At 43.2% G+C, this 72089-nt stretch overlaps 2 protein-coding genes across 2 annotated transcripts; one reads left to right on the top strand and one right to left on the bottom strand.

Annotated features, from left to right (window-relative positions):
- Positions 1–34484: 34484 nt before the first annotated feature.
- LOC123407235 (putative ripening-related protein 4) lies at positions 34485–35093 on the bottom strand. Its single transcript, XM_045100322.1, has one exon. It carries the CDS (start codon positions 35091–35093, stop codon positions 34485–34487), a length of 609 nt encoding a protein of 202 aa, XP_044956257.1.
- Positions 35094–42939: 7846 nt separating this feature from the next.
- On the top strand, positions 42940–44326 carry LOC123412531 (shematrin-like protein 3). Its single transcript, XM_045105480.1, has 2 exons — positions 42940–43481; positions 43585–44326. Exons 1-2 carry the CDS (start codon positions 43153–43155, stop codon positions 43814–43816), a joined length of 561 nt encoding a protein of 186 aa, XP_044961415.1. The 5' UTR covers positions 42940–43152; the 3' UTR covers positions 43817–44326.
- The last annotated feature ends 27763 nt before the right edge of the window (positions 44327–72089 follow it).

Genomic DNA, 72089 nt, shown 5'->3' on the forward strand with positions numbered 1-72089 from the left:
TCGTATCTTGAGGAAAAACAGATTTTCACATGGGAGAGGTAAAATTTTAGATCTGGGCTGCTGTAAAAATGGAGTATATTTACCCTAGAAGGTGCGAGCGAAGAACACAAAAGGTGGTGTTGGAGAGGCTCTTCGGTCAAGTGTCCAATGCACCCTAACTTGGCAGCAGAGGACGTCTACGGCGGCGGCGGACGTAGATGTTCCGACTCCGGCGTGATCCTGGTGGCGAAAAGGTTGAGGCAGTGAAGCTCTTCCTTGCGGGCGACAAGACAACCAGCGGTGGCACTAGGGTTCGATGGAGAGTGTGATGGCAGGAGAGCGATGAGGCGAAGAAGAAGATATCGAGGGGGATAAGGACCTATTTATAGCCCGAAAGTTACTGTTTGGCGCGAAAGTTTCGGACCAAATAGCCCTTGCCTCTACGTCTCCGCAGGACACGTGTAGCTCCCGTACGATGCGGTGGAGATAGTGGAGATCGTGGTTATCCGATCGTGGGAAGTGGGGGTTCAGTTACTGTTCCTTTGAAGAAAACAATTTTTGAAGATTTGAGGATTTTTGTTACAAAATCATCAGCTGACAAGGATGCGGTGAGGATTTTGAACAAAGTTTCAAGTAGAACGCATATGAAGAATTGAATAGACTCGATAAGTATAGCATAGAGGGAAAGTAGGGTCCGATCACATTCACTTAGCAGAAACATCAACTTGAAGAAATAGCAATAAGTGAATGTTGTTGAGGACTAGAAATCACAGTCTCCCTAGGCAAATGAAAGTCATCAAGTGTTTTTGAAGATTTTGTAATAGATCATCACAATGAAGAGTAACTATTTAAAAAAAATGCATTGTGAGGTAATTGATCATTTGAAGAAAATCAACTTGAGGAATTTCACATTGGGCGGTGGCGTTACCCACCATATAAGAATGTTGATTACAGACGCCGCGTACAATTGTCGTAGGGCCCTGAGAATCAATTTCTTCGTTAATTTCTTCACATTCAGAGTGACTTTCTTCATTAGTTGAAGAAAATCGTTTCATCATGTGTTGCACATCTAAGTCATCAACTTTGCATAAGTGTTAGGATGTTTGCATGTTTTTACAAAACATTTGAAGACTCTAAGATATTTAGCTCACACCGCAACTTGCAAAACCTTTTCTCATCCAAGGGCTTAGTGAAGATATCAGCCAGTTGATCATCAGTCTTCACATGGTCGATGAGGATATTGCCCTTGAGGACATGGTCCCGAAGAAAATGATGACGAATCTGGATGTGCTTGATCTTCGAGTGCTGCACTGGGTTGTAGGCAATCTTGATAGCACTCTCATTGTCACAGTAGAGAGGCATATTCTTCATGTTGATGCCGTAGTTCTTGAGGGTTTACTTCATCCATAGCAATTGAGCACAGCAAGAACCAGCAGCAATGTACTCAGCTTCCGCAGTGGAGAGTGATACGCAGTTCTGCTTCTTTGAGGACCAGCAAACTAGTGATCTTCCGAGGAAATGGCATGTGCCAGAAGTTGACTTGCGATCCACACAGTCACCAGCATAGTCTGAATCAGAATACCCTACCAAATGAAGATTGGAGCCCTTGGGATACCATAATCCTAGTGTTGGTGTGTGAGCTAAGTATCGAAGAATATGTTTCACAGCCTTATGGTGTGATTCCTTCGGTTTTGATTGAAAACGTGCACACATGCAAACACTAAGCATTATATCTGGCCTAGATGCACATAGATACAATAAAGAGCCAATCATAGAACGGTATACCTGCTGATCAAAATCTTTACCATTTTCATCAGTGCTGAGGTGACCGTTGGTAGGCATTGGAGTCTTGGCACCTTTGCATTCGTGCATGTCGAATTTCCTCAGAACATCCTTGAGGTATTTCTCCTGTGATATGAAGATTCCATTGCTTTGTCGACGAATTTGAAGACCTAAGAAGAATTTCAGCTCCCCCATCATGGACATCTAATATTCTTCACTCATCATATACGCAAATTCATCACTGTATCTTTTGTCAGTACAACCAAATATGATGTCATCAACATATATTTGACATACAAACAGCTCATTATCATAAGATTTTGTGAAAAGAGTTGGATAGAGTGAACCAGGTTTGAACCTTTCTTCATGAGGAATTCCTTCAATGTATCATACCATGCCCGAGGGGCTTGCTTGAGGCCATACAGAGCCTTTTTGAGTCTGAAGACTTTGTCTGGATTCTTTGGATCCTCAAAACCTGGGGGCTGAGCAACATATACTTCTTCCTCAAGCTTACCATTGAGGAATGCACTTTTCACATCCATTTGATATAAGATGATGTTATGATGATTAGCATAAGCAAGTAGAATTCGAATAGCTTCAAGTCTAGCAACAGGTGCAAAAGTTTCATCGAAATCTATTCCTTCAACCTGGGTGTAGCCTTGGGCTACAAGTCGTGCCTTGTTCCTCACCACTTGACCGTCCTCATCTTGCTTGTTTCGGAAAATCCACTTGGTGCTGATGATGTTATGCTTGCGAGGATCTGGTCGTTTGACGAGCTCCCATACGTCATTCAGCTTGAATTGAAGAAGTTCGTCTTGCATGGCTTGGATCCGCTCCGGTTCCAGAAAAGCCTCAGCTACTTTTGAGGGTTCTGTGATGGATACAAAGGAAAAATGCCCACAAAAGTTAACTAAGTGTGAAGCTTTTGAGCTAGTGAGAGGACCTGGCGCGTTGATGTCATTGAGGATTTTGTCAAGTTCTACTTCATTTGCAATCCTCGGATGAGCTGGTTGAGGATTTTGTCTGAGATGAGGGAGTGGTGCTGTTGCAATTTCCTCCAGAGCATCTTCTTGGTTTTCATCAGCGATGGGGATCGTTTCTTCACCAATTTCCTCAGTGGGGACAATGTCTTCAGTAGGCTTAAGCTTTATTGCTTCCTCAGGAGACAGCTTATCTGGATCAGAAGGCAATTGCTCTCTTTGCGAGCCATTAGTTTCATCAAACCGCACATCTACAGTCTCAATAACTTTGTTGTGATAGTTGTTGAAGACTCTGTAGGTGTGCGAGTCCTTTCCATAACCGAGCATAAAACCTTCATGTGCCTTAGGTGCAAATTTTAAGCTATGATGAGGATCTCTAATCCAGCATTTTGCACCGAAGACTTTGAAATAACTTACATTGGGTTTCTTGTCAATAAGGAGTTCATATGAGGTTTTCTTGAGGAATTTGTGAAGATATACCCTGTTGATGATATGGCATGCAGTATTGATTGCTTCAGGCCAGAAGCGACGAGGAGTCTGATATTCTTCAAGCATTATTCTAGCCATTTCAACCAGAGTCCTGTTCTTCCTTTCGACGACACCATTCTGTTGACGAGTATAAGGAGCAGACAATTCGTGAGTAATACCAAGTTCATCAAGATAATCATCAAGACCAGTGTTTTTGAACTCGGTTCCATTATCACTCCTGATATGTTTGATCTTGATGCCAAAGTTCGTCGAGGCCCTTGAAGAAAATCGTTTGAAGATTTCCTGCACTTCAGTTTTATACACTATGATATGCACCCAAGTGTATCTGGAATAATCATCAACTATGAAGAAGCCATATAAAGATGCTGCATTGGTTAGTGTGGCATAGTGAGTAGGTCCAAATAAATCCATATGAAGCAATTCGAATGAACGTGTAGTAGTCATGACGGTTTTGGAGGGATGCTTGGATCTGGTCATTTTCCCAGATTCACAAGCACCGCAGAGATGGTTCTTGAGGAATTTGACTGATTCGATGCCGATGACATGCTTCTTCTTTGCAAGCGTGTGCAAATTCCTCATGCCTGCATGACCTAGTCTTCGGTGCCACAGCCATCCTTCTGAGGTTTTTGCTAGTAAGCAAGTGGCTGGTTGAGGACCTATAGAGAAATCGACAATGTACAAATCCCCTCTTCTTACACCTTCGAAGACTTTGGATCTGTCAGATTCCATGATGACTACACATCTATATCTACCAAAGATAACAATCATATCAAGATCACAAAGCATCGAGACTGACATGAGGTTAAAACCAAGGGATTCAACAAGCATCACTTTGTCCATATGCCTATCCTTGGAAATAGCTACTTTGCCAAGTCCCAATACCTTGCTTTTACCTTTGTCAACATATTTGATTTGCTTCAGAGGTGATGGAGTTAGTGGCATATTCATCAGTAAGCTTTTATCACCAGTCATGTGATGTGTGCAGCCACTATCGAGAACCCACTCAGTATTTTTGGGTTTGTCTTCCTTTGAACCTTTTGCCATGATGCAATAGGTTGGAGCGAAGTCATCGGCATAGTCATCAGTATGGATGGTGCAATCATTTTCTTCAAGATTGAAGATTGACTTGCTGACGAAATTGGTTGCTAGTGCAAGACTAGCCTGTCCGGATTCTGAGTCTTCTCCAGAGCCTTCTTCTTCATCACATTCCTCTGATTCTGCCTCGGAATCCATTTCCTTGCCAATAAGTGCCCGAACCTTTCTGAAGCTAGTCTTCTTGTGTGAGGAGGACTTTGAAGATGAGGATTTTGAAGATTTCTTCTTCTTCTTTGAGTCATCAGAACTGTCATCCTTGTATTTCTTCTTCTTTGATTCCTTTCCCCAGCGAGGACAATCAGCAATGTAATGACCTGATTTCTTGCACTTGTGACAGGTCCGTTTCTTGTAGTCCTCAGATGCAGATTCTGATTTCCTCATGTCTCTTCTTGATGATTTACCGAACTGGCCTCGTCGTGTAAATCTCTGGAATTTCCTCACAAGCATTGCAAGTTCCTGACCAAATTCTTCGGGGTCACAACTGCTGTCATCTGTGTCTTCTTCTTCAGATGAGGAAATTGCTCTTGCCTTCAGTGCACGTGGTCTAGAATAGCTTTCTCCATATAGATCTCTCTTTTCTTCTAGCTGGAATTCATGAGTATTTAGCCTTTCGAGCATATCAGCAGGATCTAGCATCTTGTAGTCTGGTCTTTCTTGAATCATCAGAACTAAAGTGTCAAATGAAGAATCCAAAGATCTCAGCAGTTTCTTCACAACTTCGTGATCAGTGATGTCTCGAGCTCCCAGTGCTTGCAGTTCATTTGATATATCAGTGAGGCGATCAAAGATGTCTTGGCAGCTTTCATTGTCATGTCTCTTGAAGCGATTGAAGAGATTGCGAAGAATATCAACACGAGAGTCACGTTGGGTTGATACTCCTTCATTTACCTTGCACAGTCTCTCCCAGATCAGTGTTGCAGAGCCTAAGGCACTTACTCTTCCAAACTGGCCAGGGCTCAGATGACCACAGATGATGTTCTTCGCCTGAGAATCGAGTTGCTTGAATTTCTTCACATCAGCTGCAGTGACACTAGCAGAAATGATGGGGACACCATTTTCCACAATATACGAGAGATCATTGTCTATAGCTTGTAGATGCATTTGCATTTTGTTCTTCCAGAAGGGAAAGTTCTTTCCCTCGTAGGTAGGACATGCTGCAGTCACCTTAAACATGCCTGCAGTCGACATAACTAAAACTCCAGGTGGTTAAACGAAAATCACACAGAAGAAGGGAGTACCTTGCTCTGATACCAATTGAAAGTGTGTTATATCGACTAGAGGGGGGTGAATAGGAGATTTTTAGAATTTCATCACTGAGGAAATTCCTCACTGATGACTAACTTACAGCGGAAACAGTTAAGGATCAGTCATGCAAACGTTCACAACAACAGTATTATAGAGTGAAGATTATGAAAACAGATTGCACAGTAAGCAGGCACGCAAAATACAGATGATGATTAACTCAAGTGAAGAATTTGGGGTTGAGGAAATTCAGAGAAAGTCTTCAGCAAATTCTTCAAACAGTCACAGTGAATGTCATCAACACATAATACAGAGAATGTAAAGAGTTGAGGAATTAGAACCCGATTCTTGGTGAAGACTGTTGTTGATGACCCAGTTCCAACTGTTGTGACAGTTGTACATCTGGTTTGGAGCAGCTTGGTATTGAAACCAAAGGACACCCAGTCCCGGGACACACAGTCCCTACCGTATTCTCCTTGAGCTAAGGACACACAGTCCTCGCCCAACACTCGTGGTAAGTCTTCAGGGCGGACTTCCAAACCCTCACAAACTCGGTCACCCGGCGATCCACAATTGACTGCTGGATTGCTCTAGACCATGACGCCTAACCGTCTGGAGGATGCACAGTCCTTAGAGGTAAAAGGCTTCAGTCCCACACAGGAACAACTTCTTCAGTGATGCTCAACCACTAGGTTTGGTTTGTGGTTTCGGTGGGTAGTGTATTTCCTCACTGATGATTTACTCTCGAAGGCTCTGAGGAATTGGGTTGCTCTTATGACAAGTGTTAGTTTCTAACGGAGCAGCCAACCAGCTAGTGGTTGTGGGGGGCGGCTATTTATAGCCTGGGAGCATCCCGACATGATTTGACACTAATGCCCTTAAATAATATGACCGTTGGAGTGGATAAGACCAGTGACTTGGCGTGGCTATCGAAACGGTCGGGACACTCAACTGTGAGAGTCCTCATGTCACTCATATTCCTCACTTGAGGCTTTTGGTAGGATTTGGCTTGGGTTGAGCATCATGAGGAAATTCATTCCATAGCGTTACTTTGACCCCCTTTAACAGTACGGTGTTCCTATTCATCAAATGCGAAGAAAGTAAAACAGAAAATGTAAATCTTCACGCTTCAATTTCTTCAAAATGATTTTCTTCAGGAACCACCGATCTTCTCGATATCAATATCTTCATGAGGAATATCAATTTCATCGCAGATTCCTCGTGATTCATTTCTTCAGCTTCAGACCAATTTCTTCAACTGAAGACATATATTTTTAGGGGTCGATATTCTTCAAATATCTCAAACTCCTCAATGACTTATAGATCTTGTGTACACTTTATAAACACATTAGATCCTTAACCTATAAGTCTTCAAACCACCAAAATCACTAAGGGGCACTAGATGCACTTACATCGATCAGCAGGTATATCGCTCCATGATTGGCTCCTTACTGTACTTGTGTGCATCTAGGCCAGATATAATGCTTAGTGTTTGCATGTGTGCACGTTTTCAAGCAAAACCGAAGGAATCACACCATAAGGTTGTGAAGCATATTCTTCGATACTTAGCTCACACACCAACACTAGGATTATGGTACCCCAAGGGCTCAAATCTTCATCTTGTGGGATATTATGATTCTGATTATGCTGGTGACCGTGTGGATCGCAAGTCAACCTCTAGCACATGTCATTTCCTTGGAAGATCATTAGTCTGTTGGTCCTCAAAGAAGCAGAACTGCGTATCACTCTCCACTGCCGAAGCTGAGTACATTGCTGCTGGTTCATGTTGTGCTCAATTGCTATGGATGAAGCAAACCCTCAAGGACTATGGCATCAACATGAAGAATGTGCCTCTCTACTGCGAGAATGAGAGTGCAATCAAGATTGCATACAAGCCAGTACAACACTCGAAGACTAAGCACATCCAGATTTGTCATCATTTTCTTCGAGACCATGTCCTCAAGGGCAATATCCTCATCGACCATGTGAAGACTGATGATCAACTAGCAGATATCTTCACTAAGCCCCTGGATGAGAAAAGGTTTTGCAAGTTGCGGTGTGAGCTAAATACCCTAGAATCTTCAAATGTTTTGTAAAAACATGCACACATCCTAACACTTATGCAAAATTGATGACTTAGATGTGCAACACACGAAGAATCGATTTTCTTTAACCAATGAAGAATATCACTCTTAGTGTGAGGAAATTAACGAAGAAATTGATTCTCAGGGCCCTACGACAATTGTACGCGGCGTCTGAAATCAACATTCGTATACGGTGGGTCACGCCACCACCCAACTTGAAATTCCTCAAGTTGAATTTCTTCAAAGCTGAATTTCTTCAAAGTTGATTTTCTTCAAAGCTGTTCTTCAAAATTGTTTTTCTTCAAAGCTGAAATTCATCAACATGATGCTTTTTCACAAAATCCTCAAGTTTATCAAAATATTCAAAAACACTTGATGATTTTCATATATAGACTGTGATTTCAAAGTCCTCAACAGCATTCACTTATAGCTATTTCTTCAACTTGATATTTAATCTAAGTGAATGTGATCGGACCCTACTTCCCGTGTATGCTATACTCTCCCAGTCTATTCAATTCTTCATATGCATTCTACTTGAAACTTTGTTCAAAATCTTCACTGCGTCCTTGTCAGCTGATGATTTTGTAACAAAATCCTCAAATCCTCAAAAATGATTTTTATATTGTTACACAGTAACTGAACCCCACTTCCCACGATCAGATAAGCACGATCTCCACTGCTTTAAACGGTTGCTACACATGTCCTGCAGAGACGAAAGGGCAGGGGTAGTTCGGTCCGAAAGAATCGGACGGACAGTTTTCACCTGAGCCATAAATATATCCTTACCCCCTCCGATCAAAACTCTTCATTCTCTCTCGACCTCCTCTCCGCTACAGCAAAGCCCTAGCGCCACCGCTAGAAGTTTCGTCGCCAGCAAGGAAAAGCTTCACTGCCTCGACCTCTCCGTCAGCGAAATCACGTCGAAACCGGAACGTCTTCGTCCGCCGCCGCCATAGATGTCCTCTGTTGCCAAGTTAGGGCACAGTGGACTCTCACCGAAGAGCATCTACTGCTACTTCTTCCTCTGTTCTTTGTGCGCGCTATATAGGGTAAATAAAACCCTATTTTTACAGTCCCTTTCAATCTACTATTTTACCTTAGATTCGTGGAATCTATTTTTCCTCAAGTGTCTATCAGTCTCTATTCCTCAAACACTGCTTATTCCTCAACTGTTGATGAATTTCACTAAGCAACTAAAAGTCTTCACGAGATTCCTCAATTGTGCAAATTTTCGAATCTGTACAACTCTGGAACCCAAGATCAGAGTGCTTAGACAAATTCCTCAACCCACTAGTCAAATTCCTCAACTTTAAAATTTTCAATTTCTTCAAATCTGAGAAGGCATATGACCTCTCCAAATTCCTCGCAACTATACTCTGTTCATAGATACAAAAATGTCAGCTGATGAATCTCTAGGTTCTCATCAACTTAACTCATTTGCAGCGTTTCTTGAAGAAAATCTGCCAGTGTCATCAGAATCCTCAAGAGTTCAATTTCCTCAGCAAAAGCCTCAGCTGAAGAAAATGGAAGATGATAAGAAGCAAAAGGGTGGCAAGAAGCTCGAGAAGAACACTGCCATTGATATCCCTGAGGATATTTACTTGGAATACTGCACACCTGATGAGCAAGAGACAATGCCCAAGAGGAAAATAAGGCTTCAAAAGATAGAACGCCGGTGGGCTAAGGAGTGGAAAGAATACAGATTCGTCACTCCAAAGTACGCGAAGAAATTCGCTCTTAAGCCACCTGGAAAAAGGGTTCCTCTCGAGGATTATCCAGATGCCCATCCTTCAAGCCTCAAGATGATTGATGACTATCCTGAGGAAAAGACAAAACACTTGTCAAAGCTTCAGAAGCAAGCAGAATCCGCTGTGAGGAAATTTAATGAAGAATCTGCTGCTGCTGCTGCTGCCGCAACGACCTCCACAGCCGCTGAAACTTCTGGCACGGCCATTATTCAAGTGAAGCATGTGCCACAGAAATCAAAGGCTTCAAAGCCTCAGGAGAAATTGCTTAAAAAGGTTGCACCTGCATCTGCGCCAAAACCCTCAGCAACACCAAAGGCTTCAAAGCCTGAACCGAAGCAGATTGTGATGAAACTACCTACTGTCTCCAGCTCCTCTGTTCCTTCTGCAACGAGCTCAGAAACAAAGTCTTCACCAACACCAATGAAGACTAAGGTGACTACTGGAAGAGGAACCAGACCCAGCCCAGGCAAAGTCATCAAAGTCCCTTCTGCATCAGAAGGCAGTGATGAATATGATGATGAGACTCTGCACGCAATGATCAGAAACAAGCAGGAGAGGGTTGCACAAGCTTCAGGCAGCACCATTCCTCTGGCCATGGACCCAAAAGTCCTTTTGGACTACATCAATGTTTGGTATGATGACCCCAACACACCTATTGATGACTTGAAGCTTCCCCAGGCATCAGCCACATGGTGTCCACTTTCATCAACGAGGCCAAGTGGAAAGAGACGCAAGCCAAACAAGCAAAGGCTGCGAAGCTGAAGAAGGAGAAATTCCTCAGACAAAATCTCCTCAGCCTGACGCCTCATGCTCTTGTGTCAACCCACGTAGAATTGAAGATTTTGACAGACAAGTATACCAAACTATCTGATCATCAAAGTCTCAAGAACAATTTCATCAAGTTTGCTACGAGTGCAGTTGATGATTACAACAAAAAGGCTGCCCCTCCAGCAACACCTCAGCTGCCTGAGATTGAGAAAGAACAACCTGTCCCTGCTGAGGAAATGCCTCAAGATAGCCGTGCAGATGCACCGGCTACTGAGGAAATAGTTAAGGAAGTTTCAGCTAATGCATTAAAGCTAGCTGATGAATCTGATCCAGCTGAAGAACAAGCTTCAGCTGAGGAAACTGCCAGGACGGATACGACTCCGACTCCTGAAGAGAAAATGCCATCACCAAAATCTTCAAAGGTGAAGAAAATGACTCCGTCTACATCAGACGTGAAGAAAAGCAGTGTTGCAGAAAAGGAAGAAAAAAAGAGAAAGCTTCCTGAACACCAGAATCAACTGAGGCCAAGCGCCTCAAATCTTTTGAAGAAAATGCTCCTTTGGATGATGTGCCTCTCAAGATTGCTCATTCCTATGAAAGGATTCCCTTCGAGAGCGAAGACAAGAAGCATCTGACTGATGAGGAAATGAAGAATGCTAAGTCTGAGGAACACACTAATGAGGAAATCAAATTGATGACAGTCCTCAAACATTCATTCCTCCTGAAGAACCTGCTCAAGGATCAGCTACAACAGCTGATGAATTTGGCTCCTCCTCCAAGCAAACTCCTCAAGCTGAGGAAAACCAAGAAGAAGATCCTCAGCCTGAAGAAAATCCAAATCTTGAGCAAATCCTCAACCTGAGGCTCAGCATGAAGAGATTCCTCCTCCTGAGCAAAACCCTCAACTAGAGGCTCGGGCTGAAGAAAATCCTCACCCGGAGCAAAATCCTCAACCTGAGGCACAGGCTGATGAAATTCCTCGTCCCGAGGAACATGCTGAAGAAAATGCCCCTACGCCAAATACAAGAGACTGCTCTTGTAGTAATCAATCCGGAGACTGCCATGATTGTCTCTCATCAAGGGAAGAAGCACAATCTTCAGCCTATGCAGCATCAAACCTTCTCCAAGCGGCCAAAGTTTCAGAAGGAAGCGTTCTATGAAGAACGCATGTATTTCATCGGAGAAAATCCTTATGACAAGCCTCGCATCAGGCACATGAAATTTTGGACAAGGACTCAGCTCAACTACTATGCATCTGTGCTCTGTGGAAGAAACAAAATATTTCAGCATAGGCATATTCCTCATGTTAAGCTTGAAGAAATTCCTTGCTTCGCCTCAGTCCTCAATGTCCTTCATGAAGCAGGACTGCTCCCACTTTGCTCTGATATCAGCGATTGGAACAACGACATCGTTCTTCAATTCTATGCAACTCTGCATATCTCTGGAGATCCAACAGATATCAACATTTGGGTGCTGGATTGGATGACGCAGCATACACACTTCAAGGCCCCTGCAAATGAACTGCTGCGAGAACTTCCTGTTTCAATTCCTTCAGAACAGACCATGAAGATGTATGATGAACGGGAACTGCCCAATAAGCTCATGGAAGTCCTCGCGAAGCCTTTGGCCAAGGACTAACCACCAAGAACAACTTTCCTGGTCCATGAACTGAAGTATGAACCCAAGACTGTTTACAGAATCCTCTGCAGTGTTCTTGCGCCAATCAAGGGCCATGATGATGAAGAAGATGTTGTAGGCATCATGAAGAATATCCTCTTCAACATCATCTATGGCATTCCCATAAACATTCGCGATTTCTTCTTGAGGACTCTGGCGGACAATGCTATGTCACCTTTTGACCTGAAGATTTACGCTCCATGGATCATGAGATTCATCAGACGCAGGTCAGGCATCAACTAGCATGCTGATTTCAATAATCACCTTGGATATATGCCTCCGATCAGAGTCAACAAGAAGACATTCGAGCCAGTTGAAGGAAAGTGCAAGTCTATGATCGATGAAGGCAGTCGGCCCCTTGATGGCCAGTTTCGTGAACCAGATGCATATTCTTCATGGGATGATACTGAAACATGGCCGCCAAGTCCAGTTGCTCCAAGGGTGATGAATACCAGAGAGCTACTCCTCAGTCTTCATCAAAAGGTAGACCGCAATCACAAGTGGGTCAATCGCCAGTTAGGCGCCATTGTGAAAACCCTCAATGAAACTCAGAATGCAGTGAAGATTAATCATCACTATCTTCATGAGGTTTTTGATCGCACCTCGGCCACACTGGCTCATTTGAAGACTCCAGCTGAACTTGAAGAATTGAAGTTTACACAGGACTTCGACTGGTCATGGCCACCAAAGAAGAAATTCAGGCCAATTCCAGTTCTAGACCTTGAGGACAGTTCTTTTTCTTCATTCCACACTGCAGAATGTGATGAATACCAACAAGACATTGCCACTGGTCCAAGGAGGAAGCCTGCTCCCAAGAATCCTCACGCATCTTCCTCAACTGCCAAGAAGTGAAAGTCTTCAAGGGGAGTTAGTCCTCAGTTTTGTCCCTTTTCGTCACTTGATGACAAAGGGGGAGAAATCTGAGAGTTAGTCTTCATGCGGGATATATTTTGGGGGCTTATGAACTTTATTTAAGTTACAAACTCTTGGCTCTTATGAAGTGTTTTATGTAATTAGTTGTAACTTAAGCCCGATGGTACTCTGACGCTTTTGAACGTTTTTCTTCACATGCTTATTCCTCAAAATATTAATGCACGCCATCATGCATTCTCAAATTCTTCATATCATATGTCATATGTATGCATGATTTACAAGACTCAGGGGGAGATCTCCATGATTTAAATCATCAATGTGCATTTGCTATGAAAACCAAAATCCTCAAGATATGCACATCTTCAGGGGGAGTCTCTCTGTATCTTGATTTAAAATTCCTCAAAATGAGTATTTACACTTCATATTTTTATCCCCATTGAAGACTTAACCTAATTGTCATCAACCACCAAAAAGGGGGAGATTGTAAGTGCATCTAGTGCACCTTAGTGATTTTGGTGGTTTGAAGACTTATAGGTTAAGTATCTAATGTGTTCATGAGTGTACACATGATCTATAAGTCGCTGAGGAGTTTGAAATATTCGATGAATATCGACCCCTAAAAATGTATATCTTCGGCTGAAGAAATTGGTCTTCTGTTGAAGAATTGAATCGCGAAGAAATTGGGATAAAATTGATATTCCTCATGAAGATGTTGAAGATGAGGAATTCGGTGTGTCCTGAAGAAAATCAATCTGAAGACTTTGAAGCATGAAGATTTATTCTTTATGTTTTATTTTCTTCACTCTTGAGTCATAGGAACACTGTACTGTTAAAGGGGGTCGAGGTAACACTTTGGAATGAATTTCCTCATGATGCCCAACCCAAGCCTAATCCTACCAAAAGCCTCAAGTGAGGAATATGAGCGACATGAGGACTCTCACAGTTGAGGGTCCCGACCGTTACCGCAATTCGCGCCACATCACCGATCTTATCCACACTAACGATCATATTATTTAAGGGCATTAATGTAAAATCATGTCGGGATGCTCCCAGGCTATAAATAGCCGCCCCCACAACCAGCTGGTTGGCTGCTCCATTAGAAACTGACACTTGTCATAAGAGCAACCCAAATTCCTGAGAATCTTCGAGAGTAATTCATGAGTGAGGAAATACCCAAAACACCAAACCACAAACCAAAAACCAAGTGATTGAGCGTCACTGAAGAAATTGTTCGTGTGTGGGACTGAAGCCTTTTACCTTTGATGACTGTGCATCCTTGCTACCTCTTGAGCTTGCGTTGGTTTTTTTTCCTAGAAGAGGAAAGGGTGATGCAGCACAGTAGCACTAAGTATTTCCCTCAGTTTGAGAACCAAGGTATCAATCCAGTAGGAGAATCAAGCCAAGTCTCTAAAGTACCTGCGCAAAAACAGCAAACTTGCACCCAACGCTACAAAGGGGTTTGTCAATCCCTTCACGATTGATTAAAAGGTGATATCTGAAGGCCGAAAGTGCAACAAAGCAAAAGTGTAGGGCTGAAAATATGATGTGAAGTAGACCCGGGGACCATAGTGTTCACTAGAGGCTTCTCTCATGATAGCAAATATTACGGTGGGTGAACGAATTACTATCGAGCAACTGATAGAACTGCGCAAAGTCATGACGATATCTAAGGCAATGATCATACATATAGGCATCACGTCCGAGACAAATAGACTGATACTTTCTGCATCTACTACTATTACTCCACACGTCGACCGCTATCCAGCATGCATCTAGTGTATTGAGTTCATGACAAACAGAGTAAAGCCTTAAGCAAGATGACATGATATAGAGGGATAAATTCATGCAATAGACATAAACCCCATCTTTTTACCCTTGATGGCAACAACATGATGCGTGCCTCGCTACCCCTTCTATCACTGGGTGAGGTCATCGCACGGCATGCACCCAAAACCAAGCACTTCTCCCATTGCAAGAATCATAGATCAAGTTGGCCTAACAAAATCCACAACTCGAAGAGAATTACAAGGATAGGAAATCATGCATATAAGAGATCAGAAGAAACTCAAATAAGATTCATAGATAATCTGATCATAAATCCACAATTCATCGTATCTCGACAAACACACCACAAAAGAAGATTACATCGGATAGATCTCCATGAAGATCATGGAGAACTTTGTATTGAAGATCCAAGAGAGAGAAGAAGTCATCTAGCTACTAGCTATGGACCCGAAGGTCTATGGTGAACTACTCACGCATCATCGGAGAGGCAATGGTGTTGATGAAGAAGCCCTCTGTATCCGAATCCCCCCTCTGGCAGGGCACCAGAACGTGCCCCAGATGGGCTCTTGCGGAGAAAGAAGATTGCGGTGGCGGGAAATTATTTTCGTGGCTCTGTCCCATGGTTTTGGATTTTTCGGGGATTTATAGGCGGAAGAAGTAGGACAGAGGAGCCAAAGGGGGGCCCACAAGCCTGCTAGGCGCGCCCCCCAGGCTGCGGCTAGGGGGCTTGTGTCCTCCCCTGGTGCCCTCTGCCTTGGTTCTCAAGCTTCGTGCGTATCTTCTATTCCGGAAAAAATCTTTTCGGAGGTTTTATTCCGTTTGGACTCCGTTTGATATTCTCCTATGAAAAAGGTCAAAAACACGGAAAAAATAGGAACTGGCACTTGGCACCGAGTTAATAAGTTAGTCCCAAAAAAGATATAAAAGGCATACAAAACATCCAAAGTTTGACAAGATAATAGCATGTAACCATGAAAAATTATAGATACGTTGGAGACGTATCAAGCATCCCCAAGCTTAACTCCTGCTCGTCCTCGAGTAGGGAAGTGATAAAGACTGAATTTTTGATGTGGAATGCTACCTAGAATATTTGTCCTTTGTAACTTATTTCATGTGACATGAATGTTCAGATTCATAAGATTCAAAACAATAGTTTGCTATTGACATGAAAACAATAATACTTCAAGCAAAGTAGCAAGGTAATCATGAACTTTCGAAATAATAAGGCCAAAGAAAGTTATCCCTACAAAATCATATAGTCTGGCTATGCTCCATCATCCCCACACAACGAATTTAAATCATGCACAACCCTGGTATTGGCCAAGTCATTGTTTTCGCACTCTTTTTTTCTCAACCCTTTTTCAACTCTCACGCAATACATGAGCGTGAGCCATGGCTATAGCACTATAGTTGGGATAGAGTGTGGTGGAGGTTGTGAGGCAAAAAGGAAGAGATGGTCACATCGATTCGGCGTATCAAAGGGCTATGGAGATGCCCATCAATAGATATCAATGTGAAAGAGTAGGGATTACCATGCAATGGATGCACTTAGAGCTATAAGTATGTGAAAGCTCAAAAGGAGAATAGTGGGTGTGCATCCAACTTGCTTGCTCACGAAGACCTAGGGAAATTTTAAGGAAGCCCATCATTGGAATATACAAGCCAAGTTACATAATGAAGATTCCCACTAGTATATGGTGGTGACAAAACAAGAGACTCTCAATCATGAAGAACATGGTGCTATTATGAAGCACAAGTGTGAAAAAAGATAGTAGCATTGTCCCTTCTCTCTTTTTCTCTTTTTTTATTTGGGCTCTTTGGCCTCTTTCCATATATATATATATATATATATATATATATATATATATATATATATATATATATATATATATATATATATATTTGTGTGGGAAACTTTGGTCTCTTTTTTTTCTCACATGGGACAATGCTCTACTAATGATGATCATCACACTTTTATTTACTCACAGCTCAAAGCTTAGAACAATGATGACTCTTATAGGCAATGCCTCCGGCAGTGTACCGAGATGTGCAACGATCCAGCTTAGCGTATGACTCGCTAGCTATCTTACAATCATGCAATGGCAATATGTAAGTGACGGCACAAGTCATGAGTCGGAACAGTGGGAGTTTCATGGCAATATATCTTGGAATGGCTATGAAAAGGCCATGATAGGTAGGTATGGTGGCTGTTTTGAGGAAGGTCTATGGTGGTTTTGTGTACTGGCGAAAGTTGCGCGTCACTAGAGAGGCTAGCAATGGTGGAAAAGGTGAAAGTGCTTCTATACCATGGACTCAGATTAGTCATGAAGAACTCACATACTTATTGCGAAAGTTTTTATTAGCAATTGAAACAAAGTGCTAAACGCATACTTCTAGGGGAAGGGTTCGTAGGTGTTAACCATCGCGCAATCCCGACCGCAACACAAATGATGACAATCAATAAATCAATTATGCTCCGACTTCCTAACATAGCGGTTCACCATATGTGAATGTTGCGGGAATCACTAACTTCAACACAAGTATTTCTAGATTCACAACACCCTACTAACATGACTCTTAATATTACCAAATCCATGTCTCAAAACTAATTGAGAGGAATCAAACTTATCTTTCTAAGCAATGCACATGAATATGGAAGTTTTATTGTATCCTCTTTGGATGCCTATTATCTTTAGGACTAGTTTCATAGCACAAGCCAACTACCAAGTTACTCAGAGAGAGCACTCTTAAAAAGATACAAGTGAAGATCGAGAGTTCTTATTTCTCCAAGATATGACACCGCCGTGCTCTAAAAGATCTAAGTGAAGCACTTAGAGCAAATTTATCTAGCTCAAAAGATAAAAGTGAAGCACATGTGAGCTAAATTTCCTAACTCAAAAGATATAAGCGAAGCTCAATGAGTATTCTAGCAAATTCACGATGAGTGCACGTCTCTCTCAAAAGGTGTGTGGCAAGGATGATTATGGCACAACAAAAAGAAAAGACTCCTATAATACACGACGCTCCAAGAAAAACACATATCATGTGGTGAATAAAAATATAGCTCCAAGTAATGTTACCTATGGATTGAAGACAAAAGAGGGGATGCATTCCCGGGGCATCCCCAAGCTTAGGCTTTTTGGTGTCCTTGAATTTGGCTTGGGAGGCCTTGGGCATCCCCAAGCTTGAGTTCTTTCCACTCTTTATCCCTTTGTCCATGAGAACATTACCCAAAACTTGAAAACTTCACAACACAAAACTTAAAAAGAAACTCGTGATATCATTAGTACAAGAAAACAAACTACCACCTCTTTAGGTACTGTAGCAAACTGGATTTCTATTTATATAGGTGTTGTATTACTGTATTCTCACTTTTCCATGGCTAGTACCCCCCCCCCAATACTATCCATAGTTTCCTCAAAATAAGCAATCAACACAATAAAAACAGAATCTATCAAAAACAGACCAATCTGTAGCAATCTGTATACTTCGTATACTTATGGTATCTCAAAAATTCTGAAAAATTACGACAATTTGGGCAATTGGCATATAAACCAGCATCAAAAAGAGTCAACTCAAAAGCTCTTTCTCGATAAAAATGAAAAATAAGTTCGTGAGCGAAAAGTTTCTGTATTTTTCCAACATGATCAAACAACCATCACCAAAACTAGTCATAAAGGTTTTACTTGGCTCAAACACAAAAAGAAACACAAAAAACACAATCATAACAGAATTATGATGGTTTGGACGCAACAAAACAGAAAACAAAAAGCAAAGATAAATTCATTGGGTTGCCTCCCAACTTGCGCTATTGTTTAACGCCCTTAGCTAGGCATAAGGCGATAGAATCACGTATCGTTGTCTTTGGTGCTCAGACCATAAGTAGCCCCCCTCATGGATTCATAAGGCAATCTTATTTTGTTTCTAGGAAAATGTTCCATGCCCTTCTTTAATGGAAACTGAAAACTAATATATTCTTCCTTCATATCGATGACAACACCAATAGTCATTAGGAAAGGTCTACCAAGAATGATAGGGCATGTAGGATTGCAATCAATATCAAGCACAATGAAATCTATGGGTACATAGTTCCTATTTGCAATAATAAGAACATCGTTGTTCCTTCCCATAGTTTTCTTAACAGTAGAATCCGCAAGATGCAAATTAGGAGAGCACTCATCAATCTCATTGAAGCCTAGAACATCACATAGAGACTTTGGAATCGCGGAAACACTAGCACCCAAATCACACAAAGCATTGCATTCATAGTTTTTGATCTTGATTTTGATAGTAGGTTCCCACTCATCATGAAGTTTTCTAGGAATAGAAACTTCCAATTCAAGTTTCTCTTCAAGATATTTCATCATAGCATCGATGATATGATCGGTAAAGGCCTTGTTTGGCTATAAGCGTGTGGAGAGTTTAGCATGTATTGCATCAAGGAAATACATTAAATCAAAGAGCAACTATCATAATTGAATTCCTTGAAATCCAAAGTAGTAGTTTCATTACTACTCAAAGTTTTGATATCCTCTACTCCACTTTCTATGTTTTTAGCATCAAGATAGATGGACTCCTAATCATTGGGGTGTTTTTCATCCAAAGTGGATTCATATCCAGCCCCATCATCATTAGGTTTGACACTAGAAAACAAGGATTCAATGGGAGTCACTCCAAGCACTTTAAGATTTTCGTGATTCTCATCACGAGAACACGCCTTTTTAAGCCATTCATGTCTAGCACGAATTTGGGCGGTTCTTTCTTTACTCTCATTCATGGAAACACGCATAGCTTTCAAAGTTTCATCCATATTGATCTTGGGAGGAGCACATCTAACTTTCAAAGCATCAATATCAAGAGACATTCTATCAACGCTCCTAGCCAAATCATCAATTTTGAGTAGTTTTTCTTCTATGGACGCATTGAAAATCTTTTGTGAGTTGATAAACTCTTTAATATTACTCTCTCGATCAGAGGGTACTTTATTGTAATTTCCATGAGAATTGTTGTAGGAGTTGCCAAAGTTATTAGAGGGATTACTAGGAAAAGGCCTAGGAATATAGTTTCTTCTAAAAGCATTGTTGTTGCCAAAATTATTCCTACCAACAAAATTAACATCCAGGATTTCATTGCTACTCTCAATCAAGGAAGACAAGGGCATATCATTTGAATCTAAACGAGCACCTTTACTAGCAAACAATTTCATTAACGCATCCATCTTAGCACTGAACGAGTTAATTTCTTCTATAGCGTCCACTATTTTACTAGTAGGTGACCTTTCAGTGTGCCACTGAGAATAGTTTCTCATGATATTGTCTAGGAGTTTTGTGGCTTCTCCTAATGTGATTTCCATGAAAGTTCCACCAGAGGCGGAGTCCAAGATATTTCTAGAAGCAAAATTCAAACCAGCATAGAAGATTTGTATAATCATCCAAAGACTCAATCCATGAGCGGGACAATTTCTAATCATCAATTTCATTCTCTCCCAAGATTGTGCAACATGTTCATGATCTAGTTGCTTAAAATTCATGATATCATTATGGAGAGAGATAATCTTAGCCGGTGGAAAATACTTGGATATATAAGCATCTTTGCACTTGTTCCAAGAATCAATACTATTTTTGGGCAAAGATGAAAACTAAGTTTTTGCTCGATCTCGCAATGAGAACGGAAATAGATTCAATTTAATCACATCATTATCCACATCTTTCTTCTTTTGCATATCGCCTAACTCAATGAAGGTATTAAGATGGGATGCGGCATCTTCACTAGGAAGGCTGGAGAATTGCTCTTTCATAACAAGATTCAGCAAAGCAGCATTGATTTCATATGATTCCGCACTAGTGGAGCAATCGGAGTACTAATAAAATCATTATTATTAGTATTCGAGAAGTCACAAAGTTTGGTGTTTTCAGTCATGGTGACTTCACCAAGCAGACATGCACACAAGTGAACAGAAAGCAAGTGAAAGAAAAGGGCGAACGGAAAAGGCAAATATTTTTGTAATTTTTTGTTTTTTAGAAGTGCGGGAGAGGAAAACAAGAGGCAAAAAAGTAAATGCAAGATATGAGTTTGCGACACTTACTTGGATAAGCTTCACTTGATGCTCCCCGGCAACGGCGCTAGAAATTCTTCTTGCTACCTCTTGAGCTTGTGTTGGATTTTTTCCCTTGAAGAGGAAAGGGTGATGCAGCACAGTAGCAATAAGTATTTCCCTCAGTTTGAGGACCAAGGTATCAATGCCGTAGGAGTATCAAGCCAAGTCTCTAAAGTACCTGCGCAAAAACAACAAACTTGCACCCAACGCTACAAAGGGGTTGTCAATCCCTTCACGGTTGATTGCAAGGTGGGATCTCAAGGCGGAAAGTGCAACAAAGTAAAAGTGTAGGGATGAAAATATGATGTGAAGTAGACCCGGGGGCCATAGTGTTCACTAGAGGCTTCTCTCATGATAGCAAATATTACGGTGGGTGAACGAATTACTGTCGAGCAATTGATAGAACCGTGCAAAGTCATGACGATATCTAAGGCAATGATCATACATATAGGCATCACGTCCGAGACAAGTAGACTGATACTTTCTGCATCTACTACTATTACTCCACACATCGACCGCTATCCAGCATGCATCTAGTGTATTGAGTTCATGACAAACAGAGTAACGCCTTAAGCAATATGACATGATGTAGAGGGATAAATTCATGCAATAGATATAAACCCCATATTTTTACCCTTGATGGCAACAACACGATGCATGCCTCGCTACCCCTTCTGTCACTGGGTGAGGTCACCGCACGGTATGAACCCAAAACCAAGCACTTCTCCCATTGCAAGAATCATAGATCAAGTTGGCGAAACAAAACCCACAACTCGAACAGAATTACAAGGATATGAAATCATGCATATAAGAGATCAGAAGAAACTCAAATAAGATTCATAGATAATCTGATCATAAATCCACAATTCATCAGATCTCGACAAACACACCGCAAAAGAAGATTACATTAGATAGATCTCCATGAAGATCATGGAGAACTTTGTATTGAAGATCCAAGATAGAGAAGAAGCCAACTAGCTACTAGCTATGGACCCGAAGGTCTATGGTGAACTACTCACGCATCATCGGAGAGGCAATGGAGTTGATGAAGAAGCCCTCCGTATACGAATCCCCCCTCCGGCAGGGCACCAGAACGTGCCCCAGATGGGATCTTGCGGAGACAGAAGTTTGCGGCGGCGGAAAAGTATTTTCGTGGCTCTCTCCCGTGGTTTTGGATTTTTCGGGGATTTATAGGCGGAAGAAGTAGGGCAGAGGAGCCACAGGGTCCCACAAGCCTGCTAGGCGCGGCCCCCCCAATCCGTGGCTAGGGGGCTTGTGGCCTCCCCTGGTGCCCTCTGCCTTGGTTCTCAAGCTTCCTGCGTATCTTCTGTTTCGGAAAAAATCTTTTCGGAGGTTTTATTCCGTTTGGACTCCGTTTGATATTCTCCTCTGAAAAATGTCAAAAACACAGAAAAAACAGGAACTGGCACTTGGCACTGAGTTAATAAGTTAGTCCCAAAAAAGATATAAAAGGCATACGAAACATCCAAAGTTTGACAAGATAATAGCATGGAACCATCAAAAATTATAGATACGTTGGAGATGTATAAATCCTCTAGACGGTTAGGCGTCATGGTCTAGAGCAATCCAGCAGTCAATTGTGGATCGCGAGGTGACCAAGTTTGTGAGGGTTTGAAAGTCTACCCTGAAGACATACCACGAGTGTTGGGCGAGGACTGTGTGTTCTTAGCCCAAGGAGAATACGGTAGGGACTATGTTTCCTGGGACTGTGTGTCTTTTGGTTTCAATACCAAGCCGCTCCAAACCAGATGTACAACTGTCACAACAGTTGGTACTCGGTCATCAGCCACTGTCTTCACTGTGAAACGGGTTTCTTGAACTCTTTCAATTCCTCATATTGTATGTTGAAGATTTTCATTGTCACTGTTTGAAGAATTTGCTGAAGACTTTCTCTGAAATTCCTCAACCCAAAATTCTTCACGCGAGTTATTCTTCACATGTTTTCTCTGTGCCTGCATACTGTGCAAACTGCTTTTCATATTCGTCACCTTGAAAACTGCTCTAGTGATACTTTGCGCTCTTGATCCTATGTTGTTTCTGCTGCAAGTTAGTCATCAGTGAGGAATTTCCTCAAAAGGAATTTCCTCAGTGATGAAATTCTAAAAATCTCCTATTCACCCCCCTCTAGTCGATATAACGTACTTTCAACAAGCGTGTAGCGGTCCGCTACGTGCCTCTCATGCAGACCGGCTCGGCGAGGACTTGGCTCAGCAGCTTGCCAGCCGGCAGCGTCAACTCTTGGATTGACTTCGAGGAGGTGTTCATCCGCAACTTCACCGGCACCTACAAACGCCCTGGTCGGCCTCGCGAGCTGGACATGTGCGTCCATAAGCCCGACGAGCCCCTTCGTGATTACGTCACGTGTTGGATAGAGATGCGCAACTCCTGCGAAGGAGCTCACGAGATACAAGCAATTCAGTACTTCATTGACGGCTGCTGAGACAGCACCCTACTAAACACAAGCTCATGTGCTCTGAGCACACCTCTTTTGCGGTGCTCATGGCCAAGGCAGACAAATATGCCACAGCCGACTCCGCCATGCGGGCAAGGTCACCGCCTCAGAGAAGCTTGTCCCTGCACCGTCTACTCCCAAGCCGGCTGGCGACAACCGAGGCAGCCAGAACAACAAGCGCAAGGCAGATCAACTTGATTTGCGCTCGGCAAGCAAGCAGGTGGCCAATGTGGAGGAAGAGGCGTCGGCTGCTCAGGCCGTCTCTCAGCGGCAGCGGACCAGCAAGAATACCTGGCAGCCCAAGATCATCTTCGAGCAAATGCTCGACGCGCCATGCAAGATGCACACCGGGGCGAAGCCCCATACCCTCCGACAGTGCAGCTTCGCACAGTGACTGTCTCGAGATGAGGGTCTGCCGGCTCCCCCGGCGGCAGCTGCAGCGCCTCGCGCTCCGGCTCCACCATCATCGCCTCCTAACGACTGTTGTCTCCACGACCAGTACCCCGAGCAAGACGGGGCCTATGTCGTCTTCACCAGCGAAAGCGGCGACAAGCACAGCCAGCGACAACGCCGGCGCGAAGTAAACGCCACAGTCCGCTCAGTTCCCCAATTCATGCATTGGTCCGAAAAGCCAATCACATGGAGCCGAGCCGACCATCTTGCGGTGATGCCAAACCCTGGCTCATACGCGCTCATCCTCGACCCCACCTTCGCCTTCAAGAAGCTCACCTACCGGTTCTCCCGGGTGTTGGTCGACGGCGGCAACAGCATTACCATCCTCTACCGCGACACCTTGCTCAAGCTTGGGCTGAAGGAGAAGGACCTCCAGCCGACCAACACTGTCTTCCATGGCATTGTGCCGGAACAGTCCTGCTCGCCGATTGGCAAAATCCAGCTGGATGTCCTGTTTGGCGACAAGGCGCACTTCCGCTGTGAACTAATTTGGTTCGAGGTGGCGGACCTCAACATCCCCTACAACGCGCTGCTGGGCAGGCCGGCTTTGGCCAAATTCATGGCCATCCCCCACTACGCCTACCTCAAGATGAAGATGACGGGTCCCAAGGGCATCATCACCATCGCTGGCGACTACAAGAACTCGCTCGAGTGTGCACACAATAGCAGCCGTCTGGCCGACGCCGTAGTGATCGCTGAGGAGAAGAGGCAAATCGACCGGCTCGTGGCTCAGGCTACCAAGCAGCCGGCAATCCCTACCCCACCGTCCTAGTCGGCCGGCAAAGGCTCATTCGAGCCGGCCAAGGAAACCAAGCACGTGCCGCTCGACCCCGCGAACCCCAAGCAGTGTGTCACCATTGGCGCTAATCTCACCGCCAAATAGGAAGGCGAGCTCGTCAACTTCCTCCATCTGAATCAGGACATCTTCGCATGGTCTCCAAAGGACATGCCAGGAGTTCGGAGGAAGTACACCGAGCACAAGCTTCATGTGCGGCCGGATGCCAAGTTGGTGAAACAACCCCTGTGCCGCTTCGCCAAGGGGAAGAGGCGCACCATAGGAGAAGAGATCGTAGCCGGCTTCATAATGCAGGTTTTCAACCCGGACTGGTCGGACAATCCAGTCCTGGTGCTGAAGAAAAACAAGACATGGCGAATGTATATCGACTACACAAGCCTGAATAAGGCGTGTCCGAAAGACCCTTTCGCTTTACCCCGGATGGATCAAGTGATCAAATCCACAGCCGACTGTGAATTGATGTCCTTTCTAGATGCCTATTTCGGCTACCACCAGATCAAGCTGGATCCAGCTAACAGAATGAAGACCTCCTTCATCACAACCTTCGGGGCCTACTGCTACACCACCATGACGTTCGTCTTGAAGAACGTTGGTGCCACCTTTCAATGTTGCATGCAACAATGCCTCCTGCCGCAAATCGGCAGGAACATCCACGTCTATGTGGATGACATCGTCGTCAAGACCAAGCAACATTTTAGTGTCCTTGAAGACTTGCGAGAGACGTTCGCCAATTTGCGCGAATACGAGATCCGACTCAATCCGGCGAAGTGCGTCTTTGGAGTTCCAAGCGGCAAGCTCTTGGGTTTCGTCGTGTCAGCTCGCGACATCGAAGCTAACCCTGAGAAGATCGAAACCATCGAACGTACGGTGAAGTCGGCTCGAATCCTCGACGTCCAGAAGTTCGCTGGTTGTCTGGCGTCCCTTAGCCGGTTCGTCAGCCGGCTGGGCGAGAAGGCGCTTCCACTCTATCCGCTGATGAAGAAGATGACCAAGTTCGAGTGGAACGACCAGGCGGATGAAGCCTTCCGCGACCTCAAGCGCGTCATCTCGAGCTTGCCAATCTTGGCGGTGCCGACTAAAAGAGAGCCCATCCTCATCTACATCGCTGCAACCACTCGCGTGGTTAGTGTGGTTCTGGTAGTGGAGCGCAAGGAGGAGGGCAAGGTGTTGCTAGTACAACGCCCTATCTACTACCTCAGTGAGGTCTTGTCCGCCTCCAAGCAAAACTACCCCCACTATCAAACGATATGTTATGGTGTTTACTTTGCCGCCAAGAAGTTGAAGCAATACTTCCAGGAGCATGCCATCACTGTGGTGATCACTGCTCCACTTTCAGAAATCACGGGCAACCGGGATGCCATGGGCCGGATTGCCAAGTGGACCATCTCTATGGCCGACCACGACATCCGCTACGAGACGCGCACTGCCATTAAATCTCAGGTGATGGCCGACTTCCTCGGCGATTGGCCTGAAACCCAGTTTCTTCCACCGCCTACAGACTCCACTCATTGGCAGATGCACTTTGACGGCTCGAATATGCAAACTAGTTTGGGAGTCAGCATCGTCTTAACGTCTCTGAAAGGAGACCAACTCAAGTATGCTCTCCAGATACACTTCGCCGCCTCCAACAACGTCGCCGAGTACGAGGCGCTCGCTCACAGCCTCCGGCTTGCCAGAGAGATTGGCATCCGGCGGATCCTTTGCTTCGGCGACTCAGACCTTGTGGTGTAGTAGGTCTGTGGCGAATGGGACGCCAGGCACGCCAACATGGCGAGCTACCGCTTCCTCATTCAGCAGCTTAGCGGTCCTTTTGAGGGCTGCGAGTTCCATCATGTCCCCAGGGCGGACAACGGGGCAGCCGATACCTTGGCCAAAATTGGCTCCACAAGACAAGCTATCCCATCCGACGTCTCCCTCGAGCAACTATACAAGCCCTTCATCAAGCCGTCTCCGGAGTCGGCATCGATCTTTGTACCGACAAATCCTTCCGCCCCATCGGCGCCGGCTCCAACAACAACATCGGCCACACCAGGCCTCGAATCCTGTCGGCTCAACACCAAGTGGGTGGCCGTCATGGAGGTAGGCAGCGTGCCGGCTGCCACGATGGCACCAGAGACAGAAGGTCTCAAGCATGCGACCACATCGACAAGCGCGGGGGCTTCAGAAGCCCCTGACCTTCAGGTTGAGGTGGAGCCGCCTCCAGTGTCAGCTCCCTCATGGGCACAACCCATCCTGGTCTTCCTTCTTCGTGGTGAGCTTCCCCAAGACGAGGTGGAGGCAAGGCAGATTCAGCGCCGATCCTCAGCGTACGCCATCATCAACCGCGAGCTGGTTCGGCGAAGCGTGACCAGCGTGTTTCAACGCTGCGTCGAGCCAAAAAGGGACAGGAAATCCTCATAGATATACATCAGAGTGAGTGTGGGCATCATGTTGCCTCTAGAACCCTGATGGCCAAGGCGTTCCGCCATAGATTTTACTGGCCCATGACCCTCAAGGAGGCCATAGACATGGTCAACAAGTGTGAAGGCTGCCAGCGCTTCAGCATTCAAAGTCACGTGCCGGCATCAGCCCTCAAAACCATCCCCTTGTCATGGTCGTTTGTCGTCTGGGGGTTGGATATGGTGGGACCATTCAAGACCGCTCGAGGCAGCATGACGCATCTTCTGGTCGCTGTTGATAAAATCACCAAGTGGATTGAGGCCAGGCCCATCAAGAAGCTTGACGGTCCCACGGCCGTCAGGTTCATCAAGGACATTGTTGTCTGCTACGGCGTCCCCCACAGTATCATCACCGACAACGACACCAACTTTGCTAAGGGTGCATTGGCGAACTTCTGTGCCAAAGAAGGAATCCGACTCGACTTGGCGTCGGTGGCGCACCCGCAATCCAATGGCCAGGTGGAAAGGGCAAATGGCCTAATTCTAGCCGGCATCAAGCCAAGACTGGTGGCGCCACTAGTTAGGTCAGCCGGTTGTTGGATCGAAGAGCTTCCGGCTCTACTATGGAGCCTCCACACCATGCCAAACCGGTCAACCGGCTTCACAACATTCTTTCTGGTATATGGGTCCGAGGCAATCATCCCCTCGGATGTTGAGTTTGACTCTCCTTGGGTCACACTATACACGGAGACAGAAGCGAAGGAGGCAAGAGAAGACGGCGTCGATCTGCTTGAAGAGGCACGGGAGCTGGCCTTGAGCCGGACGGCCATATATCAACAGAAGCTGAGCCACTGCCACAACAAGAGGATCAAGCCCCTCTCCTTTCAGGAGGGGGACTTTGTGCTTAGAAGAATTCAGCGAACAACCGACCAGAACAAGCTCTCCTCCCCATGGGAGGGACCGTACATCATCAGCAGGGTGTTGCATAACAATGCATACTATCTGATAGACGCCCAGAAGCCAAGGAAGCATAAGAGAGATGACTCCGGACAGGAAACGGAGCGTCCATGGAACGCGGCGTTGCTTCGCCTGTTCTATTGCTAAAATGCAAGAGAAAAAGCATGTATGTATGTATCTTCTTCCCTTTTCGGGATTGTTAAATGAATGCAATGGGTGTTTCAAGCTGGTACTTGAGGCACACCTCTTTCAGATTCATGGCAAGAGTTGTTCACTCAAATTTGAGTTTCCCGGTCCGGCTCCACGGGCTCGGGGGCTCGCTAGCCAGCCCGAACAGCTTCCCTAGTCGTAGACGAACGTATAGTGTACGACAGGTTGAGTCTTTACCGCCTCACACAAGCTACAGTCCTGCTCCCGGCTGTCCGGCTAACGAGACCATGGTAGGGAAGGTCGGCTACATGAAAAGTTCGACTACAAAAGAGGTTGCCAGCTCGGGTAGGTTTGATCGCTTCCGATCTTATTTTCTAGCCGGCCTCTGGTGGCTCGCTTTGAGTCTATGTGTCTTGATGGTTTCGAAAAATCTAGGTCCGATGTTTTCAAAGGCAGAAGCCCTGTCCCAGTCACAGACCGGCTCCCGGCTATCGTGTTGGCAAGGCAGATGCTAGAGAAAGCAAAGGAATTGGATAGACAGGAGCCAAAAGGGAATCAAAAGACAAAAAAGCGAGTCGGCAAGCACAACGCTTACAAGTATAATGCAGAATATATAACATATGTCACATTCAAAGCATTCAAAGGCCCCAACCGGAGTTCATTACAATAAAACACCCCCAGTGAGTGGAACTGTTGGACTGACAGCAAAATGCAGAGAAAAATGGAAAAAAGCAGAGCTAGTGGGTGGCGGCTCCGTCTGCGGCCCCAAGCAGCGACACCTGAGGTGGAGGCTTCAGCATTACCGGCTCCGCCTGAGGTAGAAGCACCGTCTCCGCCTCGGGCGCCTCCAGCACCGTCCCTCATGGCCGAGTTGGCGTAGGCCTCACTGCTGGAGTTGGCGACTTCTTCCTCAAAGGTCGTCTCGGCGGAGCTACCTTTGGCATCATAGGGATGCAGATGGAACAGATCCTCAGGGACCACGTTGTCGTCTGCGTCACGCTCCAAGCCGAGCTCGTCCCAAGCGGCGAAGGTGGTGATGCTACTGTCTCTCACCTGCAGCTCGTCCTCCAGGGCTACCAGTTCCTCCTCTGAGCCGGCGCACATGTACGCTCCAGCACTTGCCCAAGTCCATGTTCCGATACCAGGACTTGGCCAGGCGGAGCACCATGTATGCTCCAGCATGCGCAACCGATGCGCGCCAGGTGTCTAAGCGAGAGCTGCCGGCTTCGAGCCAGCTGGATAGCTGACTCATGGACGTCGGCTCCACCGCATTCGGCCACACGGCCTTTACCATATCTAGCCCTGCGCTCTGAAGCCGTTCCAAGGAGTGCGCCAGCTCGTACATGCGGGCCTTGGCGCCAGTGGCTATCTCCTCCACGGACCAGCTAGCGTTGGCGTCCACTTCTTCGCCAGCGACGCGACGTTCTTCACGTCCAGTCTCCACGGCCGCTTTTGCCGCCTCTCGTGTCCCGGGGAAGAGCCCTCGGGGACGGGGGCGTGGTATGAAGGATAAGGAGGGGGAAACGCCGGCAAGAATGAAGACAAAATCAAGACGAAAAAGACTCACAGTTGAGGTGGATGTCGGTCTTGCGTGCCTCCTCCAGAGCTTCGCGGTCTCGTGTCGTGCTCTCTTGAGCTAGGCGGGTGAGCTCGCCCTGGAGGGCCTGGGCCGCCTCGGTCTCCTTCGCCAGCTGGGCCTGCACCTTGGCCAAGGCGGCGTCCTTCTCCTCTAGGGCGACATCCTTCTGCTTCATCTCCTCGAGGTGAACCTCCTTCAACCGCTCCAGGTCGGCGGTAATGGGAGGAATCCTTCTCCTACAGGGCGGCGCGCAACTGCTCCAGCTCCGTCTGATGGGCCGCTTCGCGGTCCTTCTTCTCCGTCTGGAGAAGACCCAGTTGCAGGCGGAGCTGCTTGTCCTCTTCACGCAGAGCATCACGCTCCGAGACGGCAACATCCAGCCGGCCCTGAAAAAGTGATATTTTTTGTCAAATTCGGTGAACTTTTTTTCAAATTCAATGAATGGTTTTCAAACTTTATAACCTTTCTTCAAATTTGATGAACTTTTTTAAAATTCAATGACTTTTTAAAAAATTTCAAACTGTTTTCAAAATTTGATAAACTTGTTTATGTTTTTGTGCACATTTTTCAGAATTAATTTTCTTTTTTGGAATTGGTGAGACTTTTTTCAAAATATTTGATGAACTTTTCATATATTTGTGAAATAATTTTTAAATTCGAGATGTTGTTTTTAGATGCATGAACATTTTTATTTTCAAGCTTTTAAAATATTAATTCAAAAGGCAACGGTTGACCAATTGATCAATCGATCAACCGCGATCAAAGAAATTTTTAAACAACCTTCCAAACATATCCCAAAAAAGGTTGTTTAGAAATTACTCAGAACATAAACAAATTTAATAAAAAAACTGAAAAGTTGTTGTTACCATTTTTTAGGAGTTCCAAAAAATGTCGCTTTTACAAATTTTGTTCTGGGATTTCAGAAATTTTTCTTGTTTCAAAAAAATGGTCATTTTTTGTGAACCAGGTTCCTGATTTCAGAAAGTGTTTGCATTTGATAGAACATGGTTTTTGTTTTCAAATTTTCTTCAGAAATACCAAAAATGTTCAAAATTTGTTTGCTTATTTAAAAAAATGTTCTATAGTAATAAAGTTTAGAATTTGAAAATATGTTCGCATTTTTTTAACAAACTAAATGTTCAAGGATATCAAAAAAAAAATCCCTTTTAAAACAATTGTTTACACATTCAGATAGTGTCAAGTTTCAAAATATGTTTGCATTTTGAATTTTTGTTCTAAATTAAAAAATGCTTGGGTACTTCAAAAAAATGTTCGTGTTTACAAAATTTGTCCACAAATTCAAAAAATCGTTTACATTTTCAAAAATAAATGTAAAAAAATAAAAATTGTTCGGAGTAAATTTCACTATTTATTCAAAATACTTGGGAAATTCAAAAAATTCGGGATAAACTTGTTTAAATAATGAAAAAAAGTTGTACATTCAAAAAGTGATTTAACAGTTTGGAAAATTGTTCGGGGTTTTGTCAAACTGTGTTAAGTTTGACAAATCTATTCCTAACCAACGCACAATTACGAAGCTTTTACCCTCGTAGTTTGTTTAATTTTAGGTCCTGTTCGGCTTTCCTCCGCTCCGCAACTCAGCTCCTGGAGCTGGCGAAGCTGATGTTAAAATACACGGAGCGGGGGAACGGGTGCTCCGCAAATCCTCTATTTTCAGAGAGCAGGAGGATTTCCGAACAGGTACTTAGGCCCTGTTTGGAACCATAATAGATTATAATAATCTAGATTATGAACATAGATTATATAATTTGGTTTATAAAAATAATCCAGGTGGGCATGTTTGGAGGCCAGATTATATAAACTGTAAATCAGCTTTTAAATTGTACAATGACATGTTTGCCCTCAGTTTACAAGGAAAAATAGGAAAGTGGCGGTGGCACTGCGTAATTCACTTGAAGTTTACAAGGATAACACGTCATTTGTAATCCATAATCTCATTTTAGCTGAGGTAAAGGAGATTATGAGATTATAATAATCTGGTCATCCAGTTTATATAATCTACAATATAAACTGTCCTGTTTAGAAATACAATAGATTATAAAAACCAGATTATATAATCTGGATGGTTCCAAACAGGGCCTTAGTGTGCCGTTGTGTTTTGGTAGACAGATCTGTTCGGGCATAGTGGCTAGCACAATTAGGCTGTCCCGTCTTCTATTCCTAACCAACGCACAATTACAAAGCTTTTACCCTCGTAATCGGGGTTCACTGAATGGGCCGGCCCAGTCGACGCATCCTATGCGATGGGGGCAAGTATTTGCCGCAGAACGCGGCAAATAGGAGCTTCCCTGATAGACATCAGGCAACGTGATACATTTGCCTAAAAGAAAAGGCAACGTGATGCTTGCATAAATATATGTTTCCATATTTGTACTAACAGAATCTTTGAATGATGAAACAAAAAATTAAATTTCACAACGAAGGTTCAAAATTTGCATCAACTTTGTTATTATGGTATATACCAAAACATAACCATATTTTTATTTTACCAAAGTATCAGTACCGTACATACCAAAAAACCGCATTACCAAACCAAATAAACTGAATACACAATGACTACTGTAGTGAACTGTTTTTTTAGCATTTTGATTCTTTTTTTCTGTTCTTTTTCATTTCTTTTCCTTTTGTTTATTTCTTTTTTATTTTAGAAAATTTCTCCCACGTTTAAGTATGTGTTTAAAATTGAAAAAGGTGTTTTCTTTTTCGAATTTTATTCTTACACATACAAATATCTGCATTTAAACAAACTGTACAGAAATTTAAAAATATGTTTGTCTATTTAAAATTGCTCATAATACCAAAAAATAGCATTTTATAAAAAAGGAACAAAATATTGAATATGGATACTTTCTAAAATTTCAAACATTCTTCGGAAAAACTACAAAATTTGTAGTTACAAAAAACAAGAAAAATATGAAGAAAAAATTGAAACCAATTTTTAAATTTCCCCAAACATTTTTTGTATATTTTTATTTTTGTTTGAAAACAGGAACATTTTGTAAATTCCAAAACAAATTGAAAGCACAAACATTGTTTCATACTCCTGAATCATTTTTGGTATTCATGAAATGCTTTTGAAAGAAAGGAATTTACTAACATTTTTAGAAAAAAAAATGTTCAATTTTAGAAAATTTAATAAACAGTTTGATATTCCAAAATTGTTGACAAATTTCTAGAATGGTTAGGAAACAATAAAATGTTCATGTTCATTGATAATAGCGGAAATTGCAAATAACAGAATACTTCAAATTAGAAAAAAAAAAAAACATGCTCACAACTGCACATGTGTGGCCATTTGACGGATGTTGAAACGGACCCGTCTGGTCTATCTAAACATCCTTCATTGAACATGATCTGTTTTTGATATCCTTGAAATGACTTCAATTTTTGCAAGCAGTTGGGTAGACCCATGGTAGGCATCCATGTCTGGTTTGAACTACATGCTCACGGATGCACCTGTCTGGCCATTTGACGGATGTGAAAACGGACCCGTGTAGTTTACCTGTACATCCTTCGTTAAACATGATCTATCTTTGACATCCTTTAAATGATCCCAATTTTCACAAGCAGTTGGGTATGTCCATGGTAGGCATCCATGTCTGATTTTAATGATTTTCGACACAATATGGAAGTTGCTACACCCAACCGGTCGTTTAAGAATACTCCAGAAAAATGCAGAACTCTTTGAAATCCTAAAAACCTCGCCATGGTTCCTTGAATTGGTCATACACAACCATGAAAATATAATTGAATCATTTCAAGGATGTCAAAAATGTGCTCTCGGGGGAACCCTTCTAGCCTCTACCTGAATAACCTTCATCTTAAAATGACCTCAACTTTTGCAAACAGATGAGCATGCGAATATTATGCATTCATGCCATGTTTGAATGAATTCCAACATCGTTTGCACGTTGCGACTTGTCCGGCCATTTATCGGCCTTTTTCACGGAGAAAACTCCAGCTTGTCAAAAACTCAAATAACTTGATATGATGCCTTTAATTAATCATAAAGGACCATGTAAAAAATAGGGACATTTCAAAGACCTCAAAAAACAACATGCTCTCAGACATAAGCTGAGATGGCTATCAACATTCATTCAGCAGCACAAGGTCTCGAGTTCAATCCCTTGCCGGTGCATTTGGCGTCTAAGTTTTGGCAGATGATCCATATTACCCTTTATATGTTTACAATAAAGAGGGATGTTTTTTTTAGAAAAGAAGGATGATCACCGGTCTCTGCATCTGGGAGATGCATGCGACCATTTTATTGATTATTCACGATGACCTTACAAAGTAGTACAACAATATGTCTGAATCCGTCATCTTGGCAACATCTGCCGCTGCTCCTATCCATATGATGAAGGGGTGCAAGCTGGACCAAATACCCAGACCTCTCACCTAAGCCTAACATCTAAAGCCGGAGGCCCCGACCGAGCCACATACTGGGTCCGGGTCACAAACCGGCCTGACGCACTCACATGTGTCGCCGTCACCATCTTTCATCGGTTCATCTTCAAAGCAGATTGAGGTGCCAGCCTTGGCACGTGCCTCCGTCATCATGACGCCAAACGACGACCTCCACCTACGCGAGTCCATCTCCAAGCAGCGGACGCAGATCCATGCTAGGATAGGGCCGCACCTCGCCCACCACCCACAAGCGCCACCCAGCCTCAAGATTTCCAAAGCGGCGCCTTTAAGAAGGCAACGACGCCGTGAGCGCCGCCGCCTTCAATAAAGAGGGATGTACCGAAGCTGGACTCACATTAAGGAAACATGACGAACTCATAAAACTTGGGGAAATATCAGATGCATATACTTCCTCCGTTTCTAAATATAAGTCTTTTTAGGGATTTCACAAGAAGACTATATACGGAGCAAAATGAGTGAATCCATACCCTAATATATGACCTCTAAAAAGACTTATATTTCGGAACGGAGGGAGTATAAAGCAGTGGCTTATTTAGTTATTAGCAGCAACTCCACCACCAACACATAGACCAAACGCTGCGTAATAAGTGACCTCCCTCTACGTTTACGTGTAGATTATTGCAAGGTCACCATGGGTACATGGCATAGGCTCACACATCAGACCAAGTGACCTTGAACTCTCCAATGTCCTCGTTGAGCCCCAGCGCCTTCCACACGGCCGGCGACCCGTCCACGTCGTTGTTGGGGCACGGCGGCTCGAAGTTGTGCTCCGCGTCGCAGCCGTTCACCGAGTCACACTCGTCGACGACCTTGGCCAGCGCGAACCGCCCGTTCCCGTTGATGCGGATCATCTTGTTGCACCTGCGGGTGCCGTCAAGGCGCAGCCACCCCGTGGACAGCGCCACCACCAGCTCGCTGTCCTTGTGGAAGCGGTTGTCGCAGAAGGACTTGCCGCCGCCGTCCCCGCCCGCCGCGAAGCTGTTCAGCGTCAGGATCGCCGGCGTCTCGGCCGACACCGGGGGCGAGCACTTGAACTGCGGGTAGCGGTGGCCGGCCACGCAGCAGTCCGAGCCGTGCTCCCTGTTGCATTTGCCGGCTACGCCGTGCAGGAAGCCACTGATGTGGCATTTGCCGCCGCCCCTCGGTTGTGTGGGCTTGTGTGCGCTGCTGACGGCGGACGCGGAGACGCCATGGACGTGGAGGTGGAGTGACAGTAACTGCAAGACGGCGAGCACGGCCAGTAGCTTCATGTTAGCCATGCCTGCGAGGTTGCATGCAGATCCGTGATTTGTGCTTGTGAGGATCTGCTGATCCCGATCTTCTTTATATAGAGCCACAATTAGCTGATGTCACCGGGCATGTCAGTCGATCCAGTCTCGTTTCATCGGTTTTGCAACCCACAGCTCGTGAGTTGGTGATAGTCTTGTAACATATGGGCGATTAAATCCTCCTCCGCCCATCACAATTTTATCTGCGCGCTGTAAATTTGTTGTTAAACAGCTGTTTCTTCTTTGTTTCAGTGAAAGAAATCTTGGCATTCCTGTCAAGCAGTAATAACCGAGGTGCAGACATTTCTCAGTATCCGATCGAGTGAATGAGATTCCAAGGTATTAGCAGCTAAGTAATTGAGACTGTATGAATCAAGGGTGTCGTTTCCTACTTACGTATCTGTGGATCAGTGGATGGAATATATATAGGGCAGTACTACGCGCCGCTCGCGCCGGTCCCAGATGGAGATCGTTAGATCCATCCATGCAATATTTTTCTTCGATGCATCAAATTTTGACGCGATGCAGCAATTTTCGTCAACGGTTGCAACAAAAAAATAGTTGTAGCAAAAAAAATATCTACGTGATCGTAGCAAAAAAACGAAGCTGATGATGCGTGGTAACAAAAGTCAAACGCCGGTTGTAGCAAATATATACGTGAACGTGTATGCAACTTTTTTAGTGAACGATTGCAGTAAAAAATGATACCGGTTGTAGCAAAAATTAACACGATTGTAGCAAAAGTCAAACGCCGGTTGTAGTAAAAATTCAACGAACTCGAGTTGAAACCAACCGTGGATGCAACTTTTTAAAATGAACAAAATATAGCAAAATGACAAACATTTGAAGCAAAACTAAACATGGTTGCAGCAAATCGGATAAAAAAATGTTGCATGGCTATCAGCGAGGCCCGCGGCCCGTGCGCGACCTGCCGAAACGATTCGGCCGGCACGCTGGATGGAAGCATTTACCATATATATATATATATATAGAGAGAGAGAGAGAGAATGGCGTTTTGGAGGCTGAGCTCCGTAGAGGCCTTTATTTTTGAAAAATTCAAATTTAAATTTTTATGATTCAAAAAATTCTGAAAACAAATATGCATGTATGTAAGGATGTAACCGACATGTGTGTAAAATTTCAGGTCAAAATACTTTAAAACGTGATCTGTACAAAAAAGATAAATTCATGGTCTGAAATGATGAATAGTAACATGTGTTAAACAGCTTCGGATTTGTCTTTTTTGCACAGCCCTCGTTTCAACGTATTTTGTTCTGAAAATTTACACATTTGTGTATTATACCTTCATCTATCTATGTATTTTTCCAGAATTTTTTGAAACATTAAAATATAGATTTTTACTGAATTTGAAGTTTGAATTTAAAGGCCTCTGTGAGCTCGGAAGCCAAAAGCAATATTCGTGTGTGTGTGTGTGTATATATATATATATATATATATATATATATATATATATATATATATATATATATATATATATATATATATATATATATATATATCGGTTCTTTGCTCTCTTTTTTTGCGGTGATATAGGTTCTTTGCTCTGACCGACAAAGGTGGCACTGCTCACCTCTGAACAACACACCTGGCATCGTATGTCAATTTACACCTCAGTGTAAGGAGTCAATTGCAAAAAAACATCACATTTATGGTTAGGTTTACAGAAAACGACAACTTGTTAATCGGTTGCAGAAAGCACCGAAAAATCCCTTTAACCGTTGCAAAAAAGCATTGATTGGCCGATTAGACTCGTTTGACCTCTTTTCCAACGGATGCCCCCGAAAAATGCCGACGTGGCCTAACGGTTCGACAGACGGCGCCGTGTTGACCAAAACGTTCGGGATGCCTCACCGGTCGCTCCTCGTCAGACAGCCCCCCCCCTTAGTGCCCCTCTCAAGCTCACGTGTCTCTCACCCTGCGCCCTTCTCCTCTCTTGCATCACTCGCCGCCGGTCACCAACCTGCTCTCTGCCGGCCGTCGGTCGCCATGGTTTCATGGAACAACAGCGACGACTTCGCCGCCCAATACATCTCCTCATGTGAATCACCTATCATGGTCAGTTATGTCTAGGGTTAGGCTCTGTTCGGTCTAGGGTTTCGAATGGGGATTTTTTTGGCTTGGCTCGATTTGAACTTGCATGTTGAATCTAGATCCCAGCTACAATAGAGTACCTAATTACGTTGGCGTTGATGATGATTCGATGGTGATGTGTGAGTATGGCAAGCCGGCCGAGAAGTTGGTTGCATTCGAAGGGATTAGTACTGGGAGGAGGTTCCTCGCTTGTTCACTTGATGTAAGTCGGAGCTAATTTATGTACTTTTTTAGTTAGTAGACAATATTTTTAGCAGAACAGTTGAAGTGTTCATCTGCACTATTCATTTTTCATCTTTATTGTTCATTGTTCATATTTACTGTTTAGTTTTCTATTATGTATAGTATAAGTAGAAAGAAGCAATCACGAAAGCTAGTGCTAGTTGTGGCTTTTTGTACTAATCTTGTTTGTTCGGTAGCTCGCATCAGCAACTTTAAAAGGAATAGAAAACGAGGCTTTTTCTACCACACCAGGGGCGGGCATTACGCTCAAGCAGGGGGAAGTCAATTTGACTGCTGCTCGAAAACCTGTTTGAATATACTTTCTCCGTCCTAAAATAAGTGTCTTGAGTTTAGAATAACTTTGTACTTGAGCTAATATAAAGTCGAGACAGTTATTTTGGAACAGAGAAAGTATAAAATAAGCTTTAGTTTTAGTATTGAATTTAATTGAATTTCAAATAAATGACCGTAGCTAGAAATTATACTTAATTGAAAAAACAATAAGTAATTTCCTACTGTTTGTTCTTGCAGAATGCTCTTTACAAATCATGGCTTATGTATGAGCAAAGCAAGAATGATAATAGGATTGAATGCCTCGATGCAAGAAAAGGTCGTATATGAATCAGGGTGTCGTTTCCTACTTATGTATCTGTGGATCAGTGGATGGAATATATATATATATATAAGTATATATATATATATAATGTATCTATATTTTAATATTAATGCATCGTAATTTTATATTTCATATTTTTTTTCTATTTTATATGTAAAAAGATACCGTAAGAAAATATAATCAACGTAAAAATATTTTATGTCACGTAAAATTACGAACATACAAAAATAGTGCAAAAAGGTATAATAAATCCATTTTTTTCTGGTCTTCTGATCTATATTTTTCTTTTTCTTTTATCAAATTTTACATAATTATTCAATATAAATGTAACTATTTGTATTTCAAATGTAATTTATTTGTAAATTGATCTTAATATTATCTTGGATGAAGAATAAACTATTCTGCACCCTAGATGATGAATAGAGTTTTTATATTTATACATATATAATTATTGAATATAAATGTAACTAATCGGTTCTTTGCTCTTCTTCTCTTTTTGTGGGGATATCGGTTCTTTGCTCTGACCAAGAAAGGTGGCAACAGCTCACCTCTGAACGACAACACATCTGGCATCGTATGTCACTTTTACACATGACTGTAAGGAAGAAATTTAATTAAGAGCGGGGAAATGAGAATGGAAAGAGGACATTATATTCTAATCTTTGGAATGACTGGGCTGCTTCACTTACCCATCCTCTATAACACTAAGCTCCTTAGTTTTGAAGGACCCACATTCAATTGAGGTCTTCAATTAAAACTTGACCATCCGATGTTACCAAGTCAATAATTTCTTAAAGCTATATCATTCAATTCTTTTAAACTAATATACACCATGCTTCCAAATTTTTAAGGCTTCACAATTAATTGAGGCCTTCAATTTAGAAATTAGAATCGGGTCACCCGATTTTGACTTGGTCAATAATATTCAAGGAGCTCTCACATTCAATTCCTAAGTTCACTATGTTCCCTAATTTCCACGCTATTTCATTCAACTAACACATTCAATTTGAATTTGGTTTATGATTATGGACCCTAATTTCCACGCTCTTTCATTCAATTGACATATTCATTTCGAATTTGGCTTATGATTATGAACCCTAATTTCCATGCTCTTTCATTCAATTAATGTATTCAATTTGAATTTGGTTTATGATTATGAACGGACCAACGGTTTTTCAAATCAATCTACTGCAATCGGCTTTGCAAACGTATTGATCTTGTGCACCCTCCCACCACTGAGGAAAAAGAAAAAAGAGGCGTCAACATGTGATATTACAGCATCAAGGTAGTATGTACATGCGGCCAGCGTCGAAATTTCCCACATAAAGTAAGTTGCATGGAGACAACACAAAATCACACTAGAAAAGGCCAACCAAATCACCGCATTACAAATAAAAATAAAACACGCTCCAAAATATAAGAGCTAATAGTTTTAACCAAGTTCAGAGTAAAAAGTATCGATATCCACATATTACACAAAATAAATATGAAAATTCATTTCATGATGAATCTAATCGTCTCAATTTGATGTTATGGATTTTTTATATATTTCTCTACAAATTTGATCAAACTTTAAAAAATATATTTTTTAGAAAAAGTAATACACCTTATATTTTAAAATAGAGTGGGTGTTTAAAAAATCCCAACAACACGAACAGCATAGCAAAGCGCGCTCAACCCCTCTAGTTTGGTATCATACCCAGAAGTATTCACACCATGACCAATTCCAGTTACCGACGAGGAAAAATTGCTCCGCAAAGTTGAAAATCTGAAGAAGAAAAAAGTTGCCCTTGCAGATTTTGGGTGTAGTAACCTACAAATTTTGGTTGAGAAATATGGGAATCTATATGTGCATGCTTCACCATGCAATCTAGCTGCATATATGACTTTTTACAGTTTTTTTAGAAACTTGTTGTGATATTTTCATTGAAAATTCTAGAGAAAGAGGGCTAACTTCTTCAGGATATTTCTTTGGTACAACAAGTTTATTTTTGTTTCCTTTTTATATTTCCTATTTTCCTATTTTCCTGAAACAAAAATATAAAACAAATAAAAAATGGAAATGAATCAGGAAAATAGGAAATATAAAAAGGAAACAAAAATATTGAGATATAGAAAGATAAATTAAAAAAATGAAAATAGAACACCCGGTTCAAAAATCTTCTAGAAGGTTCCCTAAAACGGGGAAACATCTGGCTGGGAACCTTGGGGTTCACAAAACCGGAAGGTGAGGGCTTTAGATGGGTCGGCCTAAATTCGCTCGCTTGGGTCGCTCGTGTGTGTATTTTCCGGAACCAAAGTATATTTCCGGATTAATGGGATTATACCTCAGCGAACGGATTACGATAGTGAACTGGTTTTTCTCTTTTTTTTGTTTTTTTTTGTTTTTTGTATATTTTTATGTTACTTTTCAAAAATGCTTGTGCTTTTAAATATTTGTTGAAAAATAAAAAATGTTTGCTATATAAATAATCTCATTTTAACTTTTTAACATAAATTAAAAAATGACCCAAATACCGTCGTTAACATGGTTTATTTTTTGACATTTTAAAATGACCCCAACTTTTGTAAATAGGTGGGCATCCAATGATAGGCATCCATGTTAGATTTGAATAATTTTCGACACCGTATGCGAATTGCGTCTCATGCGGCCATTCGTTGGTCTTTTTCAACTAAAAAAACTCCAAAAAATGCAAGAAATTGTCGAACACCAAAACAACTTGGCATGGTTTTTTGAATCGGCCATACAAGGCCATGCAAAAAGATTAAGACTATTTTAAGGACGTTGAAAAACAACGCGCTCTCAAGCTTGGAATGACCCCAACTACTGTCACCAAGTGAGCATGCCTGTAGTAGGCATTGTTATCAGGTTTGAACAACTTCCGGCGTCGTATGTAAGTTGTGATATGTTTGGACATTTAACGTCTTTTTTACGAAGAAAACTTCAAAAAATGCCATACTTTTCGAGAACTCAAACAATTTGACATGGTGCTTTGAACTGGTCATATAAATCCATGAACTTTTTTTTTTGTCAATTTGACAGGTGTCAGAAAAACACGTGCTCTCGAACGGATCCTTTTGCACTACCCGACACCCTATGTCGAATATGGTGTTTTTTTACATCCTTGAAATGACTTGACATGCTGACTTGAATTGGCCATACAAGCGAACAAAAAAATTGAGGTCATTTGATGGATTTCAAAATAACATGCTCTCATACAGAGTTTTTTGGCCTACCCGAGCACCCTACATGGAATATGATATCTTTTTTATTTTGCATAAATACAAAAAAAACTTTGAGGAATTCAGACACTGAACCAATTTGCTATTGTAAACCAGTCGATAATGAATAGTTCAAGTAGTCCGTGTTAGTAGTTAGAAACTAAAGCTTGGATGCGACATTTTGGCTCCCGGGCTCAGATGAGCCCGGACGTGAACCGTACAGTGGTTTGGACTATAAAAAATGTTCAAACAAATTCAATTCTTTTGTGGTGCAAGATGCTTTTATTTGTGAACTCCCTGCAAAATTTTGTGAAGTTTAGACATTCGAGGAGCTCGCGGCAAAAAAAAACAAATTTCAGATGTGTGAGAAACTTTTAAAAATCGCACTATTCATGTCTGATTTTGTTTTTTTTTTATCGCGAGCTCCTTGAATGTCCAAACTTCATAATATTTTACAGGAAGATCATGCATAGAAGCATCTTGCACCACAAAAAAAATGAAATTTTTTAAACATATTTAATAGTCCAAACTGTCATACTATTCACCGGGCTCATATGAGCTCGGACTCATAGACGGATTACCGCTAAAACTTATCATATTGTGTGGCTAGCGACGAGCGGTCGGTCTAATCGGCCAGCCTCGACTGCGTTGTGCCGTCTATTTGACAGAGTTTTTCTATTTGATGCATTATGCGTCAAACTGTTCCAGAAACACACACGCGCGACCCAAGCGATTAATTTTGGACCGCCTCATCTAAATCTTTCATGTTGTGGGTTTCTAGCCGTTTTTTCTTCTTCTTTTGGGAAACTTCTAGGTTGTTTTTGTACCGGGTTTTTATTTATTTAATTCTTTATTGATGTTTACCTTTTTGTTTCTTTTTCATCTTTAGTTAACTTTCGCTATTCAAGTTGTTTTTAAAAAATGTTCGCATTTTTTAAAAGTGTTCAGAATTTGCATTAACTTTGTGTTTTGTAATTTTATTCAGCAGTTAATAAATGTTCTCATTTTCAAAATTTGTTCAATAATTTCATAAAATGTTCATGTTTTTCAAAATATTAGTATTTGTTTGCTCAAAATTTTCACAACTTTTTGAAAAGTGTTTGGTATCAATAAATGTTCATGTCTTCAGATTTTGTCCGTCAGCTTCGAACAATGCGTTCAGAAATTTCAAAAAGTGTCAGTGGTATGTTCTTTTTTCTAAAAAAATCAGAAACTTCAAAAATGTTAGTCATCTTAAGTTTTGCGAGAGTTTCAAAAATTGCTCGTGTTGCTAAAAAGGGAATTATAAAAAAGTTTCATGTTATGAAAAAATGACCGCATCTCGAAAACCGTTAATGATTTTCTAAAAAAAATCCTGTATTTTGAAAATGTTTTTTGTTTTAAAAAAATTGTTCACGAATCTGGAAAGGGTGTGTGTTCAAGTCGAGAGTTAACGGGCATGTAATCGGCCATGAACTCATGATCAACCTGTCGACACAAAAATGGTTCGAGAAACTGCAATGTATTTTTGACGAAAACGCTGTGCAGAGCAGCTTTTCACTGAAATGTGAAACCACGGGATGAAACCAAGCGCAGCTGCATGCATGTGTGTACAGAATAAGCTTTGCTACGGAACAAACGAGCGCTCAAAAGATATCTCTCCTCTAGAGGTTTCACCCGGCCGCTCACATTCGGCCAAGTGGCCGCTTGCTCATCTCAAGATAAGCCTTCAAGTCTCCTACTACCCTTCCCCCTCCTCTTGCCAAAACGCGGCAATCCGTGAAGCTCTTCTACCACATCTTCTTGCCATCTCCAACTGCAGCAAGCAATCCAAGAAATTCAGAGGAAGAAGAAGAGCGATCGAGCAAACTAGGAGGAGGCCAAGAGCTAGCGGCGGCCATGGCGTTAGCACCCGCATCGCTCCAGAGCTTCCTCACGGGGAGGCCCCTCTGCACGGCCCCGCAGGTCGCGAGGTCGTCAAGGCCGGCATCAGCTAGGCTCTCGTGCAGGGCCTCAAACGTCGACAAGGACGGCGCGCCCCCGGCGTGGGCCGCAAACCTCGAGATGAAGAATCTTGGGAAGCTGGCGATGGTCGCGCTGGCCGCCGGCGTGCTCGTGCTCGCGCCCGTCGACGACGCCATGGCCGGCAAGTCGGGCGGCAGGATCGGCGGCAAGGCGTTCCGTTCCGCGGCGCCGCGCCCGTCCGGTCCACGGATAAACAACTCGAGGTAACCATCAGTTAAGCGTCAGCCAGATCTAACGTACTAGCAGCAATAGCATGGCGCGATTCTGATTTGTTTTGTGATGCTCGCGTCGCGCGCGTGCTCGCAGGACGAACATCTACGTCAATCCCGGCGTGGCGCCGCCGCTGGTCGGCGGCTACGGGTACGGTGGCTACGGCGGGTACGGCTTGTCGCCGTTCGGCTTCTACGGTGGCCCGAGCGTCGCCCTCGGGGTCGGTGGTGGCTTCGACACGCTCGTCCTATTCATAGTGGGCGGGGCGGTCGTCGGCGCCGTCCGGCGGTTCCTCAACCGCAGGGATAACGATGATTACGACGACTAAATGCTGCAAGTCATGTAATCTCATCTTACCCTTGTACTCTATAAATACAAGTCTTTTAAGAGATTTTACTAGTAGTCTACATCGAAAGTAAAATGAATAAATCTACACTTTAAAATATGTCTATATACATTCGTATATAGTCTACTAGTAGAATCTCTACAAAGACTTATACTATTTAGAAACGGAGGGAGTAATATAAAAAGATTGCTATTTTTCTCTTCCCAATAGTAATTTTAAAGTGACATACTCCTTTCGTTTCTAAATATAAGACCTTTTAGAGATTGCACTATAAACTACATACGGATGTACATAGACATATTTTAGATTATAGATTCACTTATTTTGCTTTGTATGTAGTCTTCTAGTGAAATCTCTAAAAGGTTTTATATTTTGAAACGGGAGGGAGTAGTAATTATTGAAGGAGTAATGAGGATCAGAAGGTTTGTTATTCTTGCAGAAATAGGGCATAATCAGGGTCCCTAATACGATTTGCGGAATCACATGCGGATCGAACGGACCTTAAATTTTGTCATTTGCAACCATAAACCCTATGTTCAAAACATCAAATACAATCAAATGCACGTCGGTCATTTTGGTCAAACATATACCGGAGTGCACTCAAATGCAAATTGTCCGTACGTATTCTTATCTTATCTTATCTTACCTACTAATAAAGCAAATAGTGCTTCTTTCGTACGTCATTCAAATTACCCTTAAAGTTGACTAAAATTACCAACCAATGCCACCTATAAGTCATAAAAAACGTTTCAAACAGGAAAATCTCCGGACTGGGCCGGCTCATGTAGGCACCTCCTATATTACGCTCTGGGCGTCGGAAAAAGATGCAGCACACCTGTTTGGGCCGGCCCATGCGTGGGCGCCTGTTTTTTTAGTTTAGTTATTTTATTTTTCTTTTAAGTTCAATTTTGTTTTTCTACTTTAAATAATTTAGAACTTCAAACAATTTTTCTCAATTTTAAGAAACTGAGAATTTCGAAATAAAATATTTAAAAAAACATTTTTTTTGTGAATTCAAAAATTACTCAGGAGTTTTGAAAATGTTTGCATATAAAAAAATGTTTAAACTTTGAGAAAATGTCCATAAAATAAAAAAGTCAACGATTTTAAACAAAAGTCAACGATCTTAAAAACAATTCGGGCCTCTGTTTTTTACTCTTTTTTTTATTTTTATTTTTCTGTTCCATTTTTTAATAATTTAGAACTTTGAAAAACTTTTGCAATTTATAAAACTGGGAATTTTGAAATAAAAGTTTGAAGAAAATATAAAATGTTTGTGAATTCAAAAAATGCTAAGGATTTTTGTAAAAATATTCGCATATTCAGAAAAATGTTCATAATTTTGAGAACAATGTTGGTGAAAACAATAAAAGTCCATGATTTTCAAAAAAAGTTTGTGTGTTATTTTTTGAGTGCGATTGAAAAAAATGTTTGCTAATTCAAAAAATGGTCATGCATTTCAAAAAATGTCCTAAAATTCTAAAGACATAATATGATCAGCACCATTGGAGATTATAATTATTTTTCTTCCGTTGCAACGCACGGGTCCTTTTGCTAGTAATACATAATCCAAACATAGGTCAAGAATAAATACAGTTCATAGTGCATAATTAATAAATTAAAAGCATAGTTTACTGATTTTCAATGTGAGCCCACATATGCTTTATAAGATCATTCAAAAGTTGTATATGTACCTGTTGATCTTGTAATTGTCGATGCATCTCCAAAAAGTTGAAAATGCTCTGTCTTGTTCATAGGCCTAACATTGCTCCATTAAGCGGCGGCTTGGCGTGGGGTCATGTGGACGCGCTAGGCGCCAACGGTCCAACACCCACGGGAAAATATAGATACGCCTAGTTAAAAATTTGGGGTTTTTAAAATTTATGGACCCTGTGTTGGCCGCACACTCTGCACATTTACGAGCATGACCCTGACTAAGATTTATTTATCGTGTAAGATTTGTGATGACAACAATGAAAGGATCACTAATTGAGGAGCACTTTTTGCAAAGGTCATTTCCAGTTACGACATGTTTTATCTCTTAAAGCGTGCGTTCAAATCTTGAACCATATTCACTGTTCGATTCCTCAGGTCGAGATCTTCAAAATTGGGAGCAAGAGCCGAGCAAACCCGACCCCTCCTGTGACCCGTACCGACCCCACGGCGGCGGGCCACACCCCCGCCTCCCGCTTCCTAGCCCGCCCCCTTCCCTCCTCCCTCTTGTCATCGCCGATGTGCTGCGATGGACCTCTGGCACTTCCCCTCTTGCTCTTGGGTGGCGCGGAGCGGCCCTGGACCAAGTGGTGCTCCTCGGCAGTGACGGTCCGATGCGACGGCGGGGCTTCCCTGGTGCGGTGTGGGTGGCCTAGGTGGTGGAGGCACTTTCGTTGGTAGCTGGGCGGCGGTGGTGGAGCTCCGACCGTGCACGCCCAAATTTGGGCCCCTTGGGCCCGATCTGGGTCAGGGCGGTCGTGCCTCGTTGCCTCCGGTGAGCCTCGTACATGGCTTGTGACGGAGATGACAGCATTGACGCCACACCGCTGCAACATGGCGATGGGAGCTTCATGGGCCTGTTTGTGTCCGGCTAAGCTTTTGGGATGACATAGAGGGTAGCGGCGACGGTGGCCTACGTGCAGCAGTGCGGCGGCGGGGACTTTACGAGCCTCAGGGCTCGACCGGGCATGTTTGGCCTCGTGTGTCCCTACTGTCGTGTACGGTCGGCATCTGCCGATGGCGGTGGAGGACGTCCTCTAGGTGGGTGCACTACTTCTGCCCGTCGGTTCCAATGGCTCGGTGTGCTCTTGTCATCGCGTCCAAACGGCTACCATCTTTGACGGTGGAGGTGGTTCCCTCTTGTGTGGTTATCATCCTGTCGGACCTTGTCTACGGTTGTTTCGCCGCAGGCTGGTCGGCCTTCCTACGCTGGCCATGGTGATACGACGATGGTGACTACAAGACCGCGGTGGCGTATGTTGGTGGATGTCATGTTTGGTGGATCGCCTCTGATGGTCCGGGAGGTGGTCTTTTCATGGGAGGGCGAAATCCTTGTCATTCTGACACCGACACGGTGACACTTGAGAGTGTCACCCTTCCTTCCTGAAGGGCGTCGGGTGTACCTCGTCCCATTCTCCGGAGCGTGCCAAGGGAAAACCTAGGACCAGTCCGGGCAGCAGTGTCGTCTTCATCACTATCCTTCTTGGAGGTGCTTCTTGGTACGCGATCAATCAGAGTGCTAGGATTGTGGAGGTAATACTCGGGAGGGGACACAACGGTTGCATGTCATTGTTGTTTTCGTTGATTCGCCAGTGTTGGCATTGTTTTCTCTTTCTTTTGTTTTGGGCATGTTTGTGTTGTTTGCCCCAACCGTAGATTCATGTTGTATCGTCTGGTTGGTATATATATAGAGGGGCGGAAGCCTATTTTGAGAGAGCTTCAAAACTAGATCTCGTGTTGATAAGTTTGGATAAACTTTTTTTTCATGAAAAAATCCGGATGAAAAAAATGGGAGCACTTTTTTCTTTTTCGAAAGAGGCACGAGTACGCTTCTTGCGGAAACAAATTTGTGCCTCCATAAGAAGTAAACTCGCGCCTCTTGCAAAAGGGAAAAAAGAACGTTTTCAGAGGTTTGGCCGTGTCTCTCGTGAAAATAAAACTATGCCTCTCATTAAGGACAAAAAAATAAAATATTTGTTGTTCGTTTCCAAAAGGCACGTCCGTGCGTGGAACCAAAACAATGTCTCTCGCGAAATGAAAAATGCATGATCTTCTTCCGCTTCCATTCTGCCTCTCGCGGAAGCAAAAAAAATGCATGTTTTTCATTTTTAAGATGCACGGTCATGCCTTTCGAGAAAGCAAAACCATGCCTTTTGCGAAACGAAAAAAAACACGTTTACTTCCGTTCCCCTCGCAGAAGCAAAAAACGTGTTTTCCGTGGTAAATAACTATTATTTTTCAGATGTTTTTTCGTCTGAAAGCTAAGAAAAACCGGTGGATAATCGAAAATTATATATATATAATGCTGAAAATGAATGCGAAAAAAAATCAGGTGAAGCGTTCAAAACGCGACACGTGACGACGGCTGAGAATGTGTTAACCCATCATAAATGATTTTTGAGGAGGTTTTCGAAGGAGCGCTCATTTTGATAGCTGCTTCCTGACAACAAACATGATTTTAATTTGTTATCACTAGTGGAGAATGTGCCTTTAGTTCCGGTTGGGAACGGTCTTTCGTCCTCGATCGTCAATCGGGACTAAAGAATAGGGACTAAAGGGTCTCACCTTTAGTCCCTATTGGTCACACCCCAGGACTAAAGTCCCTCCACGTGGCAGCCAGCGTGCGGCGGGGGGCGGAGGACCTTTAGTCCCGGTTGGTGTCATCAACCGAGACTAAAGAGTTTGTGTTTTTCTTTTGTTGGGCTTAGGGTTTTAGGGTTTATAGTTTTTTTTCATTTTGTGTTTTCCATTCAATTTTTTTCATTTCAACTATATTTTACGCTACTACATATTGTACACGTTGATGGATATATAATAAAATTTTCTCGTACGATATATATATATGTGTGTGTGTACAATTTCTCTTATATAATTTGGATATCATTACAGGTAGTGATATTGTCCGCTTCTAGGTATGACCTCATTAAGGAAAAATCCCGCAATTTCTTCTTGAATTGCTCGTATGCGGTTCCCTGTTAGGAGCTTCTTCTGCATTTCATCAATCTAACAAAGAAGATCAATATAAAAATTTAGTTGTATATATCTTAGATCATCATTAAAAATTGTGAATAGTGTTTGTATACCTGACATCGATCGTCATGCAAATGTTCTCGCAAACGTAATATGCACATAAATTAGTCCCCTGTTACTGGATCATGCACTTTGCGAGAATAGAATTCAATCAAAAAAATACTAAGCAAGATAATGGTATTGAAACTGGAATTAAAGAGATGCGCGGACCTAGCTATTACTACTTAATTAATTACCTTGACAACTTTCCAACGCAGCTTCGGTTCCCATTCATCCCTAACCTCTTTGATGAACCGTTTCCAAACCCTGCCCGGTAAAGAAAATGAATAAAGGAGTTATTAATTACTTGATATATCAGTAAATGAATGAAAGAGGCCGATATAGCTAGTGCGATAATGATTGAAATTAGTCGTCGAGCATTTTAATTACGCTGGCGTAATCTTCAGGGTTTTTATTTAGTGAGTCTTCAACTTCAACAATTCCAGCATTAACTCTATTGTTTAGCAGCATCCAGTGAAACATGCGCACGTTTATATAAGCAGGCATGCATAATTCATCAACTACACTTATCATCGAGTAATAAAAATAGAATTTGTAGTACAAGACAGTAATACTCACTTGAAGTTGTAAGGCCATAGTATTTTTGTTTTAGTACTTTGTTCCTTTAAGAACCTTAACAAGTTCCTCTCTGAATCTTCGGGACGTCTTCTATCAATTTTTCAATAACGGTACATGGGTCAATGAAACCAATAGCATATATTCGCTCTTTTTTGCATTTTAGAATCTTCATTCTCCATAATAGCGTAGAAAAGAATATGGTGAGGATAACTATAGGCAATGAATGAGTTGGGCTAGAGACTTAAATTACAGAAAGAAATCACTTACAAGCAATAGCAACTTATGATAGATTTGTCGAGTGTCTCTTGATTATATAACTAAAACAATTCCTCAAACTCAATGAATAGATCGTTTTCATAGAAGTAGTACTCTTCCTTGACTTTCACCATGAGGTGCAATCGCTCGTTGGCAACTGCTTCCATGTACCACTCATGCAATATTTGCATTTGTGTTGTTAGATGCGGGATCTGCTCAGGTTTGACCAGAGGTTGCCCAATGATATATCGCCATGCTACTTCAGCCACGGGAATATCCTCGATGCCTCAGAGTTGACTAAAACTTAGACCGGTGTCTGTAGCAGCGTCGCTGTAACGACTAAGATGCGGTCCTTTCCGATTTAGGGAATGAGGCCCCGAATTGGAAAGAAGCGCATCTAAGCGTTTCGCAAGCACGGTAACATAGCACATACATAATAATAGATTGACAATTAGGGATTCAACTGCCATCTCATACATAATATCAGAGTTTACACCACGCATTCAAACAAGGTAGTTCTGCTACGGACTACATAACATGAGAAATGACTATGCTATCCTGCATGCTTGCCCACGATCACGACCACGCCTTAGTCTTCTAGATAGTTCACGTACAGGCGGTCGTTCTCCTCATCATAATGCCACGCCAGCTGCGTGCCGTCGGGATCACCAGTCTCGGGGGGTACATGTACCTGTTCGTGTGTTGAAGGAATCTATGAGCCACGGGGACTCGGCAATCTATGACTTCGGTGTCAGAACTAGTCAAGTTATTAGGTAAGGAAGGTGGAGTATTTAGGTTGCAACATCTGTTGGAAATATGCCCTAGAGGCAATAATAAATTAGTTATTATTATATTTCTTAGTTCAAGATAATCGTTTATTATCCATGCTATAATTGTATTGATTGGAAACACAATACTTGTGTGGATACATAGACAAAACACTGTCCCTAGTAAGCCTCTAGTTGACTAGCTCGTTGATCAAAGATGGTCAAGGTTTCCTGGCCATAGGCAAGTGTTGTCACTTGTTAACGGGATCACATCATTAGGAGAATCATGTGATGGACTAGACCCAAACTAATAGACGTAGCATGTTGATCGTGTCATTTTGTTGCTACTGTTTTCTACGTGTCAAATATTTATTCCTATGACCATGAGATCATATAACTCACTGACACCGGAGGAATGCTTTGTGTGTATCAAACGTCGCAACGTAACTGGGTGACTATAAAGATGCTCTACAGGTATCTACGAAGGTGTTAGTTGAGTTAGTATGGATCAAGACTGGGATTTGTCACTCCGTGTGACGGAGAGGTATCTCGGGGCCCACTCGGTAATACAACATCACACACAAGCCTTGCAAGCAATGTAACTTAGTGTAAGTTGCGGGATCTTGTATTACGGAACGAGTAAAGAGACTTGCCGGTAAACGAGATTGAAATAGGTATGCGGATACTGACGATCGAATCTCGAGCAAGTAACATACCGAAGGACAAAGGGAATGACATACGGGATTATACGAATCCTTGGCACTGAGGTTCAAACGATAAGATCTTCGTAGAATATGTAGGATCCAATATGGGCATCCAGGTCCCGCTATTGGATATTGACCGAGGAGTCTCTCGGGTCATGTCTACATAGTTCTCGAACCCGCAGGGTCTGCACACTTAAGGTTCGACGTTGTTTTATGCGTATTTGAGTTATATGGTTGGTTACCGAATGTTGTTCGGAGTCCCGGATGAGATCACGGACGTCACGAGGGTTTCCGGAATGGTCCGGAAACAAAGATTGATATATAGGATGACCTCATTTGATTACCGGAAGGTTTTCGGAGTTACCTGGAATGTACCGGGAATGACGAATGGGTTCCGGGAGTTCATCGGGGGGGGCAACCCACCCCGGGGGAGCCCATAGGCCTTGGGGGAGACACACCAGCCCTTAGTGGGCTGGTGGGACAGCCCACAAGTGCCCTATGCGCCAAGGAGCAGAAAATCAAGAGAGAAAGAAAAAAAAGGAGGAGGTGGGAAGGAAGGGGGACTCCCTCCCACCAAACCTAGTCCAACTCGGTTTGGGGGGGGAGAGTCCTCCCCCTTGGACTCGGCCGACCCCCTTGGGGCTCCTTGAGCCCCAAGGCAAGGCCCCCTCCCTCCCACCTATATATACGGAGGTTTTAGGGCTGATTTGAGACGAGTTTTCCACGGCAGCCCGACCACATACCTCCACGGTTTTTCCTCTAGATCGCGTTTCTGCGGAGCTCGGGCGGAGCCCTGCTGAGACAAGGTCATCACCAACCTCCGGAGCGCCGTCATGCTGCCGGAGAACTCTTCTACCTCTCCGTCTCTCTTGCTGGATCAAGAAGGCCGAGATCATCGTCGAGCTGTACGTGTGCTGAACGCGGAGGTGCCGTCCGTTCGGTACTAGATCGTGGGACTGATCGCGGGATTGTTCGCGGGGCGGGTCGAGGGACGTGAGGATGTTCCACTACATCAACCGCGTTCTCTAACGCTTCTGCTGTACGATCTACAAGGGTATGTAGATCACTCATCCCCTCTCGTAGATGGACATCACCATGATAGGTCTTCGTCCGCGTAGGAAAATTTTTGTTTCCCATGCGACATTGCTCAACAGCATCCTAAGCATATATGGTGGCTATCTTACGTAGAACAAGTATTGAAGGTGATCTATACTAGCGATTGGTGATTAGCTGATCACTAAGTGATCCTGAACACCTACTTACGTCAACCATAACCCCACCGTGTTCCCGATCGAAGAGAGGTCTTCGAGGGGACAGTCACGGTTACGCACACAGTTGACAATTTTTATTAGATTAGGTTCAAGTTATCTATAACCGTATGTTAACAAATATTCCAAGTTGCCACATAACCGCGGGCATAGCTTTCCGAAAGATTAAACCCTGCAGGGGTGCTCCAACTAGTCCATCACAAACGGTCACGGGCCGCAAAGTAATCCTCTATCACGAATCTCGTGATCTCGTCGGATTCCTTAGAGGAAAACCTCAACTCAGGGGAGAACCAAAACTTCACCGGGATTCCTATACGCAAGATATATTGCTAAGGTAAGACAAGACTAGCAGGACCTCCCGTCGTCTCGACGACCCTGATAAGAGCCGCGTATCTCAGTCTCAGGACACGACGGATGAGCTAGACGTCGGGATGGCTAAACCTCTGGGTGACCAGTGGGGCCCCAGACATCGCTCAGGTGGGACCAACACTCATGAGGAGCACTGGCCCGGGTTGTTGATTAACTCCTCGGGGTGATCATTCCCTATGCAAATTATTATTAAGTGATTAGCAAATTAACACCAATGTTGGGTCCTGCCGGACAAGTCTTAACACTACGCGATTTATCAAGGGGGTCCCCATAACAACCCCGTTATCACATGAGACAATTGCACCTGCAACTAGCAACGCTAACATTAGTAGCTGAGCAAAGCCTACTTAGCCATTCAAGATTTCCTAGGAAGGGAAGGTGTTTGGGTCTCATGGCAATATCAGGAGGCAATTATTCCAGTGGTAGGCAGCGAGCATATGACGGAAGAAACATAAACTAGCATAACAAGTCTAGAGATGGGATCAAGGTCATATCATCTTGCGTGTGATGTCGTCAGCTTGGAACTGTTCTTGTTTGTCCTGCACGTACTCTCCCGGATCCACGTACTCGTTCTCCGAACCTGGTGCTACCCAACATAAAAATTGCATCCAATGAACAACATCACCTCAAGATGCAACAAGCACATGATGCATGAGACGAAAATGAACATGCATCACTATCCTAGTCACTAGCACAAGCATGAGATGAAAATACAAGTTCCTGGACAGAACTGTACTCTAAGCTATCTTGACATGCATGAGGATGACATGAACAGATGCGTCACGTGAAAACGATGCAAAAACATATAAAGATCGTTACGAACGGAGCTACGGATCAACCGGAAACAACGAAACAAGAAATAGAGTCCTACGTGTCAAATCCATCACAACACACTCCAATGGCATACTTCTGGTATTCCCAGGTTGCCATATCACAAAACAATCAAGTATGGATGGGGTGGTGCAAGGAATATCACCACACCATCAACTATGCACTCACAAGCATCAAAACATCAAAACTACACAATCTGCCATAAACAGCAACATAGCAGTTTGAGAGCTACATGCAAAGCACCTATAGCCACCCAAATACGCCTAATAGGATATGTGGCATAAGCTATTCAAAAGTTATACAAGCATGAGCAACAAGCTAATTCAAAGGAGTTACACACAGAAAGTTACACAGCTGCTAACTTGGACAAAAACATCAGTTTTCAGGGACTTAGTGAAAAATTCAGATTCTCACTAGTTGTCTATGCTCTGAAGCATTTTGACAGCACCCAAAACAACATATACAGGACTCCAAATGGAATGAAAATTTATAGAGAGCTATACAAACACAAAAGCTACAACTTTCCAGTTGATAGCAAAGGCCGATTCCCTACACATGGACTTCTACAAGCACACAAGAGGAGAAGAAAATATAAGCAGATTCTCAGACTTGATGAAAATCACAGATTTTCGCTAAACTGGAATTTTAGCCACATGCCTACTTTGACTAGGCACAACTTGTACATATGAACACCTAAGCATGAAACAAAACCAACATGCTGTAGAGGGGGTCACCCTCTAATGCCACAACAAGGAATCAACCTCTTGGGCTCACCACATCTCATGGAACCAAGCTCTAAACATGGAACAAAACTGAAATATGACATTCCCAGAAAGTGTTCCAAAGTGGAATCTGAACCCACCATTGGATTCCTGGGATTATTCTACCCCAAAAGCATATCTAATACATAGGCACTTGCATAGAACAAATGGGCACAAACTTGAAAGGAAAATCTACATGGAATCACATATAGTGAATAGCACATCATCACATGTGCTTCTCACTAGATTATCACTTATACATGCACTTGCACACTCTCACAATTTCAATGGTGACATGGGGGGTAGACCTCATACTCATGTGCCTAGCACACCACCACACACACACATACATCAAACACATGCATAGCAACACCTACACATGCTAGTAGGAACACCCACTAACTACACACACAACATGCCTCTCTACAACTACACATATAAACTTGCACATATGCTACCAAGGCACAACATGCCTTGGCATGTGTGTGACACACACACACAAGCACTCACAAATTCACAAGAACAACTATACCACACTCACACATGAGCACCTACACACACAAAGTATGTGGGGGTGGGAACCCACACACACTCACATACACACACTAGCACAACATGGTGCTCAAGGTCATCACCCATGAGCACAAGTATCCACACACATCATCACTACCCTACTCACATGCTAATCACACTCACACATGATAAAAGAGCTAGCACATAAAACATATATATGCACACAAGCCTACACCACACATCATATAACATGGCAGCAACTTTACTAGAGGCAACATGCTGATGTGAGGAGAGATAAAATACCCCCCATGGTGTATAGCACACCACAGCAACTAAATATCAAGCCAAAGGAAAACAGCGAGAAAATGCAAAAGAAAAAATAAAAAGGTTGGGGTAGGTTTCGAACCCAGGACCCCCTCCCCATGGTGTATAGCACACCACAGCAACTAAATATCAAGCCAAAGGAAAACAGCGAGAAAATGCAAAAGAAAAAATAAAAAGGTTGGGGTAGGTTTCGAACCCAGGACCCCCTGGATCAACCACAGAACCAACACTAGCTAGCACCACTCTGCTATATGCGACTTGCTCAACAGTACAGGGGGTGCAAACAAGGTAAGTAGTCCCTGCAGCTACTGTGCCAATTAAATCCACAAAAACCAAAAGGTGCGCCGAGGGGATTCGAACCCCCGACCTACCACTGCACCAAAACGTCCCTACCACCCTGCTAGTGATTCGGTTCTTAACATTGGAGGGGAGTAAACTCTTTTGAGTAACCCCCTCATGCATCTCCTCTGCCCGACGGTGGCCGGAACAGGGGAAGGTGCTCGTCGGCGTTACACGCGAAATCAGCCAACGGCTCATCGATGGAAGGGAATAGGAGTTCCCACGGTTCCATTTCACCTACTAGCACTACTCGAGAGGGCCTACAGCAACGGCTCCTCGTTGCGCGGCGGCGCCGACGATAGAAGGGGAAACACGGCGAGGCTACGGCTCCTAGCGCTAGATCTGGTGACAGGGAAGAGAAGGGAAGGTTCTACCTCATCTACTGGACGAGGTGGTCGCGTCGGTCGGAGAGGAAGTAGAGGAAGAAGGGGAAGGAGTCGCTCGGGGAAGAACGTCGGGGAGGAAGGTCGCCGTCGTCGAGGTAGTGGTAGCAGGGCCGATCTCATCGGAGTAGCTCCGGGAATGGGCTCCTGGAAGATCCCGCGTGCTCGCCGAGGTGTTGGGGAGGCCGCAGGTGTACGGGCGCGACGGCGAGGAGCTTCTCAGATCGCGGCCATGGCGGAGGAGGTCGATGTTGGAAATATGCCCTAGAGGCAATAATAAATTAGTTATTATTATATTTCTTAGTTCATGATAATCGTTTATTATCCATGCTATAATTGTATTGATTGGAAACACAATACTTGTGTGGATACATAGACAAAACACTGTCCCTAGTAAGCCTCTAGTTGACTAGCTCGTTGATCAAAGATGGTCAATGTTTCCTGGCCATGGGCAAGTGTTGTCACTTGATAACGGGATCACATCATTAGGAGAATCATGTGATGGACTAGACCCAAACTAATAGACGTAGCATGTTGATCGTGTCATTTTGTTGCTACTGTTTTCTGCGTGTCAAGTATTCGTTCCTATGACCATGAGATCATATAACTTACTAACACCGGAGGAATACTTTGTGTGTATCAAACGTCGCAACGTAACTGGGTGACTATAAAGATGCTCTACAGGTATCTCCGAAGGTGTTCGTTGAGTTAGTATGGATCGAGACTGGGATTTGTCACTCCGTATGACGGAGAGGTATCTCGGGGCCCACTCGGTAATACAACATCACACACAAGCCTTGCAAGCAATGTGACTTAGTGTAAGTTGCGGGATCTTGTATTACGGAACGAGTAAAGAGACTTGCCGGTAAACGAGATTGAAATAGGTATGAGGATACTGACGATCGAATCTCGGGCAAGTAACATACCGAAGGACAAAGGGAATGACATACGGGATTATATGAATCCTTGGCACTGAGGTTCAAACGATAAGATCTTCGTAGAATATGTAGGATCCAATATGGGCATCCAGGTCCCGCTATTGGATATTGACCGAGGAGTCTCTCGGGTCATGTCTACATAGTTCTCGAACCCGCAGGGTCTGCACACTTAAGGTTCGACGTTGTTTTATGCATATTTGAGTTATATGGTTGGTTACCGAATGTTGTTCGGAGTCCCGGATGATATCCAGGACGTCATGAGGAGCTCCGGAATGGTCCGGAGGTAAAGATTGATATATAGGAAGTCCTGTTTTGGTCACCGGAAAAGTTTCGGGCTCATCGGTAGTGTACCGGGAGTACCGGGAGGGGTGCCGGGGACCATCGGGAGGGGTGTCACGCCCCAAGGGGTCTCATGGGCTATGGGAAGAGATAAACCAGCCCCTAGTGGGCTGGAATAAGTTCCCACTAAGGCCCATAAGGTTTAAGAAGGAAAGAACACAAGGTGGAAAGAGTTTCCAAGTGGGAAGGTGGAATCCTACTCCAAGTAGGATTGGAGTAGGACTCCTCCACCTCCAATTTCGGCCAAACCTTGAGGGTTTGAGTCTGCCTCTTCCCTCCCCCTCCCTCCTATATATACTGAGGTATTAGGGCTGATTTGAGACAACTTTTGCCACGGCAGCCCGACCACATATCTCCACGGTTTTACCTCTAGATCGCGTTTCTGCGGAGCTCGGGCGGAGCCCTGCCGAGACAAGATCATCACCAACCTCCGGAGCGCCGTCACGCTGCCGGAGAACTCTTCTACCTCTCCGTCTCTCTTGCTGGATCAAGAAGGCCGAGATCATCGTCGAGTTGTACGTGTGCTGAACGCGGAGGTGCCGTCCGTTCGGTACTAGATCGCGGGACGGTTCGCGGGGCGGATCGAGGGACGTGAGGACGTTCCACTACATCAACCGCGTTCACTAACGCTTCTGCTGTACGGTCTACAAGGGTACGTAGATCACACATCCCCTCTCGTAGATGGACATCACCATGATAGGTCTTCGTGCGCGTAGGAAAATTTTTGTTTCCCATGCGACGTTCCCCAACAGTGGCATCATGAGCTAGGTTCATGCGTAGATGTCTTCTCGAGTAGAACACAAAAGTTTTTGTGGGCGGTGATGTGCGTTTTGCTGCCCTCCTTAGTCTTTTCTTGATTCCGCGGTATTGTTGGATCGAAGCGGCTCGGACCGACATTACTCGTACGCTTACGAGAGACTGGTTTCATCGCTACGAGTAACTTCGTTGCTCAAAGATGACTGGCGGGTGTCAGTTTCTCCAACTTTAGTTGAATCGGATTTGACCGAGGAGGTCCTTGGATGAGGTTAAATAGCAACTCATATATCTCCGTTGTGGTGTTTGCGTAAGTAAGATGCGATCCTACTAGATACCCATGGTCACCACGTAAAACATGCAACAACAAAATTAGAGGACCTCTAACTTGTTTTTGCAGGGTATGCTTGTGATGTGATATGGCCAATGATGTGATGTGATATATTGGATGTATGAGATGATCATGTTGTAATAAATAATATCGACTTGCACGTCGATGGTACGGCAGCCGGCAGGAGCCATAGGGTTGTCTTTATACTAACGTTTGTGCTTGCAGATGCGTTTACTATTTTGCTAGGATGTAGCTTTAGTAGTAATAGCATGAGTAGCACGACAACCCCGATGGCGACACGTTGATGGAGATCATGATGATGGAGATCATGGTGTGACGCCGGTGAAAATAAGATCGTGCCGGTGCTTTGGTGATGGAGATCAAGAAGCACATGATGATGGCCATATCATGTCACTTATGAATTGCATGTGATGTTAATCCTTTTTGCACCTTATCTTGCTTAGAACGACGGTAGCATTATGAGGTGATCTCACACTAAAATTTCAAGACGAAATTGTGTTCTCCCCGACTGTGCACCGTTGCGACAGTTCTTCGTTTCGAGACACCACGTGATGATCGGGTGTGATAGACTCAACGTTCACATACAACGGGTGCAAAACAGTTGCACACGCAGAACACTCGGGTTAAGCTTGACGAGCCTAGCATGTGCAGACATGGCCTCAGAACACATGAGATCGAAAGGTCGAGCATGAATCATATAGTTGATATGATTAGCATAGAGATGCTTACCACTGAAACTATTCTCGACTCACGTGATGATCGGACTTGAGATAGTGGATTTGGATCATGTACCACTCAAATGACTAGAGAGATGTACTTTTTGAGTGGGAGTTCTTAAGTAATATGATTAATTGAACTAATTGTCATGAACATAGTCTAATGGTCTTTGCGAATTACGATGTAGCTTGCGCTATAGCTCTACTGTTTTTATATGTTCCTAGAGAAAATTTAGTTGAAAGTTGATAGTAGCAAACTTTGCAGAGGATTGTCCTCGTTGCTGCGCAGAAGGCTTATGTCCTTAATGCACCACTCGGTGTGCTACACCTCGAGCGTCGTCTGTGGATGCTGTGAACATCTGACATACACGTTTCTGATGACTACACGATAGTTCAGTGCAAAATACTTAATGGCTTAGAAGCAAGGCGCCGAAGACATTTTGAGACGTCACGGAACATAAGTGATGTTCTAAAGAGATGAAATTGTGATTTCATGCTTGTGCCCTTGTTAAGAGGTACGAGACCTCCGACAAGATACTTTGTCCACAAAGTAAAGGAGAAAAGCTCAATCGTTGAGCGTATGCTCAGATTGTCTGAGTACGACAATCACTTGAATCAAGTGGGAGTTAATCTTCCAGATGAGATAGTGATGCTTCTCCAAATTCACTGCCACCAAGCTGTGAGATCTTCGTGATGAACTATAACATATCAAGGATAGATACAATGGGCCTTGAGCGATTCGTGATGTTTGACACTGCGAAAGTAGAAATCAAGAAGGAGCATCAATAGTTGATGGTTTGTAAAACCACTAAGTTTCAAGAAAGGCAAGGGCTAGAAGGGATACTTCGTGAAACGGCAAAACAGTTGCTGCACTAATGAAGAGACCCAAGGTTAAACCCAAACCCGAGACTAAGTGCTTCTGTAATGAGGGGAACAGTCACTGAGGCGGAGCAACTCTAGATACTTGGTAGATAAGAAGGCTGGCAAAATTCGAAAGAAGTATATTTGATATACATGATGTTGATGTGTACTTTACTAGTACTCCTAGTAGCATGAGGGTATTGGATACCGGTTCGGTTGCTAAGTGATTAGTAACACGAAATGAAAGCTACGGCATAAACGGAGACTAGCTAAAGGCGAGGTGACGATACGTGTTGGAAGTGTTTCCAAGGTTGATATGATCAAACGTCGCACGCTCCCTCTACCAGCGGGATTGGTGTTAAACCTAAATAATCGTTATTTGGTGCTTGCGTTATGCATGAACATGATTGGATCATGTTTATTGCAATACGATTATTCATTCAAAGAGAATGATGGTTACTCTATTTGCTTGAATAATCACCTTCAATGGTTTATTGAATCTCGATCGTAGTGTTACACATGTTCATAAAATTGGTGCCAAAAGATACGAGTTAATGATGATAGTACCACTTACTTGTGGCACTGCCGCTTGAGTCATGTTAGTATAAATTGCATGAAGAGGCTCCATGCTGATGGATCTTTGTACTCACCTGATTTTGAATCACTAGTGACATGCAAATCATACCACATGAGCAAGGCCTTGTTTTCATTGAGATGAAACAAGATAGTAACTTGTTGGAAGTGATACATTTTGATGTATGCAGTCCAATGGGTGCTGAGGCACGCAGTGGATATCATTATGTTGTTACTTCAATGATGATTTGAGTAGATACTAGAGTATTTACTTAATGAATCACAAGTCTGAAATATTGAAAAGTTCAATTCTGTTTCGGAGTGAAGTTCGTCGTAACAAGAGGATAAACTGTCTACGATATGATCATAGAAATGAATATCTGAGTTACGAGTTTTGGTACGCAGTTAAGACACTGTGGAAATTGTTTCGCGGTTCATGTCACCTAGAACATCATAGTGTGATGATGTGTCTGAACGTCATAGCCACACACTATTTGGTATGGTGCATGCTATGATGTCTCTTATCGAATTGCCACTATCGTGTATGGGTTAAGCATTAGAGACAACCGCATTCACTTTAAATAGGGCACTACGTATTTCCGTTGAGATGACACAGTATAGACTGAGGTTTAGAGAAATCTAAACTGTCGTTTCTTGAAAGTTTGGGGTTTCGACACTTATGTGAAAAAGTTTCAGTGTGATAAGCTCGGACCCAAAGCGGATAAATGCATCTTCATAGGATATCCAAAACAGTTGGGTACATCTCCTATCTTAGATCCAAAAGCAAAGTGTTTGTTTCTAGAAACGGATCCTTTCTCGAGGAAAGGTTTCTCTCGAAAGAATTGAGTGGGAGGGTAGTAGAACTTGATGAGGTTATTGAACCATCACTTCAACCAGTGTGTAGCAGGGCGCAGGAAGTTGTTCTTGTGGCGCCTACACCAATTGAAGTGGAAGCTGATGATGGTGATCATCAAGCATCGGATCAAGTTACTACAAGCCTCGTAGGTCGACAAGGTCGCGTACTACTGCAGAGTGGTACGGTAACCCTGTCTTGGAGGTCATGTTGTTGAGCAACAGTGAACCTACGAGTTATGGAGAAAGCGATGGTGGGCCCGGATTCCGACAAATGGCTGGAAGCCATGAAATCCGAGAGAGGATCCATGTATGAAAACAAAGTGTAGACTTTGGAAGAACTACTTGATGGTCATAAGACTATTGAGTAAAGATGGATCTTTGAAAGGAAGACAGACAATGATGGTGACAAGTCACTATTAAGAAAAGCTCGACTTGTCGCAAAGATGTTTTCGACAAGATCAAACAGTTGATTATGATGAGACTTTCTCACTCATAGCGATGCTAAAGGTCTGTTAGAATTATGTTAGTTGTTGATGCATTATTTATGAAATATTGCACGCGGGATGTCAAAACATTGTTTCCTCGACGGTTTCCTTGAGCAAACATTGTATGTGATACAACCAGAAGGTTTTGTCGATCCTAAAGATACTAGGAAGTATGCAAGCTCCAGTGATCCTTCAATGGACTGGTGCAAGCATCTCGGAGTTGGAATATACACTTTGATGAGATGATCAAAGATTTTGGGTGTGTACAAGGTTTATGAGAAACTTGTATTTCCAAAGAAGTGAGTGGGAGCACTATAGAATTTCTGATAAGTATATGTGGTTGACATATTGTGGATCAGAAGTAATGTAGAATTTCTGTAAAGCATACAAGGTTGTTTGAAAGGAGTTTTTCAAAGGAATACCTGGATTGCGCTACTTGAACGTTGAGCATCAAAGATCTATGGAGATAGATCGAACGCGCTTAATAGAAGTTTCAACAAGATGCATGCCTTGACAAGTTTTTGAAGGAGTTCAAAATAGATCAGCGAAGAAAGAGTTCTTGGTTGCGTTGTGAGGAGTGAATTTGAGTAAGACTCAAAACCCGACCACGGCAGAATAAAGAGAATAGACGAAGGTCGTCTTCTATGCCTTAGCCGTAGAATCTAAAGTATCCCATGCTGTGTACCGCACCTGATGTGTGCCTTGACTCAAAGTCTGTTGAGAGGTACAGAGAGTGATCCATGATTGAATCACTAGCAGCGGTCAAAATTTATCCTTAGTAACAAATGGACTAAGGAATTTTTCTCGATTATGGAGCTGGTTAAAGAGTTCGTCGTAAAGGGTTACGTCGATGCAAGCTTTGACACTAATCCGAATAACTATGAGTAGTGAAACGGATTCATATAGTAGAGTAGAATATTGGAGCATTTCCGAATAGCACGTAGTAGCAGCATCTATAAGATGACATAAAGATTTGTAAAGAACGCACGGATCTGAAAGTTTCATAACCGTTGACTAAAACCTCTCTCACAAGCAAGATGTGATCAGACCCCACAACTATATGGGTGTTGGATTCGTTGGAATCACATGGTGATGTGAACTAGATTATTGACTCTAGTGCAAGTGGGACACTGTTGGAAATATGCCCTAGAGGCAATAATAAATTAGTTATTATTATATTTCTTAGTTCATGATAATCGTTTATTATCCATGCTATAATTGTATTGATTGGAAACACAATACTTGTGTGGATACATAGACAAAACACTGTCCCTAGTAAGCCTCTAGTTGACTAGCTCGTTGATCAAAGATGGTCAATGTTTCCTGGCCATGGGAAAGTGTTGTCACTTGATAACGGGATCACATCATTAGGAGAATCATGTGATGGACTAGACACAAACTAATAGACGTAGCATGTTGATCGTGTCATTTTGTTGCTACTGTTTTCTGCGTGTCAAGTATTTGTTCCTATGACCATGAGATCATATAACTTACTAACACCGGAGGAATACTTTGTGTGTATCAAACGTCGCAACGTAACTGGGTGACTATAAAGATGCTCTACAGGTATCTCCGAAGGTGTTCGTTGAGTTAGTATGGATCGAGACTGGGATTTGTCACTCCGTATGACGGAGAGGTATCTCGGGGCCCACTCGGTAATACAACATCACACACAAGCCTTGCAAGCAATGTGACTTAGTGTAAGTTGCGGATCTTGTATTACGGAACGAGTAAAGAGACTTGCCGGTAAACGAGATTGAAATAGGTATGCGGATACTGACGATCGAATCTCGGGCAAGTAACATACCGAAGGACAAAGGGAATGACATACGGGATTATATGAATCCTTGGCACTGAGGTTCAAACGATAAGATCTTCGTAGAATATGTAGGATCCAATATGGGCATCCAGGTCCCGCTATTGGATATTGACCGAGGAGTCTCTCGGGTCATGTCTACATAGTTCTCGAACCCGCAGGGTCTGCACACTTAAGGTTCGACGTTGTTTTATGCGTATTTGAGTTATATGGTTGGTTACCGAATGTTGTTCGGAGTCCCGGATGAGATCCAGGACGTCACGAGGAGCTCCGGAATTGTCCGGAGGTAAAGATTGATATATAGGAAGTCCTGTTTTGGTCACCGGAAAAGTTTCGGGCTCATCGGTAGTGTACCGGGAGTGCCGGGAGGGGTGCCGGGGACCATCGGGAGGGGTGTCACGCCCCAAGGGGTCTCATGGGCTATGGGAAGAGATAAACCAGCCCCTAGTGGGCTGGAATAAGTTCCCACTAAGGCCCATAAGGTTTGAGAAGGAAAGAACACAAGGTGGAAAGAGTTTCCAAGTGGGAAGGTGGAATCCTACTCCAAGTAGGATTGGAGTAGGACTCCTCCACCTCCAATTTCGGCCAAACCTTGAGGGTTTGAGGCTGCCTCTTCCCTCCCCCTCCCTCCTATATATACTGAGGTATTAGGGCTGATTTGAGACAACTTTTGCCACGGCAGCCTGACCACATATCTCCACGGTTTTACCTCTAGATCGCGTTTCTGCGGAGCTCGGGCGGAGCCCTGCCGAGACAAGATCATCACCAACCTCCGGAGCGCCGTCACGCTGCCGGAGAACTCTTCTACCTCTCCGTCTCTCTTGCTGGATCAAGAAGGCCGAGATCATCGTCGAGTTGTACGTGTGCTGAACGCGGAGGTGCCGTCCGTTCGGTACTAGATCGTGGGACTGATCGCAGGACGGTTCGCGGGGCGGATCGAGGGACGTGAGGACGTTCCACTACATCAACCGCGTTCACTAACGCTTCTGCTGTACGGTCTACAAGGGTACGTAGATCACACATCCCCTCTCGTAGATGGACATCACCATGATAGGTTCTTCGTGCGCGTAGGAAAATTTTTGTTTCCCATGCGACGTTCCCCAACAGTCGATCCCCTTACCTCATGTCGACTACAGAGAGGAAGAAGGAGATGGGAAGGAGGTGGCGGCGCAAGAGGAGGAACCCTAGGCTCCACGGACACCAAGGGTGGCTTATATGGAGGAGGAGAGGCGACGCGTGCCTTGATGTCCGTGACGGCGTCTGCAGCTGTCGCGCTCTCTCTGCTCTCTGAAGAAACCTGACGGAGGAGGGGGGAAAGGGAGACAACGTCTACAAGAACGGGCTGCGCGTGAGCGGCAGGTAGCTCGGCCTACTAGTGGGAGGAGGCCCACTAGTTGGTGCCAGATAGAAGAAAAATAAAACCCCTCGGGTTTTCTAATTTAAATCAAACGGAGAAAAGATTTAAAATAAAGGCAAATCTATTGGGGTTAAAAACAAAACAAAAATGCCCCTGGTCATAAGGAATTATGACCTATTTGAATAAAATAGAAAATAAATATTTGGACCAATTAAATATTTACAAAACATAATTTATTGGGTCTGTTTTGTGAATATTTGCTCCTTTAAAACTAAGTTACAAAACAGCAAATACACATTCACACCTCCACCACAAAACAAACTAAAACATAGGCATTTTTGAAATAGGGATGGGGCAAGTAAATATTGGGCTTGAGATAAAAGAGAGGAAGAAGGTTTTAAAACCTAGTGAAATCCACAAGCTTCCTACTTTCAATCAACACTACTCCACACCTCACATACTATCACATCACCTCATCACATGACACACCACAACATGGAACAAAAGGACAACAATACAAAAGACATGGAATGACAAGGATACATGCATGCAAAAGGAAACATGTCAAGGTGACACATGGAATAACACATGCATAGGCTCTCATATCAATGACAAGTTGGACCCACATAGAGAAAGGTTCCAAATATGGCAAGTTACACTCTTGGGGCATTACAGTCGCTCATCACCTTGAGCGGGCGGATCGATTGCATTGCCTGTTCTCCAAGCTGGGAAATTGTTTTCCCACTTTTTTTTTACTATGTGTAGGTCTCGACTCCTACATTTGTTTTTTATGTAATATCCTAATAGAGTTGTCATAATCTGATCGCCTGTTCGCCACATGTGACAGGGGTCGCTGAAGAAATTCCACAAAGTGGTTTATTATTTTCTCACGTATTTTCACCTTTGGCGGTAGGGTCGAACTCGATGCGAAATGGGCTTTCACTTTAGAAGCCATGACCTTGTCCACTTCCCCGTTAGTATTATCACAAGCTAACTTCTTTTTGGCAGCAGGCTCGCCTTTAGCTTTCTTCTTTGTAGCTTTTTTATGGACATGATTAGTCTTTGACGGAGCGGTGGTCTTTCGCTTTTGGACCTGCTCGGGCATAGGGGTGGAATCGGCGCATGCGACGGAGATCGACATGGACTCGCGCTGGGCTCCATGATCTCGACGTGGGGTGGAGTTGGTTGTGTTGGGGGAAGTTGCATGGGAAACAAAAAAATTCCTACGCACACGAAGACCTATCATGGTGATGTTCATCTAAGAGAGGGAGATTTCATCCACATACCCTTGTAGACCGCTCAACGGAAGCGTTAAGAAACACGGTTGATGTAGTGGTATAGCTTCATGATTCAAATCAACATCGTCCCACGATCCGTTCCGATCTAGCGCCGAACGGATGACACCTTCGCGTGCAGCACACGTACAACTCGATGATGATCTCAGCCTTCTTGATCCAGCAAGAGAGACGGAGAAGTAGATGACTTCTCCAGCAGCGTGACGGCGCGCCGGTGTTGGTGATGATCTATTCCTGCAGGGTTCCGCAGAAATCAAATCTAGAGGAAGAACTACGAGGTGTAGGTTTGAGTTGCACGTGGCAAAGTTGTGTCACAAACAGCCCTAAGCCTCAAGTATATATAGGAGGAGTCAAGGGGTGGGGCAAGCCCTTAGGGCGCCAGCCAAAGAGGCCCTCCTTGGGTCGGCCGAAGTGGGAAGAGAAGAGTCCTTCTCCAATCCCACTTGGATTAGGACTCCTTCCTTATTTTCCCACCTCTTTTGGATTTTCCACTTTTTCCTCATGGGCTTTCCTTGGATGACTTTGTCAACCCATTATACCTTATTGCACATACAATAAACCCATGTGGACCCCTTGGGAAGTGGTGGGCCCACCTAGTGGGCCCCCGGAACCCATTCGTCACTCCCGGTACACTGCCGGTAATGCCCGAAAACTTCCCGAAATCCAAACACCAACTTCCTATATATCAATCTTTGTTTACAGACCATTCCGGAAACCCTCGTGACGTCCTTGATCTCATCCGGGACTCCGAACAACCTTCAGTCACCAACACATGTAACTCAATTATGCAAAAACATCATCGAACCTTAAGTGTGCAGACCCTACGGGTTCGAGAACTATGCAGACATGACCCGTGAAACTTCTCGGTCAATATCCAGTAGCGGGACCTGGATGCCCATATTGGATCCTACATATTCCACGAAGATCTTATTGGTTGAACCTCTGTGCCAAGGATTCATATAATCCCATATAACATTCCCTTTGTCCTTCGGTATGTTACTTGCCCGAGAATTGATCGTCGGTATCCCTATACCCATTTCAATATCGTTACCAGGAAGTCTCTTTACTCGTTCCATAATACAAGATCCCGTGACTCACACTTGAGTCACATTGCTTGCAAGGCTTATATGTGATGTTGTATTACCGAGTGGGCCCCGAGATACCTCTCCGTCACACGGAGTGACAAATCCCAGTCTTGATCCATGCTAACTCAACGGACACGTTCGGAGATACCTGTAGAGCACCTTTATAGTCACCCAGTAACGTTGTGACATTTGATACACACAAGGCATTCCTCCGGTGTCAGTGACTTACATGATCTCATGGTCATAGGAATGAATACTTGACACGCAGAAAACAATAACAACAAAATAACACGATCACATGCTACGTTTATAATTTGTATCTTGTCCATCACATGATTCTCCTAATGATGTGATCCTGTTATCACGTGACAACACTTGTCTATGGTCAGGAAACCTTGACCATCTTTGATCAACGAGCTAGTCAACTAGAGGCTTACTAGGGACAATGTTTTGTCTATGTATCCACACATGTATTTGTGTTTCCAATCAATACAATTATAGCATGGATAATAAACGATTATCATGAACAAAGAAATATAATAATAACTAATTTATTATTGCCTCTAGGGCATATTTCGAACAGTCTCCCACTTGCACTAGAGTCAATAATCTAGTTCACATCACCATGTGATTTTAACGAATCCAACACCCATATAGTTCTGGGGTTTGATCATGCCTTGCTTGTGAGAGAGGTTTTAGTCAACGGTTCTGAACCTTTCAGATTCGTGTGTGCTTTACAAATCTTTATGTCATCTTATAGATGTTGCTACTACGTGTTATTCGGAAATATTCCAAATGTCTACTCTACTATATGAATCCGGTTTACTACTCAGAGTTATTCATACTAGTGTCAAAGCTTACATCGACGTAACCCTTTACGATGAACTCTTTAATCACCTCCATAATCGAGAAAAGATTCCTTAGTCCATTTGTTACTAAGGATAACTTTGACCGCTGATCAGTGATTCAATCTTGGATCACTCTTTGTACCCCTTGACAGACTCATGACAAGGCACACATCAGGTGCGGCACATAGCTTGGCATACTTTTAGAGTCTACAGCTAAGGCATAGGGGACGACCTTCGTCCTTTCTCTTTCTTCTGTCGTGGTCGGGCTTTTGAGTCTTACTCAAATTCACACCTTACAACACAGCCAATAACTCCTTCTTTGCTGATCTATTTTGAACTTCTTCAAAAACTCGTCAAGGCATGCATTTCATTGAAAGTTCTATTAAGCGTTTTGATCTATCTCCATAGATCTTAATGCTCAATGTTTCAAGTAGCTCTATCCAGATCTTCCTTTGGAAAACTCCTTTCAAACAACCCTTTATGCTTTACAGAAATTCTACATTACTTCTGATCAACAATATGTCAACCACATATACTTATCAGAAATTCTATAGTGCTCCCACTCACTTCTTTGGAAATACTAGTTTCTCATAAACCTTGTAAACCCAAAAGCTTTGATCATCTTATCAAAGTGTATATTCCAACTCTGAGGTGCTTGCACCAGTCCATAGAAGGATCACTGGAGCTTGCATACTTGTTAGCATCCTTAGGGTCGACAAAACCTTCTGGTTGTATCACATACAACCTTTCCTCAAGGAAACCATCGAGGAAACAATGTTTTGACATCCTATTTGCAATATTTCGTAAATAATGCAACAACTGCTAACATAATTCCGACAAACTTTTAGCATCGCTGTGAGTGAGAAAGTCTCATCATAGTCAACTCTTTGAACTTGTCGGAAACATCTTAGCGATAAGTCGAGCTTTTCTTAATGATGACTTTTCACCATCATCGTATGTCTTCCTTTTAAAGATCCGTCTTTACTTAACAGTCCTACGACCATCGAGTAGTTCTTCCAAAGTCTACACTTTTTTCATACATGGATCCTCTCTCGGATTTCATGGCCTCTAGCCATTTGTCGGAATCCGGGCCCACCATTGCTTCTCCATAGCTCGTAGGTTCATTGTTGTTCAACAACATGATCTGTTACCGTACCACTCTATAGTAGTACGCGACCTTGTCGACCTACGAGGTTTGTAGTAACTTGATCCGAAGCTCAATGATCACCATCATCAGTTTCCACTTCAATTGGTGTAGGTGCCATAGGAACAACTTCCTGTGCCCTGCTACACACTGGTTGAAGTGATGGTTCACTAACCTCATCAAGTTCCACCACCCTCCCACTCAATTCTTTCGAGAGAAACCTTTCCTCGAGAAAGTACTCGTTTCTAGAAACAAACACTTCGCTTCCAGATCTGAGATAGGAGATGTACCCAACTGTTTTGGATATCCTATGAAGATGCATTTATCCACTTTGGGTTCGAGCTTATGAGGATGAAATTTTTTCATATAAGCATCGCAACCCCAAACTTTTAAGAAACGACAACTTAGGTTTCTCCAAACCATAGTCTATACTGTGTCATCTCAACGGAAATATGCGGTGCCCTATTTAAAGTGAATGCGGTTGTCTCTAATGCATAACCCATAAACGATAGTGGTAATTCGATAAGAGACATCATAGTATGCACCATATCAAATAGGGCACGGCCATGACGTTCGGACACACCATCACAGTATGGTGTTCTAGGTGGCATGAACTGCGAAACAATTTCCACATTGTCTTAACTGTGTACCAAAACTCGCAACTCAGATATTCATCTCTATGATCATATCGTAGACAGTTTATCCTCTTGTCACATTGATCATCACTCTGAAATAGCTTTGAACTTTTCAATATTTCAGATTTGTGATTCATCAAGTAAATACTCCTGTATCTACTCAAATCATCAGTGAAGTAAGAACATAACGATATCCACCGCGTGCCTCAACACTCATTGGATTGCACACATCAAAAATGTATTGCATCCAACAAGTTACTTTCTTGTTCCATGTGGTATGATTTTGCATGTCTCAAGTGATTCGAAATCAAGTGAGTCCAAACGATCCATCTGCATGGAGTCTCTTCATACGTTTATACCAACATGTATGGTTTGCATGTCTCAAACATTTCAAAAATGAGTGAGTACAAAGATCCATCAACATGGAGCTTCTTCATGCATTTTACACCAACATGACTCAAGCGGCAGTGCCACAAGTAAGTGGCACTATCATTATTACTTTGTATCTTTTGGCACCAATATTATGAATATGTGTAACACTACGATCGAGATTCAGTAAACCATTGAAGGTAATTATTCAAGCAAATAGAATAACCATTATTTTCTTTAAATGAATAATCATATTGCAATAAACATGATCCAATCATATTCATGCTCAACGCAAACACCAAATAATTATTATTGTTGGAAATATGCCCTGGAGGCAATAATAAATTAGTTATTATTATATTTCCTTGTTCATAATAATCGTTTATTATCCATGCTAGAATTGTATTGATTGGAAACTCAAATACATGTGTGGATACATAGACAACACACTCTCCCTAGTGAGCCTCTAGTTGACTAGTTCGTTGATCAAAGATGGTCAAGGTTTCCTGGCCATAGGAAAGTTTTGTCACTTGATAACGGGATCACATCATTAGGAGAATCATGTGATGGACAAGACCCAAACTATGAACGTAGCATATTGATCGTGTCGTTTTATTGCTATTGTTTTCTGTGTGTCAAGTATTTGTTCATATGACCATGAGATCATATAACTCACTTGCACCGGAGGAATACCTTGTGTGCATCAAATGTCGCAACATAACTGGGTGACTGATACGTCTCAAACGTATCTATAATTTTTGATGGTTTCATGCTGTTATCTTGTCATCTTTGGATATTTTATGTACCTTTTATATCTTTTTTGGGACTAACTTATTAATTCAGTGCCAAGTGCGAGTTCCTGGTTTTTCTGTGTTTTTGGCTCTTTTCAGATCTGATTTTGGAACGGAGTCCAAACGGAATAAAATCTCTGAAATGATTTTTTCCCGAACGGAAGAAGATCGGGGGGCCTGTGGGCCAAGCGAGGAGGGCTATAGGGAGCCCACAAGCCCCCACTCCGCCACCAGGGGGAGGCGGCGGTGGGCAGGCTTGTGGCCTCCCTGGCGCCCCCCTGACCTAGATCTTGCGCCTATATATTCCCTAAAAATCAGGAAAAAAAACCCAGGGGAGCCTCGAAAATACTTTTCCGTCGCCGCAAGCTTCTGTTTCCTCGAGATCTCATCTGGAGACCCTTCCCGGCGCCCTGCCGGAGGGGACTTTGGAGTTGGAGGGCTTTTTCATCATCATCATCGCTCCTCCAATGACTCGTGAGTAGTTCACTTCAGACCTATGGGTCCGTAGTTAGTAGCTAGATGGCTTCTTCTCTCTCTTGGATCTTCAATAAAAAGTTCTCCATGATCTTCATGGAGATCTATCCGATGTAATCTCCTTTGGCGGTCTGTTTGTCGAGATCCGATGAATTGTGGATTTGTGATCAGATTATCTATGATATATATATTTGAGTCTTTGCTGATTTCTTATATGCATGATTTGATATCCTTGTAAGTCTCTCTGAGTCTTGGATTTTGTTTGGCCAACTAGATCTATGATTCTTGCAATGGGAGAAGTGCTTGGTTTTGGGTTCTTACCATGTGGTGACCTTTCCCAGTGACAGTAGGGGCAGCAAGGCACACATTGAGTAGTTGCCATCAAGGGTAACAAGGTGGTCTCTGTCGTTGATATGAGATTGTCCATCTACATCATGTCATCTTGCTTAAGGCGTTACTCTATTCTTTTGGACTTAATACACTAGATGCATGCTGGATAGCGGTCGACGTGTGGAGTAATAGTAGTAGATGTAGAAAGTATCGGTCTACTTGTTTTGGACGTGATACCTATAGATATAATCATTGTTGGAAATATGAGCAATTTACCAAAGGATTTTATTAAAATAAAAATTAGGATAAATCTAACCATCATAACTAAGACGTAAGAAGGCATGCAATATAGAGATGAAATGAC

The sequence above is a fragment of the Hordeum vulgare genome, chromosome 7H (genome assembly GCF_904849725.1).
Source record: "Hordeum vulgare subsp. vulgare chromosome 7H, MorexV3_pseudomolecules_assembly, whole genome shotgun sequence".
Lineage (NCBI taxonomy): Eukaryota > Viridiplantae > Streptophyta > Magnoliopsida > Poales > Poaceae > Hordeum > Hordeum vulgare.

Excerpts from the sequence above, each read along its gene's own strand:
- LOC123407235 (XM_045100322.1), bottom strand. The coding sequence starts at position 35,093 with ATGGCTAACATGAAGCTACTGGCCGTGCTCGCCGTCTTGCAGTTACTG.
- LOC123412531 (XM_045105480.1), top strand. The coding sequence starts at position 43,153 with ATGGCGTTAGCACCCGCATCGCTCCAGAGCTTCCTCACGGGGAGGCCC. Across the intron at positions 43,482-43,584 it reads CCACGGATAAACAACTCGAG|GACGAACATCTACGTCAATC; the intron begins GTAACCATCAGT and ends GCGTGCTCGCAG.